Consider the following 72,089-nt stretch of genomic DNA (forward strand, 5'->3'; position numbering starts at 1 on the left):
CATTCTTGCCTGGAAAATCCCATGGACAGAGGAACCTGGCAGGCTACACAGTCACTGAGATTGCAAAGAGTTGGACACAACTGAAGCGACTTAGCAGCAGGGAAGGAAAGGCTATGCTGTAGAACATACATTATCAAAACAAATATAGTACATTAGGAACTGTGGAGTTCAGGATTGGTGGGCTTTCAAATGAGCCTGGAGAGCAGGGGTTGCTTACTGGCTCTGAGACGCTGAGGCTCAGACTGGCTGGCTCTCAAATGCTAGGGTTATGACTGACTGGTTGACTCTCAGAAGCTGGGTTCTGAGGCACAAAAGTAAATGCTCATATGAAAGTGGTTTAACACAAGTGCTGGTGTGGCCGAAAAAAATGTTTAGTACCTTTCTGGAGGACAGGAAAGTTTTATACTCGCAATCAAAAGAAGAGATAACAAGTAGCAACATGATATTAAAGTGAACAACGAATTGATTTAACCAGTTAGCTTCAAAACTGTACCTATGAAGAATTATTTATTTTATTTTACAAATAGTAAAACCTGTTAGAGCAACCCTAACAGTTTAATCAGAACTGCCTGCATTACCAATCAAAGCTTAGAAGGGGAGGCTTCCCTGGTGGCTCAGTAGTAAAGAATCCACCTGCCAGCGCAGGAGACACAGGTTTGATCCTTGTTCAGGAGGATCTCACATGCCACAGAATGACGAAGTCCATGTACCACAGCTACTGATCCTGTGCTCTGGAGCCCAGGAACCACAACTACTGCAGCCCACATACCCTAGAGCCTGCACTCCACCACAAGAGAAGCCTGCACCACTAGAGCAACCCCACTCCTCACAACTAGCGAAAAGCCCCATGCACCAGTGAAGACCCAGCACAGACAAAAATGAACAGAAGAAAAAGCGCCTATCCATAACTAAATGAGCCTTTTCTTCTACTTGCTCTGGAACCCACCATACAGAGCTGTTCATGTGAAAATCAGCTTCCTTGGCATATGTGCTCTTGGCTCTTTGCATGATATATTATTACTCATGGGCCAGATTAGACTTAGCCACCTGTAGAAGGTGACTGCCTGTTTTGAAAATGTGCCTCAGAATTCCCAAAATGAATTCTACATATGCGACACAGCCTTTATTTTAACTTTTATTATCCAAAACATCCCCACTCGAACACTGGTTACTCAAGTTTTTTAGACACAGTGACTAACAGACAGATACATGTTTGTATAGTGCACGTGTGGACTCAGGAATCCTCAGGTGCACAGATGGCTTACTTACTCATTCAAAACACATTTTTGCTAATACCTTAAGTATGGAAGTTATGATTTTCTGTCTCCTTACTCCCCTACACCTCTGAACTACATAGAATAGATCCAGGCAACAGATTCATGATTTTAAAAATATATGAAATATGATTTATTTTATATAGAAATACACACAAGTACACATATACACACACATGTGCCCTTCCCTTAACTTGTGTGTGCGTGTATACTCCCATTAATTGCCCTAAACACTGGGTATTTTTTTTCTTTAAACTGCATTTGAAATTTAGTTTTTAAATAATTCCCAAAATTTAGTGTCGTGGGACAAAGTTCACAACTAATTTAGACATAACAACAAGTATGTGAGCCTCTTATATCACTAATTCACATTCTGTAAAATGTACTAAAGTATTATACTGAAGAATTATCATTTATGGCATGGGAGTACAGAGTTCATTGTTTTAATTAAATCTGACTGATCAAGTTTTAAAACATTAAGAAATATTGGGACTGCTCTGTTGCAAATCATATAAATTCTTCTTGGAGTGTGACATTGCTATTATCTTTCCGTGTAGACTCCAACTGTGCTTCTTTTCATTTTTGGAAAAATAATGTGACATAGTTAACTAATATTCTCCAGGTCTATATATCATGATATATAATTCACCAAAGTTGCTAGAGAATGTGGCCTTTCCCATTATACTGTTAATAAACAGATATTAATAATGATAACAGTAACAATAACTTACATTCTTATCTGTTCTTTCATTCATATTTATGATTTATAAAACTTGCTGAGTTCCTACTAGGTGGCAATATTCTGTGAGATGCTTCAGGAGATACAAACCTGAAGAGTTTGCAGTCTAATGAGAGGCTTATATTGTTACCCACAGAATCTTGGTAATTTATAATTTGAACATGAGCTTCGAATGTAGATAAAGTGGTTCTGACCCAACCACTTACAACCAGGGTGGGTTGTGGCAAGTTAGCTAATTATTCTAAGCCTCAATTTCTGCATTTGTAAAATGAAGACAGTGGCAGTAATACCCTCACAGAGACTTTGTGGAGAGTCACAGAAATTATGTAAGCAATATGCCTATACAGTGTCCAGAACACTGTAAATATAAGCTTAATTTTAAAAACTACTTTTAAAATTTCTAGAATACATATCATTAATATTCAAAGAGCAGGAATGAATTTTTCCTATTATACAGAGAAGTACAGAAAAAGGAAATGACTTATTCAGGGTCACCCAGCAAGTTATTGGCAGGTCAATACCAAAAAGTATCCTCAAGAAGAAGTGTGCCCAAAGATGGCTGGCATCAGTCCCTTAGAACTTTTCTTTAACTCAGGATACAGCTTCTCAAGTGAAATCATCAGTGAAGGGATGATTCACAACCACTGTGGTGAAGCAAAGAACATATTTATTAGTTTTAATCCATGCACTTGCTTCCAACCTACCAAATGATGGGATCTTGTAAAGTTCTGACCATGAATTAGAATCATATACTGTGTGTATAGAAGGGGTGTTACTGCTTTTCTACCACCAGGCTTAGGTCTGATTATGCTGCATCTCTCAAACAGTCCTCACTTCTGACACTGGCCAAGAGAAGATAGGCCTCGATCTAAAAAGCCCTCTTGAGTGGGTCTATTATGTTCTTTGAGACTCTCATTAGCTTATCTTCTGTGCTACAGATTGCGTTTGGCAAATCCCCAGTGGGCAGGATCCCATTTAAAAACAAAAACTTAAGGATTGAGAGTAGGAAAGAAATTGATCTCATTTGGTATTTCCAATGCACCACTTCTGGTAGTTTGTTTGGGTCATCCCTCCAGACAGGGAAGGGTGGCACATTAGTCACTCAGCTATGTCCAAATCTTTGCAACCCCCTGGATTATAGCCCACCAGGCTCCTTAATCCATGGAATTCTCCAGGCAAGAATACTGAAGTGGGTTGCTCTTCCTTTCTCCAGGGGATCTTCAAGAGTGTCTTTTCCTGCTGACTTTCAGAAGCTCTATATAAAGAAACTAAATTAATAAACAAGAAATGGAACAGTGGAAGTTTCAGTGGTCTACCTTCTCTACCAGGCTATGCACCTTCATCTGTGATCTGCCTTGCATAGTGGTAGGCACAAAGAAAAGCTGCCAGGCAGAGCAGAAATAAAATTATATCTGGAATCAATCAGATAGTAGTTCAAATCTTGTCCCAGGTCCTTGCTATCTATACTGAATTAACTAAATTGTGTAAATTATTTAAGCCTCAGCTTCTTAATCTGTAAAATAGGGATAATGCTACCTTCTCTACAGAGTTGTTTTGAAAATTAGAAAATGAAAAGCATGTGTCACACAGTAGAAATGCAATAAATAATTTATTATTATTACAGTAGATGTCTAATGAATGCTTACTGAATGAGAGATTATGAATTATGGCAATGCTTACTGTGAGCCTCAGAACTCTGTACTTATTGAAAATTATGCATCATTGTTTTCTCTCTCTCCATTTCAGAATTACTTTTGCCAAACAGAATTAAAGAACAGGGAGTGGGGAGGGATTTTATTTATTTGAGGTACAAGTAGAACCCTTATTTATAAAAATCCTCTTAAATGAACCAGCATTCTCTCACTGACTATATAATAAATAAAGATACATAATATATAATATACCCTAAACTATACATACTATATATATATAATATACAAACATACTAAGTATATTTGTGTATATTGTGTGTATACACACACACACATATATATAATTTAGTACAGTATTTAACCAAATGCTCTCTAAATGGGAAGAGAAGTATAAAAAAGACCTCCTTGCTGTACCTTTGCAAGAGCACTGCTTTAATGGCCATGTGCAGAGGACGGACAGCAGCAGGCTAGCCAAACAGCCACCATATGGTCAGCTGGAAGAGGAAAAACCTCCATGTAGGAGGGCAGAACAGTTCCAAAGACACAGCAAAGTGCAGTTTGCAAGAACATGGCATCAAATCGCCTGGGATGCTCAGGGAAGAAAGGTGATGGGGGTCAGGCCTACGTGATAGCAGTCAATAGATTGGAAAAGATTTATTTAATTTGTGTGTGTGTGACTGTTGCTATTTTTAAGCAAATCAGTTAATGTTTTTATCATTAAAGATTTATTTTTCCTCTAATGGGTATGGGGAAAGGGTTGGTAAAGCTAATTAGATATAAGAGGTCACACCCACTGGGGTTGAAAATGGGACCATGTTACTGTCTATGGCACACGGTTTACTAGCTTGGACTGCAAATCCAAGAGACAGACATCATCATGCAGGTCCTGTAATGCAGGATCTCTATGGAATCACACACACCTGCTGCTGCTGCTGCTGCCTCTAAGTCGCTTCAGTCATGTCTGACTCCGTGCGACCCCACAGACGGCAGCCCACCAGGCTCCTCTGTCCATGGGATTTTCCAGGCAAGAGTACTGGAGTGGGTTGCCATTGCCTTCTCCGACACACATCTGGGTTGGTTCAAATCTATATCTTAAGTGGAGAATCTTGGAGATACATATTTTATTTTATGTATTATACATTTGCTGTGCTATACTTAGCCGCTAGTTGTGTCCGACTCTTTGCAACCCCACGGACTATAGCTTGCCAGGCTCCTCTGTCCATGGGGATTCTCCAGGCAAGAGTACTGGAGTGGGTTGCCATGCTCTCCTTCAGAGGATCTTCTCATCCAGGGATCGAACCCAGGCGGATTCTTTACCATCTGAGCCACCAGGGAAGCCCAAGGATACTGGAGTGGGTAGTCTATCCCTTCTCCAGGGGAACTTCTGGACTCAGGTATCGAACTGGGGTCTCCTGCATTGCAAGCAGATTCTTTACCAGCTGAGCTACCAGGGAAGCCCATATATCATACATACATATGTGTAATTGAGTTTTAGTTGAGATTAAGTAGAGTATTAAGTAATTGGTAAACGATAGCTATATTATTTTTACTAAAAATGGTACTTTGCTTGTACACACATGCATGCACACACACACACACACACACACACACACACACACACACACACACACGCCACACACCCCACATGTGGCCCTGACAAGGAGAGGATAGATATTTGGATTAAACTGACACTGGTCCTTGAGTTGATTTCTTTTCAGAGGGTTCCTACTCCTGTCCTATAAATAAGCTACACAGATTTTTTCCTATCATCTCACCAGGCTTTCCATCATTCTTGCCTCATGGGTCATCTTTTTCCAAAATATACTCCCCAAATTAAATACAAATCAAGGATTGAGGGGCCAAAAAGTCCTTGTTATTAATCCACATAAGCAAACAGACTCATCTCTTTAATCGTCACAAAAACAAACCCCTATCTGCAAAGACTCATTAACAATGAACTTACCAATAGTACGAGAATTTATATCCAGAACTATAGCCATTGAAAATTAAATATTACATGTCCATATTTTTAAAAAGTCTTTTAGCTATTTTAGCCTAGTTAACCTTCAGCCTCTTTCCATGTTTCTCAGACCTTGTCTGCTTTTTCTTTCTCCACTCTGGTCCTCTCTAATCTGCTGTCCATCTGTCTTCCTCCAAATTCTCTTCTAAGTTTCTAAGATATAGAATTTCGATCTCTACCACTGTCCTCTCAGTTCTGCTGATAGAAACTACTTCCTGGAGTTGCTATTTCCATGATATCTTAGTTACTTGGTTAACAAAGCTATACCTTATTAATGATTTTTTAATCCTAAAAATTTTTACTTAATTAGTTCTCTATGTTCCATTCTCTCCATTCTCCATGTTGATTTAATCTGTATTAATTAATTAATCTCAATTACTCACCAAGTTAATTAATTAATCTCCATTCTATCAATTCTCCTTGTTCACATAAGTGGTATAGATTCAATCTCCTAAAGGGGCCCTGCAGACACAGGGGCTAACACTTGTTGAGCATTTCCTATGTTCCAAATATTGTGCCTTCTTCTACATCTCTTATCTCAGGTAAGTGACAGATTATGTGCAAGAGTATCAGATGTGTTTAGCAGCAAAGAACCAGTATTTTTTTTTTATCTCACCCACATGAGGCCCCAAAGTCTAGAAGGATCGTGATCACCCTGATCCTCCCATCTTCAAGGAGAACTCTTTCTGGAGAGCACTATTACTCAATCATGTGGAGAATAATGTCACCAGATATTGCATCCCGCCCCAGTGCTGTCCAGTTGAATTTTCTGCAATGGTGCAACTATTTCGTATCTGTGCCATACAGTATGGTAGTCACTGGTCAGATTAAGCTATTGAGCACTTGAAATGTAACTAGTGGAACCAAAGGAACCAAATTTTAAATTTTAATTAATTTTAATTATAATGCCCATAAGGAATTCCCATATATAGTATACAGTGATAAAATTCCCATAGTAGTAGACAGTGATACTACAATGCACAGCAGAGTTAGACTTTTCAGGGTAGCAACAAGCTTGGGTGTGGTAGGGGAAGCACCTTTTGGTCTTCTGGATGTACAATTTCACAGGTAACACAAATACCAGTTGGGATTGTTGAACTGGATGCCAAGGTGACTTGTCAATGAGCTTTCATGTATAAAAAAAAGACTATCAAAAACAGATCATTCGTGCTGAGGCTCGCCTCCACAGGTGCCAAGGAGCATCTTGCCTTGGGGAAGAAAGCAAATCTATACTCCATGATTAGCATGTGATTATATTTTACAGACAGGCATCAGTGCTTGGTAATTTTGATGCACTTGGCTTTTATCTTGTGAGATTTATTTAAAGAAGCATATGCATGGCTTAGAACCTTAGGCAATGATAACACATTAAAAACAAGAAAGCATAAAAGAAAGCAAAAGAAAACCTGCTTCATTTAAAAAGACTTGTTACCCTTTCAGTATCTCCAAATTCTATACCTGCACCTCGTCTCTCAAGCCCTTCTCTAACTCAGCTCTTACAAGGATGTCTTTCTGTATTCATCCATCAGGGAAAGTTCTTGCCCACACTCCATTCCCAACCTCTAGCTTTTAGTAGAAGAAGCAAAAAGGGCAAGAGAAAAACAATGCTGACTAGAAGGTTGAGAAGAGGGAGTTAGAATGATTTTTCATTGTTTTGGAAATGTTTTATTTCTCTTGAAAAGATGAAGTTAATTTTTATAAATAAAATTTTAACTTATTTCTAGATGATGGAAATTTTTACTCTCATTCTTCTTACTTTCCATAATTCAATTAAAAGAAATAAGAACAACTGTGAAAAAAACCACTAACTCCAGACAGTATCCTGCCCTGCTTTTCTATGTTGGTATTTCAACTATTATCACTCTGGAACAGATGGATCTTTACAGTGTCCATGTTGTTAACATAATGCTGTCCAGTAACTATTTATGTTTAATTTTTTTCCACATTCATTTGGTATTTATTTAGAAATGTCCCTGAACAAGACTGTTCCCATTAAAAAGTAACAGGATGGGATAAGGCATTTAGAACATATTGCAAAACTGCCCCCAGCTTAGCCCTCAACTTTACATATATACATTTCCTTATGTAAGTTTGCATAGTACTTTATAGCCTCTTAAAAGTAAGACACTTCACTAAAGTGCTCACCATTTAAATAAAGGATAGTGAGTAGGTTAAAATTTCAGAACTGAAAGAACCAAAGGACTAGAACTCAGTAACAAAACCATACTCTAACCAGAGTATTTAAAGGCACTCACTTTTTCAAGTCAGTTTCAGCTTCATATATTTTCTGTATGGGCTCTTGAGTTCATTTATATTTATCAGATTATGGATGCCAATTTTGTTTAGAAATGATTATTTTTGAAATCAAAATATTAAGGAGAGCACATCTACTGTCTTATGAGTGATTTTGTTTCTATAGCTGTTGCCTTCTGAATGCTGGACTAGGTCCAAAGGTGAGAAGAGTAAGGGCTCTATTCCAAGAACATCTCAAAATTTTAACTGAAATATATTACTTGTGGTAATAACTTTTTCTTCCTGTCTCCTATTTTGCTAATATTTGCTATATAACCCACACTATGAAGGCCATCCTGGAAGTACTAGAATTATGTTTTCAAAGAGAAGAATAATTTTGATGTTCTTTCAAAGTTCTCAAATAGAAATGTACAAAATCTATGATGGGTAATGATACTCTTATTTGATATGAAATTTTTGATGTAAATATTGAGATGGGTAGATCCTGAAACAGGATCAAAGAAAGCTGTAACACTGGACACCACTGCTACACAAAGTCTCTGCAGAAAGAAAAGAGGAATACTGCATTTTTAATATAAATTTATTCATTTTAATTGGAGGTTAATACTTTACAATACTGTATTGGTTTTGCCATACATCAACATGAATCCGCCACAGGTATACATGTGTTCCCTATCCTGAATCTCCCTCCCTCCTTCCTCCCTGTACCATCCCTCTAGGTCGTATCAGTGTACCAGCCCCAAGCATCCAGTATCTATATCGAGCCTGGACTGGTGATTCGTTTCATATATGATATTATACATGTTTCAATGCCATTCTCCCAAATCATCCCACCCTCTCCCTCTCCCACAGAGTCCAAAAGACTGTTCTATACAACTGTGTCTCTTTTGCTGTCTCACATAAAGGGTTATTGTTACCATCTTTCTAAATTCCATATATATGCGCTAGTATACTGTATTGGTATTTTTCTTTCTGGCTTACTTCACTCTGTATAATAGGCTCCAGTTTCATCCACCTCATTTTATGTAAAATATTGCTATATTTTTGCTCATTATACCAGACTTTCTCATTGGACATCTTTCTACACTATGTCTCTAAATAGATGATAAATGAGTCTTTTAGTAAGTCATTTATTTGGGGGATCCTTGCACATATTTTATTAATGACAGGTAGATTTTGAGTTTTTCAATGTTAATTTAATACATAAAATTAGGTACAGCTAACTGTTTTCTGACTCAGTACTGTGAGCCTTTCATTATTATTACTGCAGTTCTCTTTTGGCTATTACCCTCACTTAAGAAAAAACTATAACCTGTGATATTTCCTGGTTTCAACACACCAGAGTGATATGATACTTCACTATTAGAAATGGTGGCTCACAGTGGTTAAGAAAGGCAGGCTGTGTGATAAGCAATAAGACAAATAAAATTGGGATGCTGCACTTACCTCACCAATTATTAAGAATCTCTTCTTGAAAGTAACAAGTGGAGATAATGTTGTCATTCCTGGGCTATTTTAAATGATAAATGCCCTATCAACCAAATTAATGCAACCCAGTTTTCTGAAAAATTTAAGTTTAAACAATGACTTTCCCAATATTTTAGAAAATAATACAAAGAGCTATACCAGTTCATGATCAGTTTCTTAAATTTGAATATTGCATTGATTCACATCTGCTTTTGTGAGTCCAGCGCTTCAGCGGAGTAATATATTATGAGGGCCCCAATCAAACCATGTAATTTCTTTGATTCTATGATGATGAGTTTCCTTATTTATAAGGCAATTTAGCCAAGATAAAATTTCCCAAAATTTCCATGGAATGCCAGCTATATACTATGGACCTAAAAGCAAAGTTTTCTATTATCAAAAACATTTGAGAAATATTACACACAAAACTCTCCTTCTGGTGATTCATATTACACATTAACATATCAGAAGCTCATTAATTGGATGCCATAATTGCTTTTTAAATATATATTATCTACTAGTATAACCCATAGTAGTCATAGCAAAGCAGCAAATAACTCTATGTGACACTGAAACATTTCCAATACAGTAGAGGGAAGTTTTAGCAAGTGATCAAGAAGTAAAGAAATATCATAAGTAAATAATCCTAGGACTGAAAAAAGAGAAACAGCTATAGCTACAACATAGATGATTAAAAAAGAACACTCTAAACACTTAGATTTCAACAAAATTGAAAGTCAAGATGAATTTTCTACCATTTTCCAAAATCACTTTCTAGAAATAATATAAAAAATCACTCAAGAAAAACAAAATTCTAGAGATGAATTATCATTATTAAGATTGAAATCAGTAATCAAAAATTTTATTCCAAACCATTTCTGTAGTGATAACATGTTAATTTTATAAAAATTTCTTCTATAAGTTTTTAGTAAATGCCTTACTAAATCTTCCTTCAACAGAAAATCTCAATCGTATAAAATTGTGTTAGACATAGAAAATTAGGGAAAGTTATCCATTTGTTTTGTTTTATGGCACTACTATAACTTTATACCAAAAACAGATAATTCAATGTCTCCAAAATTAAATTAAATTAAAAACAATATTTAATAAACCAAAAAACATAGAGACCAATCTCAGCTATTAAAAAAAATTTAATTAAATTATTAGGAAAAGAATGTTGTATATTAAATACTACCTTACCAACCACAGATTTTTCCTAATTACAAAAATGCAATAAAGCTAGTGGAAGTGATGGAATTCCAGTTGAGCTATTTCAAATCCCAAAAGGTGATGCTGTGAAAGTGCTGTACTCAATATGCCAGCAAATTTAGAAGACTTAGCAGTAGCCACAAGACTGGAAAAGGGCAGTTTTCATTTCAATCCCAAAGAAAGGTAATGCCAAATAATGCTCAAACTACCACACAGTTGCACTCATCTCACATGCTAGTAAAGTAATGCTCAAAATTCTCCAAGCCAGGTTTCAGCAACACATGAACCATGAACTTCCAGATGTTCAAGCTGGTTTTAGAAAAGGCAGGGGAACCTGAGATCAAATTGCCCAACATCTACTGGATCATCGAAAAAGCAAGAGAGTTTGAGAAAAACATCTATTTCTGCTTTATTGACTATGCCAAAGCCTTTGTCTGTGTGGAACACAATAAACTGTGGAAAATTCTTCAAGAGATGGGAATACCAGACCACCTGACCTGCCTCTTGAGATATATGTGCAAGTCAGGAATCAACAGTTAGAATTAGACATGGAACAACAGACTGGTTCCAAATTGGAAAAAGAGTATGTCAAGGCTATATATTGTCACCCTACTTATTTAACTTATATGCAGAGCACATCATCAGAAATGCTGGACTGGAAGAAGCACAAGCTGGAATCAAGATTGCCGGGAGAAATATTGATAACCTCAGATATGTAGATGACACCACCCTTATGGCAGAAAGTGAAGAGGAACTAAAAAGCCTCTTGATGAAAGTGAAAGAGGGGAGTGAAAAAGTTGGCTTAAAGCTCAACATTCAGAAAACGAAGATCATGGCATCTGATTCCATCACTTCATGGCAAATAAATGGGGAAACAGTAGAAACAGTGTCAGACTTTATTTTGGGGGGCTCCAAAATCACTGCAGATGGTGACTGCAGCCATGAAATTCAAAGACACTTTCTCCTTGGAAGGAAAGTTATGACCAACCTAGATAGCATATTCAAAAGCAGAGACATTACTTTGCCAGCAAAGGTTCAACTAGTCAAGGCTATGGTTTTTCCATTGGTTGTGTATGGATGTGAGAGTTGGACTATAAAGAAAGTTGAGCACCAAAGAATTGATGCTTTTGTACTGTGGTATTGGAGAAGATTCTTGATAGTCCCTTGGACTGCAAGGAGATCCAACCAGTCCATTCTGAAGGAGATCAGTCCTGGGTGTTCGTTGGAAGGACTGATGCTAAAGCTGAAACTCCAGTACTTTGACCTCATGCGAAGAGTTGACTCATTGGAAAAGACTCTGATGCTTGGAGGGCATCAATTGGGAGCAGGAAGAGAAGGGGACGACAGAGGATGAGATGGCTGGATGGCATTATCGACTCGATGCACATGAGTTTGAGTGAACTACAGAAGTTGCTGATGGACAGGAAGGCTTGGCGTGCTGTGATTCATGGGGTCACAAAGAGTCGGACACGACCTAGTGACTGAACTAAACTGAACTGAATACAGCTTCAAAAATATAATAAAAGATCTTAAAAGGAAATGTTCATATAATTATCATAATAAAAGAATAAATGGCATTCACTACAATTCAATATCCATGCTTGATTTAAAAAAAAAAGCTCATAGAAAGCTACAAGTAGGAAATAATTTCTTTATGAAATGTCTACCAAAACTACATCAAGTACTCTACTTAATATTAAAACTCTAAATGCAGTTCCAACATAAGGGTTTTCACTATTGATTTATTTTATTCAGTATCATATAGGAGGTCCTAGGCAATCAATAAGATTCAGTAAGACAAAGCAAAGAAGTAGGCGGTATGAGAATCAGAAACAGGCATGCTTTATAATCATATCACCGTAACTAATATGGAAGAACAAAGGATCAAGGATGAACAGAAAAGGCTAAGATAATTTTGAGAAACAAGGTTGGAGAGACGTTTTGTGCCATATATTAAGCCTTCTTAAGACTCTAGTAATGAAGACAATCAGGCCACCCTGGTGGCTCTGTGGTAAAGAACCTACCTCCAACACAGGAGACACAAGTTCAATCCCTGGGTCGAGAAGATTCCCTGGAGAAGGAAATGGCAACCCACTCTAGTTATCTTGCCTTGGAAATCCCATGGATAGAGGAGCCTAGGGGGCTGTAGTCCATAGGGTTGCAAAAGAGTCAGACCCTACATAGCAACTGAGCAACAACAACAATGAAGGCAATGTGGTCTTGGAACATGAATAGATAGTGGACCAATTGAACAAAGACCTCTGACACAGGGGGACTTAATACGAGGCAGAGGTGGTATCACAGATTGGAGAGTAATAGATAATGTGAAATTGACTATCTACATGAAAAAATAAAATACTGTCAGATGCCTATTTCACACTTGATATAAAACTGAGTTCCAGATGGATTAAAGATCTAAATGTGAAAACTAACACTTTAAACTTTTAAAATAATGAAATTTTTATCTCTGATTTCAGGTTAGAAAAAAAAATTCTTGAAATCACTAAAACAGAAGCATAATAAAAAAAATAAAAATAAAAGCCTGCTAAAGTTGATGACAACGGACTGGCTCCAAACAGGAAAAGGAGCACGTCAAGGTTGTATATTGTCACCCTGCTTATTTAACTTATATGCAGAGTACATCATGAGAAACACTGGGCTGGAAGAAGCACAGCTGGAATCAAGATTGCCAGGAGAAATATCAAGAACCTCAGATATGCAGATGACACCACCCTTACGGCAGAAAGGTCCCATCACTTCATGGCAAATAGATGGGGAAACAGTGGAAACAGTGTCAGACTTTATTTTTGGGGCCTCCAAAATCACTGCAGATGGTGACTGCAGCCATGAAATTAAAAGATGCTTCCTCCTTGGAAGGAAAGTTATGACCAACATAGATAGCATATTCAAAAGCAGAGACATTATTTTGCCAAGAAAGGTCCAACTAGTCAAGGCTATGGTTTTTCCATTGGTCATGTATGGATATGAAAGTTGGACTGTGAAGGAAGCTGAGCCCTGAAGAATTGATGCTTCTGAACTGTGGTGTTGGAGAAGACTCTTGATAGTCCCTTGGACTGCAAGGAGATCCAACCAGTCCATTCTGAAGGAGATCAGTCATGGGTGTTCTTTGGAAGGAATGATGCTAAAGTTGAAACTCCAGTATTTTGGCCACCTCATGCAAGGAGTTGACTCATTGGAAAAGACTCTGATGCTGGGAGGGATTGGGGGCAGGAGGAGAAGGGGATGACAGAGGATGAGATGGCTGGATGGCATCACTGACTCGATGGACGTGAGTCTGAGTGAACTCCGGGAGTTGGTGATGGACAGGGAGGCCTGGCATGCTGCGATTCATGGGGTTGCAAAGAGTTGGACATGACTGAGCGACTGAACTGAACTGAAAGTTGATGACATCAGAATTTCTGTTCAAAGTCTCTCTATAACTTTAAAAATCAAGGAACAGACCCAAAGGAGATAACTGATAAAAATAATTATTCCGATTTAAGAACTATTATTAATAATTATTAAAATATCAAACAACCTAATGAAAAGGTAGAAAAAGGATATAAATAGGTCCTTCACAGAAGAAGAAATCAGAATTAAATATAAACTTATGAAAAGATGCTCAACCTTATTAGTAAACAGGGAAATGCTGATAAAAGGAAATACCACTTCACATCATCACATCAGCAAAGACTGAAAAGTTTGCTAATGCCACAATGTAAACAAATACAGTCTGAAGAGCAATTGGTCATTAAATTGCTTCAACCGAGCAGTGTTAGGTCATACATATTCAAAAGGAGATATACACAACAATATAAACTGTAATATCACTATGAATAGAAAACCTTAAGAACAACCTGACTGTCCAGAGGAAAAATGAATAGACTAGGATATTTATACAGAGTATTACACAGAAGTTAAAATTAATGACTCATAGTTACAAGATTAAATATCAAAGTACAGCAAAAGAAACAAGTTGCAGAAGGACAAAAGCAGCATGATACTGTTGGTATATATTATGAAATCTGTAAGCAATATATTGTTTACATGCATAAAACATGGATGGAGAAGACAGGAACTTCTAAAGATAAATTTTACTGGTAGGAGGCAGGTAAATGGGACAAGGGAGGAACACACAAGTGGATTCAAATATATCTGTAATGTTTTAGTGCTTAAAAATACCTCAAGCAAATAAAGCAAAATTAAAAAATTTGATGGGGCTAAGTAGTGAGTAGTACATGGGTTTTGTTTTGCTATTCTTTATACTTTTGAATGTTTTTAGATTTTAAAATAAAAACACTTTAATAAGAAACAAGAATATAGTGAGTTTGGGGAACTCAAATATAACTAACACCAATAATGTATCACTATCCTAGCTTGTAATGACTTGCCTGGATCTCAAGGCTAAGGAATAACTGCATTAATTTCTTCCCAGGTCTAATTGGTATAAAATACCACCTTTCCCCTCGACATCCATCTTTGGCTTCCAATCTGGACTGCTTACTGGGTCCTCCTTTTGTTTCCCTCCTCAACTCTATAGCAACACCCTGGTACAAAGCTTTCAGACTCCAGAAGTTGATTTTTAATCCAGGTGGTGAGTACTGAATCATTTCCCTGGCAGACCTGTCCCCACTAGTCCCAACCCATCTGCTTAGATTCTTCCCTGAATGTGGGTACACTGTGGTATATTCATATTATGAACCATTTCACAGCAGTTAAAATGAATGAACTATTTCCACACTTCTCAACATGGATACATCAAAACATAATGGGACACGGAAGAAGCAAGTGCTCCTCCCAAGAGTCATTTATTTTGCCCTCCTAGGGCTTGGATTCTGCCTATAGCATGGTCTCAGCTGGAAGGAGGCACCACTATTGCATGGCTACAGCAGGTGAAGATTCTGAAACAACATGGAAAAAGCTTTTGCTCCAATGTTTATTGAAAAAAAAATGAGCAAAAGAAAATTATACCTCTGATAGGTTTTCACATTGTAAAAATTATATACATGGACCAGGACTGGAAGAGAATAGAGAAAAATGAAAATAGATTTTTTTTTTAATGTATCAGGATTGTGGGTAATTTTCATCCCTCTTTTTTGTAATCCATCAATGTTGTTATGTGTTTGTATAACAAGTTATTTTAAAATGTTAAAAAAACGTAGGTTGTAGGACAGATAGAATCAATCTGTAATCTTGCTGGTAATGAACAGGAGTTTTCTCAGAGTTGGTAATGAGCTTCAGTTCTGCTCTCTGAAGCAGTTTATCTACAATTCCAGGACAGTCATTTCACATGTTCTGGAATAAGAACGACAGGGCACCACTGTACTACATGGATGTCTGAAATTTTAATCACAATTTGCTTTTCAAAGTCTTTTACAATTTAATTACTTCATTTGCATTATAGAGATGGTGAATACAGATTACAAGTATTTCAAAGGTAGTTGGTGGAATCAGTGTGAACAAACAATCTGACTGGTGCTATTGGAAGGTTAAGATCCTGCTGGTGGAATGACCATAGTCCAGGAGAGTGAATCCCACACTGGGAAGGTGATGAAGTGCTTCCGGGAGCAGAAGTATAGCATCTGGTCAAAATGATAGGCTTCGGTGTTGAGAAGCCCTTGGTTCCAATCCTAGCTCTGCCACTGGGCAGTCTTGAACACCAATTTGGTTCATCTTCGTTTCAGTTTTGTCTTTGGTGAAATGGGGATAATAATGACCTGACAGAATGAATGTGAGTGTGAACTGAGGTAGCAGATACACAACAGATAGCCAGGGGCCTGGCCTATAACAGAAAAGAGAAAATGAAAATGTTAGCTGCTCAATTGTGTCTGCCTCTTGTCTGTCTCATGTGTCTGACCCATGGACTGCAGCCTGTCAGGCCCATGGAATTTTCCAAGCAAGAATAGTGGAGGGGGTGGCCATTCCCTTCTCCAGGGGATCTTCCCAACCCAAGGATCAAACCTAGGTCTCTCACATTGCAGGCAGATTCTTTACCATCTGAACCACCAGGGAAGACCAGCCTGCAACACATGCTCAATACAAAGCTGCTTTTATTTTTCACTCAGCTCCTTTTTGTTAAGTTTCATTATAGATTGCACTTAACTAACTATGTAATATAGGCGGACCACTTCTGAGCAGACCTATAAGTAGTGTAGCAATTTATGTGAACAGTAATTGCCAAGGATGTTGTAGGTTTGGAGAAAGCTATTATTTGAAGAACAATCACAACTATGAAGCAGTACATGCCAACTTTCCTTTCCATGAATCTCTCCACCTAGGACAAATCCATAGATAATGTATCCATGTTACAGAGAGCTGAACATATACTGTCAGCCTGCAGAGCCAAAGCAATCTTGTGAGAGTGTTTCAGGTACCCCATGTGCATGGGTTGGTAAATCATTCCTAAACTGGTGATTTGCTAAATGTTCATATTAACAGTAAAGGAATAGAAAGAAAGCAAACAGAAACAAAAGAATAAAGCAGAAACAAAAATAAGTTTGAGCTCTTAGATTTACTTAGGTAAGTCACTTTATACCTTCTCTATCATTCTCTAAAAGGTAAGCAAAGGGAATAGGAATCTATTGCAAAGTCCAATCCATTCTTACAGGGCATAATGTGTAGGGCTGTGACATAGGACCTGGAAATAAGAAGAAACCCCTTGCCATGAGTATCCAGAGAACCACTGGTTATTCTCTCTCATTTTCTGTTTTCCAGAGTCCATACCCTGATCTCCAAGTACTATTTGATGATCAAGGAAGGAAATGGGAGGAAATGAAGAAGGATAGACCAATGATATTGATCTGAGCTTAGGAAAAAACTCTGAAAGCAGCTGTTCGCACAGATGCATCTCTCATACATCTGCATGGGACATACAGAGAGAGAGGCTGCTGAATATCAGAGATGAGGCTGCACTTCCTCCTCAGGAATGTCCCCAACCATATCCTATTGGCATCAGTCCTGATGGGATACCAATCTTCTAAAGACTCCATATACGTTACCTTCCTGGGAATTCCCTGGCAGTCCAGTGGTTTGTTGTTGTTCAGTTGTTCAGTTGTGTCCAACACTTTGCAACCCCATGGAGTACAGCACATAAGGCTTCTCTGTCCTTCACTATCTCCTGGAGTTGGCCAAGTTCATGTTGATTGAATCGGTGCTGCCATCCAACCATCTCATCTTCTGTTGCTCCTTTCACCTCCTGCCTTCAATCTCTCCCAGTTATCAGGGTCTTTTCCAATGAGGAGGCTTTTTTCATCAGGTGGCCAAAGTATTAGAGCTTCAGCTTCAGCATCAGTCCTTCCAATGAGTATTTAGGGTTGATTTCCTTTAGGATTGACTGGTTTGATCTCCTCACAGTCCAAGGGACTCTCAAGAGTCTTCTCCCGCACCACAGTTCGAAAGCATCAATTCTTTGGCATTCTGCCTTCTTTATGGTCCAGCTTTCACATCTGTACATGACTACTGAAAAGACCATCACCTTGACTATATGGGCCTTTGTTGGCAAAGTGATGTCTTTGCTTTTAAAAGCACTAAGTTTATCATAGCTTTCCTGCCAAGAAGCAATCATCGTCTAACATTATGTCTGCAGTCACCATCTCCAGTGATTTTAGGGCCCAAGAAAAGGAAATCTGTCACTGCTTCCACCTTCTCCCCTTCTATTTGCCACAAAGTGATGGAACTGGATACCATGATCTTCGTTTTAATATTGAGTTTTAAGCTGTCTTTTTCTTTTTTTTTTTCCTTACCATGTGGCTTGTGGGATCTTAGTTCCCTGATCAGGGATCAAAGTTGGACCTTTAGCAATGAAATTGCAGAGTCCTAACCACTGGACACCTTCCACTTTCTGCTGGAGGGGAACTAAGATCCTGAAAGCCATGTGGTCAAAGAAAAAAGATAAAAACCACAACCTTCCCACTTCACCCCAGGTACTCATTTTTTTTCTCTTTCTGTCTGAACCTTGCTCATTTTTATTGGAAAAAAAATACAATAGATCTCACATTAAAGTTTTTATCTTCCTCCAGGGGTATATTTCTTCCATTTACTTGAGGAATTGTGCCCAGAAAATATGTTGAGAATGAAATTACACCAAGAATGAAATAACTTATAGAACTTCAACCTTTTGAGTTGAATCACTTATTTTAAATAGCTGCTGGTCTCTGGGATTCATATAGGTATTTGTCCTGTTGCATCATTGTGGGATATCTGACAAATGTTTCATTGGTAGCTTGGAAAGGAAAGACAGGTATTGAAGACAAGGCCGTGAAATGTATATGGCAGGGTCTGTATGAAGACCCCAGATCCTGTGAGCTCTCAGACTTACTTAGGCAAGTCACTTTATACCCTCCCTATCAGCCCCTAAGGTTTCTTGTCTGGCAAGCTGGGACAGTATTTTTTGTTCAATTTAGCTTACATGATTGTCATAAAAATAAAATTTTAAAGACCTATATAATAGAGATTTGAGAAAAATATAAGCATACACATAAACCATTGCTATATTTTGCCTCCAAATACCATTTGGGGACTTATTTCTTTGGAATTCAGTTATAGTTTTCCTCAGATGTCATCTCTCACCTCTGCAAAAACAGTATCATTTAGAAAATGTTACAGACTAAACTGTGTCCCCTCCAAAGAAGTATGTAGAAGCTCTCACACCCAACATGACTGTATTTGAAGATAGGGCCTTTAAGAGGTAATTGATGGGGCTGGTGTCCTTATGAGCAGAAGAGACACCAGATCTCCTTCTCTGTATGCACAGGCAGGAAAAGTCACATAAGGACACAGCGAGCAGACAGCTGTCTGCAAGCCAGGAAGAGACCTCTCACCTGGAAATGAATCTGCCAGCACTTTTATCTAGGACTTCCAGCCTCCAGAATTGTAAGAAAATACATGCACATTGTTGTAACCACCCAGTTGGTAGTACCTTGTCAGCATGAACTGACTGATACAGAGAGGAAGAATGTAGGGGTACCTGATTAGCCCCATTCTGGACTCAGGTATCTACACTTCTGGCCTAATGCCACCTACTTTCTAATACTTTAGAGGGCACTAGAAAAAGACAAAAATGACTATAAGGACCCCTATCTCCCTCTAGCCTTAACCCTTTCCCTCTGAAAAGTAGCCTGAGTATCTGAGGTTTCCACCACTAGGCACATCTTCCAGCCATAGTTGGGTATCAAATACATAACAAATCTTGAGGACATCCTCATATCTATATTCACTGGCTCCATTAAAGTAGCTTCACAGCTTCAGAAAGGTCCCCAAAGGCCTTACTGGGGGTGTCCTCATCAGCCACACGCAACCCAAGTCCCTGGGATATAGATGCCTACTGCTGCTGCTGCTAAGTCACTTCAGTCGTGTCCGACTCTGTGCAACCCCATAGACAGCAGCCCACCAGGCTCCCCCATCCCTGGGATTCTCCAGGCAAGAACACTGGAGTGGGTTGCCATTTCCTTCTCCAATGCATGACAGTGAAAATTGAAAGTGAAGTCACTCAGTTGTGTTCAACTCTCCACGACCCCATGGACTGCAGCCCATCAGGCTCCTCCATCCATGGGATTTTCCAGGCAAGAGTACTGGAGTGGGGTGCCTTGCCTTAGGCACTTTAGATGCCTAAGATATGAGCTAAACCAAAAGATGACTAGTCTTACACCTCAGCTGTCCTTACACAATGGAAAAACCTTCCCAGTTGCATCTGAATTGTGGGCTCTTTATTGTGGTCGAGATTTAAAGTCACACTATTGTACAATGGTAGAAGTCAATGTTAAGGTTTAACATTTAATTTTACTCCTACACATTTATTAATTTGTTATACCTTATCCAGCTGAATCCAGCTGTATTTCAGACTCTAGTAAACTAACACATGATCTGCTGTAACTGCCTGCCACTTGGTCATCCTTCCAAACACTGTGGACATATCTTGGATCAGAAATACTATTTTAAAAAAACACACAAAATCCTGCATTCTATATTTTTTCTTTTCCTTTGCTATTTTAAGGAGGGGGACACATTGACATAAATCCCTGGCAGGTGATTTTGCAAGTCTCAGTATAGCCTGTGCTGTTATCCAGACCAAAGAAAATACTGTTTCATTTCACTGCCAACTCTCTGGCCATGCAACTGCTCTCAGGTGGACTTTACTAAAAGAGCACTTCAAATCAGCACCACAGAAAGGATGCTGTTCCGAGTCTGTCAAAGCTATTTCCCTCTCCCTTTTCAGCTGTGCTTTTCCACCTGCAGAAAATCCCACCTACTTCCTGAACCAAAGCAGGCATTTTGTGAGGAATCCTGGCTTTACTAGCAGGAGGGGTCCAAAAATAGCTGTTTAGCCATAAATTCAGAATCTGGTATGCCTGGTGTGAGTTCTGGGTACCTGGGGCCTGACCAAATGGTAATCCTCTCCTTCCCTCTGTATTCTGGGCCTGGGCCACATGGTCTGGCCTTCTGCCTCAGCTTCCCACTGGGACTTCAGTCCTTTGCACAGTCACAATACTCTGGACTAAGGCCCTACACACTGCCTGGCTCCTCAAAGATATTTCCCCTGGGGAGAAAAAATCAAGCTCTCTCTTTCCTTTCTTCCTTCTTCCTGACAGTCATCGTCTTTCTAACAACTGGCTAGGCTCCTGTCTGAATACAGAGGAATACCACTACATTATAAAGATTGAGTATTTGGTGCCAGATTTACATCCAGGTGGGGGGATAGCAGCTTGACCAATCATCGCTCTTTCATCTGTCAACATGTGGGATAGGAGCAGAGAACTTTGTCACCCTAAAAAGAGAACAAAACAAAACAAACAAATAAAAACTGTGTATATCTCTGATCTGGTGTAAACTCCATACAGATAAGGAACCTAGGACTCAAGAGAAAAGCTGAGGCAAGAATCTATAGATCATTCATTATCCACTAGTCTATTCAATAAATAGGGCTTCCCTGATAGCTCAGTTGGTAAAGAATCTGCCTGCAATGCAGGACACCCAGTTTCAATTCCTGGGTTGGGAAGATCCACTGGAGAAGGGATAGGCTAACCACTCTAGTATTCTTGGGCTTCCCTTGTGGCTCAGCTCACAAAGAATTCACCTGCAATGTGGGAGACCTGGGTTTGATCCCTGGGTTGGGAAGATCCCCTGGAGAAGGGAAAGGCTACCCACTCCAGTATTCTGGCCTAGAGAATTCCATGGACAGTCCATGGGGTCGCAAAGAGTTGGACACAACTGAGTGACTTTCACTTCACTTCCATTCAATAAATATTTACTGAATATCCAGAACATACAATATACACACTGTTGTGGTTTCACTGTCATCTGAGGATTCTCCCAATTCAACATAAATTCCACCACTCCTCTACAGCAAATCTTCACATACTGAAAAATGAAATGTTCATGACAGTGAATTCTCCCTCTACTAAACCATAGGCTCTTTGTATAGACAGTAAAGGAGGAGCAGGGAGACTAGCCTTTTCTTTTACAATTTACGGAGCCACTTGTGGTACATGATTAAAGGAATAAGTCCTCTCCCCAGCCTTCTTATAGTTTCTGTACTCCACCTCTGTAGGTTTTTCAATAGGCAAGGGATGGGGGGTGGGGTGGGGTGCAAACTCCTATCTGAATAAGAAACAGAAAAAATAATGATATATTACAAAAGCTTTGGGGGAAAAAAAAGTCCCTTGAATTTTAGCTAGTGAAATCTTTGATGACAATATTTTAAAAGTTCTGATATTGTCCAGGATCCTATAAAATGATCCTTTGACAGTTCTTTAATCCAGAGTTTTCTTGTTAATCCACACGCCATAGACTTGGCAGAGTATTCCATGAAGCCTTAAAACAATAATCCTCCAACAATGCTGTGAAAGATTATGTCATCATGAGAAAATGGGGTCTGGCAGAATGTACCTTACTCAAACAGCACTTACACTTTATTATAATAAAATAGCCTCTGCACTCTTGGTGTGTATTTGTCCAATTCTCACAGTGCAGGTTCCCAAAGGCCCCTTTCATTTGTGAAGTGATTGCCACAGAATGGAAATGGAGTCCAGAGGCCTCACTCAATCTCCCCTGTGATGATGAGAACTATTTTCTTATCTATCTCTAGTCTCTGTACAGACATTATATAAATTACTTTCTCTGTATTATTTAAATTTCACTGCAATTATCACTTGTTAGAAGCAACAATAAAGAATAAAGTAACTCCAATTTAAAAAGTATACATATATGTATATGTGTGCATATGTAGACATATATACACCAGTATATATGTATATTTATTTACCGTTGAGAATATAAAAGGTAAACAAAGATTTCATTTTTGTATTATTTTATGCTGAGCTATACAAATTTTAATATTAGTAATAAACATTTTGAGCATATTGAGGATTGGTGCCTTGCTAATTGCTTAATCACAATAACACAGTAAGGAAGGTACTATTATTATTCCCATTTTACATATTAGGGCATTGAAACTAAGAAAATTAAGTAACATATCCAAACTAATGCATTTAGCAAGTAGCAGGATATGAGAATTTATGAAACCAGGCCTTTCTAAATCCAGACCCTGGTTCTTACTAACTGAGCTACACACTCTCTCTTGGAAGTACAAAGATGTGGACAGGAAGAGAGGACAGACCTGTTCTATGGGAGAATACTAGGAAGCAATCAAAATGCACACATCTTGAACAGGACCTCCTGTTCTCCATCCCACCCCCACAACAAATGGCCTTTGGATCTGAGGAACTTATCAGCTCACTTGTATGAAAGTAGCCAATTTTTACGGTGATTTGGTGCTCTTTCTAGAGGCTCTCTGCTTTGCTTAAATAGTATCATACATAAGATAAAATATGACTATGATGATTATGTGTGCAGGTACAAATAGATATATGGCCTTTGTAGGTTGCACCAAAGGTAAAGAATCCACTTGCCAATGCAGGAGATAAAAGAGACACAGTTTCAAGCCTTGGGTCAGGAATATTCCTTGGAGTAGGAAATGGGAACTCACTCTAGTATTCTGGCCTGGAGAATTCCATAGACAGAGGAGTCCCGGGAGCTACAAGTCCATGGGGTTGCAAAGAGTTGGACACACTGAGTAACTGAGCATGCACAAATGTCTCTATTTTTTTTGGCTAATTGGATATTCATCCAATACATTCCACTGTACCAGAGTGTCCTGAAAATAGCAATAGAGAGACTTTGACACTGTCTGCCTGCAAACAGCAGATTTCTAACTAATAATTTTAAGAATTAAACCAAGGCAGATCTTGTCATTTGCAAAATATCAGTATTTGAATAATAATTTTAAGTATCAGGTACAGTTGAATGAATGAGCAAATTCTGCATTATCATACTTTCTAATACTTTCTGATAACCAGGCTCTTTTCTTGTTCCAGAGTGTGCATTCTTTTTCCTCTTACTCCACTTTTACAAAATGGTAACAATGCAAGAAGGCAGAAGAAAGCATTTATTAGACAATCTTCACCCTAAGCAACTAAAATATATTTGAGTCATTAAGAAAATCTGAAACTAAAAGGAGTTAAATGTCATTGACAGAACTTGCCTCTACATATAATTAAAAAATTGAGGGACAAAAAAAATTATTTCAGAACTCAGAGCAACTACATTGCAAACAACCTTCCTCCTTGGAGTCAACTGGGTTCTACATTTCGTTCAAACAAGTTCTTTATTTTAGGCACATGAATTCTCAGGGTATATAATTATTTTCAAACATGAACACTTACTGAATAATCTGACTAAAGAAGAACATTCTGGAAGATATAAAAAGGGTCCTAAACCATCATCCCTCATGAAATTTTAAATTTTCCTCTGGATATTTTTTAAACCATATTTCACAAAGATAAGAAAAATGGAGAAGGAAATGGCAACCCACTCCAGTACTCTTGCCTGGAAGATTCCATGGACGAAGGAACCTCATAGGCTACAGTCCATGGGGTCGCAAAGAGTGGGACACAACTGAGTGACTTCACTTTTTTTATTTTTCAAGAAAAATGGAATATTTGTTCAGTGAAATTTCAGGCAGAAAAACATGAATTCATCAGTTCAGTTCAGTCCCTCAGTCACGTCTGACTTTTGTGACCCCATGGAATGCAGCACACCAGGCTTCCCTGTTCATCACCAACTCCCAGAGCTTGCTCAAACTCATGTCCATCATGTCAGTGATGCCATCCAACCATCTCATCCTCTGTCGTCCCCTTCTCCTCCTGCCTTCAATCTTTCCCAGCATCAGGGTCTTTTCAAATGAGTCAGTTCTTTGCATCAGGTGGCCAAAATATTGGAGTTTCAGCTTTAGCATCATCAGTCCTTCCAATGAATATTCAGGACTGATTTCCTTTAGTATGGACTGGTTTGATCTCCTTGCAGTCCAAGGGACTCTCAAGAGTCTTCTCCAACACCATGTTCAAAAGCATCAGTTCTTTGGTGCTCAGCTTTCTTTATGGTATAACTCTCACATCCATACATGACTACTGGAAAAAACATAGCTTTGACTAGGTGGCCCTTTGTTGGCAAAGTAATGTCTCTACTTTTTAATACACTGTCTGGGTTTGTCATAGCTTTTCTTCCAAGGAGCAAGTGTCTTTTAATTTCATGGCTGCAGTCACCATCTGCAGTGATTTTGGAGTCCAAGAAAATAAAGTCTCTTACTGTTTCCATTGTTTCCCCATCTATTTGCCATGAAGTGATAGACCAGATGCCATGATCTTAGTTTTTTTTAATGTTAAGCCAGCTTTTTCACTCTCCTCTTTCATTTTCATCAAGAGGCTCTTTAGTTCCTCTTTGCTTTCTGTCATAATGGTGGTGTCATCTGCATATCTGAGGTTATTGATATTTCTCCAGGCAATCTTGATTCCAGCTTGTGCTTCATCCAGTTTGGCATTTCTTATGATGTATTCTGCATAAAATAAGCAGGGTGACAATATACAACCTTGATGTACTCCTTTCCTAGTTCGGAACCAGTCCATTGTTTCATGTCTGGAAAGGATTTATAAAGTATTTCCTTCTTCTTATCAAGCAATTTTGGCAGCTTTGATTTGTATTACTTTTGAAAATAGAAATGTTAGTTAATTAACACCATAAAGCTAGATAAGTTGGGTTAGGTAACATAACTCTGTTAGCAGAGCTATCACCCTGCTAATAACACTGCTACATCCCTGCATTTCAGTCTATATGATGGTGTAGAAGCAACTACTTTACCTTCTTTGAAATAGTCTCAATTGCTTTCTTGTGAGGTATCTAAATAAAAACTTTTGTTTTCTAAATAAGAAAGAAATGTTCATGCCAACGAGAAAAGTAATCATGTTTCTGGATATGTAACATGAAATCTATAAAACAAATGTTTTGATAAAATATGTCTTTTGGGCACTGTTTCATTTGACAATCAAAAGTGTTTTCCTGAAAAACAAAAGTTTCTGTGGAAGCCTCTGTATCCTAAAACTTATTGATTACAGAACCTGAGTAAGTTGCAGTGCCAGAAATGAGAATTTATTTCTCTATCGGAATAGGAAGATGCTCAGATTTGCATACCCTCATTGAAGCTGACTCCGTGTGTGTGGTCGTATTACCCACTATTCCTACTCCTTTGTTAATAATTCGCAGTTACAAATCAGCCAAGTTTCTGTTGGATCTAGAATATTGACATTTTGGCCAGTGGAAGCAAAACAAAGACAAACCAATTTCACTGTCTTTATGTAAGGGAGTCTTCAGATTTTGTGACTTTGATGGCTCTAGTCCAAAATATTTGCAAGCTATAATAATGTATAATACAATTCATTTCCTCCCATCTTCAAACTAGGAGCAACACAGGGAAAATATTAATTATAATTATAACCAAATCCCTGAAAACAAAATAAAATCTTTTTTCTCTTCATTCAACCTAGAAGAGGAAGCTTCTAGGAATGATAATCTGGAGATAAAAGGAAGGGGCATTTTGAAAATTCATTGAGGTAAATAGTGAAAGTAATACTTCAGGAATCCTGACTTGCATGGCAGTTCTGTATTTTCAGTCTGTGATGATTCTCCCAAATCTCAGTGTCTTTATCTGGAAAACAGGACTATAATGCTTCTCCTATAATGTTATATCTCCTATAAGGAGATGCAACAATCTGTGACTATGTTTCACAAATTGTTATATCCCAAGGGTTATTTCAACTAAAAGTGTTCTATAAATATTTAAGTACCAAATCATTTTCTTATTAACATTATCACTCTTTTTAGATTATTTTTCTATAATCTATAGTTGATGTTATTTCAAATGACAGCCTCCCAGAAGAATCATTTCCATTTTCATTGGGATTCCAGAGACACAGTCAATGCTATTCAAGTAATCTTTGTATCATACAAGCAGGTTGGCATAGAACACTAGGTAATCAATAGTCCCTACTCTTTGATCCTCACAAAATGAATGATCAAAGCATTCTAAACAGTCAATGAACCTGACACTTTTTAAAGATATTAGCTATTTTATTACTTTTCTCTGGAGTGACTGCCCAAATCAGAAAGGGACAAAGACAAGTATACCAACAAAACTAACCAAGAAGACATTCTCAGATTAAATCATTCAAAATAAAATTGTTATGATGCTAGGAAACTGTGGGCTTCCCTGGTGACTCAGACGGTAAAGTGTCTGCCTGCAATGCGGGAGACCCATGTTCGATTCCTGGGTCGGGAAGATCCCCTGGAGAAGGAAATGGCAATCCACTCCAGCACTCTTGCCTGGAAAATCCCATGCCAGAGGAACCTGAAAGGCTACAGTCCATGGGGTTGCAAAGAGTCCGACATGACTGAGCGACTTTACTTTAGGAAACTGTAAGCACAGTTTATAAAAGCCTCTTGGTTAGGGTGAAAGAGGAGAATGAAAAAGCTGGCTTAAAACTTGACATTCAAAAAGCTAGGATCATAGTATCTGGTCTCATCACTTCATGGCAAATAGATGGAAAATAAAGTGGAAAAAGTGATGGATTTTATTTTCTTGGGCTCCAAAATCACTGCAAATGGTGACTGTAGCCATGGAATTAAAAGACAATTGTTCCTTGGAAGAAAAACCATGACAAATCTAAACAGCATATTAAAAAGCAAACACATCATTTTGATGACAAAGGTCTGTATAGTCATAGCTATGGTTTTTCCAGTAGTCACATATGGATGTGAAAGCTGGTCCATAAAGACAGCTGAGTGCCAAAGAATTGATGCTTTCCAATTGTGGAGCTGGAGAAGACTCTTGACAGTCTCTTGGACAGCAAGAAGATCAAATCAGTCAATCCAAAAGGAAATCAACCCTGAATATTCACTGGAAGGACTGATGCTGAAGCTGAAGCTCTAATACTTTAGTCACCTAATGTGAAGAACTGACTCATTGGAAAAGACCCTGATAGTGGGAAAGATTGAGGGCAGGAGGAGAGGGGAGTGACAAAGGATGAGATGGTTGGATGGTGTCACCGACTCAGTGGACATGACTTTGAGCAAACTCTGGGAGATAGTGAAAGACAGGGATATAAGAATAAAGCTATTATGAACATTCATATATTGTACACATAGTATATATATTGTATATATCTTAATGGAGATGTTGTTACATAGAAGTACATGTTTGTCAAAAGTTATCAAAGTATCAAATGCTTTTTCCCCACTTAAAATAGGAGTATTATTTTCATTTTTTTTCAGAAATATTTTAAATGTCTGCCTAATTTTTATTTTGTGGATACACCATAATATACATAAAAATCCTCTATATTTGTGTATTTAAAATGTTTCTAATTATTTTCCCTTATAAATAATAATGTGAGGAACATCCTTACTTTTTCTCAACATTGGGTGCCAGCAAAGTTTCTCAGAGCAGTCCAAACTGACACACACAAATATTTAAAGAAAATGTTCGAGAATGTTCTTTCCATCCTTTGAGCTATAATATACGTGAAAACACTGGAAACTTTACCAGTATAATTAAAAGTTCATTCTAAGTTGTAAAGGCTCCTGAAGAGTTTCTTCTCTTCCTGCCTTTTTCTTTTCTTTTCTTGTGTTTTTTGTTTTTTTTACTAAGAACGTCTGAAGTGTATGAGCTTCATTTGCTATTTTCCTCCATTTTCAATTGACAATTGCCTTGATGAATAGAGGAAGAAACATACATCTTAACTCTCCTTGAATTAATTGTTAATTGTAAGGAACGAAATTGTTCAATGGGGCCAAATGTGTGGTGTTGAGCTTTGTTCTTATTTTTTAAGCTTGGGAAATGTATTTTTGTAACATGGCAGTTAAATCTTGCATAAAGAAGCAGAATACGGAATAACAGAACAAAAAAGAAAGTCCTATTTGGAGCCAAAAATTGATCAAAACAAAGCATCAAAGGTTGAGGTTATAGTGACAGAACTGCTCGGGACAGAAGCATTTAAAATACACCTGTGTTTATGCTAACTGAAAAATTCATATTTACAACCTTAGCAATCCTCAAACAAGCAATATACTTAACATTTCTGTTTTAAATGTTTTCCTAATATTACCTTAGTGAGAAAGAGAACACTGGATCTATTTGTACACTTTATCTTTAAAAATAAGGAATATTCAAGGTTTTTAAAAATTTAATCATGCAGGTAGGTAATTTCTCCAATGTATCCTTTTGCTTTCTAAACCAAAAAAATAGATTCTTGAAATATCCCAGTTCCCTCAATTCTTCTATGCAATTATTGTGACTACTCAGGATGTTGTTTTATTGTTCAGTTGCCAAGTTGTGTCTGACTCTTTGTGACCCCATGGATTACAGCACACCAGGCTTCCCTGTCCTTCACTATCTCCTGGAGTTCACTCAAATTCATGTCCATTCAGTCATACTCATACATTCTTGATAATTATATATCTGTATATCTTGTCTTTCTCTCTATGATTGTACATAACCCCATGGACTTTGTGTATCCAATTCATATTTCTCTTCTTTTGACCTTTCAGGGAACTATTTCTCACCAGTATCAAGTATGGGAGTCTAGCGTAGTAGTCACTCTCAATGTCTATTTCTATGGATGGAATGTTCATGTCCCAACAACATTCATATGTTAAAAATCTTAATCCTCAATGTGATGGTATTTAGAGATGAGGCCTAGAGAAGGTAATTAGATCGTGAGGATGGAGCCCTCATAAATGGGATTAGTGACCCTATAAGAAGTAACAGGAGAAAAAGGATCTCTCTCTGATCTGTGAGGATAGTGAGAAGACAGCTGTCTGCACTGGAACCCAAAGATGCTGGTACCCTCATCTTGAAACTTTAGGACTCAGCCTATAGGAATAAATTTCTGTTGTTTAAGCCACCTAGTCTATGTTTTTTGTTTGTTTAATTATTTACACTGTTGTTGTTATAGCAGCCCAAGCAGACAAAGCCACATATTAGCCAATTGGGGTAGGAGGAGTTCATAAGATCCGAGACAGGTAACTGTAGTTATCTACACACCTATCTATGATGATTGATCTAAAGTTACAGTATATCACACAAATAAGGCAGATCATTCCCCACGCCCACCCCACCTTTTTTAAGAGAAGCTCCATTCTAGGATGTGTTGGAGTTGATCAGCAGTCTCATACTGATTCACAAGAGCTGACTGCCAAAGTTTCAGGAAGTTTGTAAGCCAATCAATAAACTGCTAACAGCTTGAAATCTACTATGGTGGAAGTTTTCACACTATAGAACCTAGTAAGTGCTAAATCAATACACACTACATTAGCAAAATGAAGCATAAAAATCAATGATTATATCAAAAGACTCAGAAAAAGAATACAACAAAATTCAATACCCTTTCATGATAAAACTTCCAACAAATTACAAAATGTACTTCAAAATAATAAAGACAGTATATGACAAGCCCACAGCTAACATCATGCTTAACAATGAAAAGCTTTACCTTTTGGGTCATAAATAATAAAACAATGCCTACTTTTATCACATTTATTCAACATAGTATTGAAACTCCTAGCCAGAGCAATTTGATAAGAAAAAGAAATGAAGGTAACCAAATCAGAAAGAAAAGTAAAATTATCTCTATTTGTAGATAATATATTTAGAAAAGGTAACGATAACCCTGTATGCGAGACAGCAAAAGAGACACAGATGTATAGAACAGTCTTTTGGACTCTGTGGGAGAGGGAGAGGGTGGGATGATTTGGGAGAATGGCATTGAAACATGTATAATGTCATACATGAAATGAATCATCAGTCCAGGTTCAATACAGGATGCTTGGGGCTGGTGCACTGGGATGACCCAGAAGGATGGTATGGGAGGGAGGTGGGAGGGGGGTTCAGGATGGGGAACACGTGTACACCTGTGGTGGATTCATGTTGATGTATGGCAAAACCAATACAATATTGTAAAGTAATTATCCTCCAATTAAAATAAATAAATTTATATTTAAAAAAAGAAAACCTTCAAGATGCCACCCAAAAAACTGTTAGAACTTTAGAGTAAAAGAATTCACTAAAGTTTCAGGATATAAAATCAATATACATAAATAATTTACATTTTTATATATGAAAAATAAGCTATCAAAAAGAAAAGCTTTTAAAAATTAATTATAAGGTTATCTCATTAAATGTTTTTTAAAAACTAAGGACAAAAAAAATTTCCTTTTTCCAAAAGTAAAATACAAGCTTGATTATAATTAATACTGCATATTAGTAAAAGGATATAACTAGTACCGGAATTTAACTTTCTGGAAAATATCACTTCCTATTTCAAATTTAAAAGAAGCTTAAAAAAAGAAAGAAGTTTTTTAAAAATACCCATATACAATAATATCAAAATGAATAAAACACTTAGGAAAAATTTAACCGAGGAGGTTAAGAAACTATATACTGAAAACTATAAAACACCGATGAAAGAAGACACAAATAAATGAAAAGATATTCTGTGTTCATGGTTAGAAAAAATGAATGTTGTTTAAATGTCCACACTATCCAAAGTGATCTAAAAATTCAGTGCAATTTCTTTCAAAATTCCAATGGCATTTTTTACAAAAACAGAACAAAAAATCCTAAGATTTGTATGGGGCCACAGAAGACCCCAAAGAGTCAGAAATTTTTAGAAGGAAGAACAAAGCAAGAGGCATCATACTCCCTGGTTTCAAACTATGTATAAGGTGTTAATCAAGGCAGTACGGTATTAACATAATAACAGACACCTCTCTCTCTGTGTATATATACCTATGCATATATACACACACATGTATATACATGTGCACATACACACATACAATGGAATATTATTCAGTCTTCAAAAGAATGAAATTCTGCCTTTTACAATATGAATCAACCTGCAGGGCATTATGGTAAGTGAAATAAACCAGACAGAGAAAAACAGATATACAGTAGGATACCACTTATATGTGGAGTCTGAAAACAAACAAAAAGCAAATTAAAAAACTAAAGATCTCATAGAAATAAAGTAGAATGGTATTGCCATGGAGGGGGGATAGAGAAAATAGAGGCTAGTCAAAGGGTACAAATTTTCAGTTATGAGATGAATAAGGTCTGTAGATCTAATGTAAAACATGGAGACTATAGTTGATAATACTGTATGTGTACTTCACATTTGCTAAGTAGAACTTAAGTGTTCTCACCAAAGCTGGGGGGGGGGACATTAAATGAAAATGACAGAGTAAACATAAATGTATTAATTAACTTAATTGTGGGAATCCTTTCACAATGTATGCATTCATCAAATCATAATGTTGTAAACTTTAAATATAGTATATATTTGTCAATTATACTTTAATAAAGTTGAGGGAAAAAGGAATTGAAGTGTTACAAATTAGGTTTTTGCTTTTTTTCTTAATTGCATGGAGTTTCTTTAAAATATCTACCTATTAATATCATGAGTTAGATATAAAATGGCAGGGACAATATCCTTTATTTATTGTTTTTCTACCTAGAAGGTATTCTGTGGGTGTCTAACAAATCCTTGTTGAGTATATCATCAGGTTCTGATCAGAATGATAGTATTATAATGAGATGTGGCAATGTCAAGATGCAAATGAAGAATTATGATGTTTGGCTTTTGAGAACTAAGGTCTCGCTTCTTTAGTACAGCATTGAGTACTCAGTCTTAGGAGTAAGAGAGACATCACTTCAGATCCTACTTCTGACCCTCACTATCTTATTTGGACATGTTCTTCAAGCCTGTCTGTAAGATGGCTGTGGTTAACAAAATTTGGTCAAGAGGCATAATCTTCCTCATAAGGGGAATTCCCTCTTCCCTTTATCACCATGTGCTTCCCAGAATCCTTGGAATGCCTTGATATACATTTTTTTTTATTCTAAAATTCTTGGCAATGTTTTCTAGCTAATCAACATTATCTACTGATAAATGCTTTGTGTAGCATTTATTACTTTACAAACAATTTTTCCCACTTCTTCTTGCATTTAATCAGATTCTGGGAATGTTGACTATGACTGAGATGGCTTTCATCTCAAGGTATCTGACAGGGAAGATCAGGTCCCATTCGAACATTTGTGTGGTGGCTAACTAGTAAATTTTGAAAGGTCCTGTTCACTATTAACAGCAACATCTTTTACATACCTTATAAAGATTTCATGGATTATGAACCCATCATCATAATATGTGATTACATAGCCTAGCAATGTAAGGTAGGCAAGTCACTCTTTTAACAATAGACAGACAAATAGGAGCTTAAATGTAGAAGAAAATTTTTACTTTGACAAATGTGATATAGTCAAGTCAGTTTGGGGATTTTGGTACCTTAGATTAGTTACAGACCAGGGGATAAGATTCAATTTTCCTTGTCTAATTTTTAATAATCATTTATAGAGCATATTTCTATACCGGAAGACAGAGGGATCTAAATTTGAACCTCTAAAGCAAATCTTTGCCTTTCAAAAATATAACATGAATTTCTTGGTCATTTGAATCAAAAAATTTTAAAGTAACAGTATAACCTGCTAATTATCCAATGATTCTTACTTTCAGAAATTTATGGGTTGTTGCATGAAATTATAACAAAATGCTTTAAAAAAATACCTTCCCTGGCTACTGATTATCAGACTTCTAGATGTGATTATTCTAAACCTCGGTGTGATCATTATAAACCTCCTCGACCTGGACTCCATCTGAATTGCTGATCCAGTTGTCAGTAATGAGAACAAAATAAAACAGCCAAAGGAAGAAAGATATTATTTATTCAAGGACTTTAACAGGAAAACAAAAAAACAGCATGGTGTCGACTTTAAAATACCACCATTGATTGTAACACCAAACTGAAAAAAGGGGCACCACCAGCGCTTTGACAGAGTCAGCAACTGTGAGAGACCACAGGAAGAGATTCCAGAGAGCTCCCTGGTGGTCCCTGACTGTACCGTCTCATGGCCAAGTGAGGTCTATCTGTATTCTGTCATCAGGCCTTTTTCAATTGCAAATGAACTCCAATTCAAGTTAATTTAAGGAAAACAAAAGTAACAAGACATATGTTGGCTTATACACTGATGAGTTAAAATATCCAAGGTCTGATTAGATGCAGGGGGTCAAATATTATTGCTAGACCTGGGGCTTTTTCCATTTCTCACTTGTTAGGATCTTGGCTTCTTCTCAGGTATCTCTGCCAACATAGTGACCCCAAGTATCACTCTGTCCAACTATAATGGCCATGGTCACAAAAGTCTGATTGGCCAGGCCTGCATCTTGTGCTTACCCCGGGAATCAGGAAGTGAGACCATCCCACCCAGACTTCATGGCCTGGAACTAGGTTCTTGTTCTCAAGCAAAGATGAGCATTTTTATTAAAAGTAAGAGAAAATGAATTTTATTATATCGGAGCCTGGTGGGCTTCTGTCTATGGGGTCGCACAGCGTCGGACACGACTGAAGCGACTTAGCAGCAGCAGCAGCAGCAGATGTCCATGGCTGGTTTCTGGTGTAACCCTGAGTAGGCAGTGTATATTTAGAGCTTTAGAGTCAGACAGACCTATACCCATATCCCAGTATGCCACTCCTTAGATATTGGGTCTCAGGCAAGTGATTCATTTCTTTGTATGTGTATCTATAAAATACACATACACATATTTTAAAGCCTGGGAATATCAGGCTCTAAAATCACTGTGACAGTGACTGCAGCCACAAAATTAAAAGATGCGTGCCCCTTGGAAGAAAAGCTATGACAAATCTAGATAGCATATTAAAAAGCAGAGACATCACTTTGTTGACAAAGGTCCTCTATGGTTTTTCCAGTAGTCAAGTATGGATATGAGTACGTGTTGTTTGTGTGTTAGTCACTCAGTCATGTCTGACTCTTTGCGACCCCATGGATTATAGCTTGCCAGATTCCTCTGTCCATGGAATTCTCCAGGCAAGAATACTGGAGTGGGGTGCCATTCACTTCTCCAGGGAATCTTCCAAACCCAGGGATAGAACCTGGGTCTCCCACATCACAGGCAGATTCTTTACCATCTGAGCCACAAGGGAAGCCAGGGATGTGTCCGACTCTTTGCGACCCGATGGACTGTGGCCTACAAGGTTCCTTCATCCATGGAATTTTCTAGGCAAGAATACTAGAGTGGGTTGCCATTTCCTTCTCCAGCTTAGCACCATAGAATTAATGCTTTCAAATTTTGGTGCTGGAGGAGACTCTTGAGAGTCTCTTGGACAGCAAGATCAAATCAGTCAATTGTAAAGGAAATCAACCCTGAATATTAATTGGAAGGACTGATGCTTAAGCTGAAGCTCCAAAAATTTGGCCACCTGATGCAAAGAGCTGGCACACTGGAAAAGACTCTGATGCTAGAAAAGATTGAGGGAAAGGAAAGAAGGGGGTTACAGAGGAGGAGATGGTTGGATGGCATCACCAACTCAATGGACATGACTTTGAGCAAACTCTGAGGGATAATGAAGGACAGGAAAGCCTGGAGTGCTGCAGTTCATGAGGTCACAAAGAGTCTGACATGACAGCGATAGAACAACATAGATTTTCTATGAGGATTACATGAGATTGCACATGGGTACAAAGCACACTACTAGGCAAATAGTAAACAACCACCTAATAAATATTTAAATAATGTGATATAACTTAAAAGGATAGAAAATCTAAAGACATATGAATTTTTATCTCTGAGCAGACACTGATGCCATTTTTAATCACTGATAAGAAGGTAGAAGCAAAATTCAAACTAAACACATCTAGTGGTGATAAACATTCCATGGGTTTACTAAGACATTTCCCAAACTTCTCTTAAGGATTCTCATCACTACATTAGAGAATGTCTCAGTGGTCCTGGAACTTCAAGGAGGTAACCAGTATTTAGCTTCTCCACTCTTACTAGAAGTATATTGATGATTTAGATTAAATATTTTCAAATATTGAGATTATTTCAGAGCCTGCAATTGCCCTTTTGTACTTATACAAATTTTGATGGGAAATAAAGAGGGGAACTCAGAACCTACATAAATGACTGAAGTAAAATCTAATACAAAAAGGAGATTGCTAACACAGCACAGAGATGCCAAAACTGCATGGATAAGTGATTTTGAAAACCATCAAACAGACATTCCACAAGGTCAACCAAAACGCAGTGTGCCTGAGAGTAATGAGTGATTTTATTCCAACAGTCATTAAAATGCCTAAGAGGAAGGGTTTCTCTTCTGCTGGCATCTATTCTTTATTGGAGGATATAATTTTCTATATAAATTTCATCTTGCCTTTAATTGCATAATTTAGCTATAAACACTTAAAAAGAAATTCTGGCCAGAGGAGAAATCTGGCCTTGGCTTAGAGTCACTTGGGGTCAGGGACAAGATGAAGGTACACCAAGTAAACTAGTAAAACAGAGGGTAAGGAGTCTCTAATTCAAAAAAATTCATTTACTTTCTCCTGTCCTCTCTGTTTTCCTTCCTTCCTTTTATCTCTTAAGTACAACTAATATGTGAATATTTTGTCACATTTAAATAATATCTTTACAAGAGAAAAAAAAAATAAAAAAGCTTTAACAATATCCTGAAGCCATGCACCATTCAATCACACAATGCTTGATGTTAGGGACTGAACTTGCAATATTGATTACAACGATTTTCTATGTCAACTCTCTGCCAGAACTCCTAAGTGAAAAATCTAATTGACTCTCTGAACAGTATTACAACCAACAGCCATAAACTTGCACATTTAAATTTATTTTAAAAAAATACTTTATGATTGTGATGTAGATATTGCTTATATGGATTTCAAGCGGAGTTGTCAGTACAACTAAAATTGAGTATTTCTCCCTAGAAGTAGGACCTTGGTAAATAATAAACTAACTAGTTTTCATTTTAAAGATACTTACCCTGAATTCAATGGCAACCCACTCCAGTACTCTTGCCTGGAAAATCCCATGGACGGAGGAGCCTGGTAGGCTGCAGTCCATGGGATCGCTAAGAGTCAGACATGACTGAGCGACTTCACTTTCACTTTTCACTTTCAGGCACTGGAGAAGGAAATGGCAACCCACTCCAGTGTTCTTGCCTGGAGAATCCCAGAGATGGGGGAGCCTGGTTGGCTGCCGTCTATGGGGTCGCACAGAGTTGGACACGACTGAAGTGACTTAGCAGCATCACCCTGAATTCTGAAGAATATCTATTATATTTTTAAAATACATGGGTTTTCATATCAAATATTTTGGTTTAGCCTCAGATTTGTCACTTAAAAAAATATGACTTTGTAAAGTTACTTAATATTTTTAAGTTCCAGTTTTTTCATCTGTATATACAATGAGTTTAACAAAAATACCTTCCTCAAAAATTGGCTGTGGGGCTCAATATCAATAAAACGAACAACCTAATCAAAAAATGGGCAGAAGACCTAAATGGAAGTCACATGAAAAAATGTTCAACACTGCTAATTATAAGAGAAATACAAATCAAAACTACAATGAGGTACCACTTTTCACCAGTCAGAATGGCCATCATCAAAAGTCTGTAATAATAAATGCTGGAGAATGTGTAGAACAAAGGGAACCCTCCTACGCTGTTAGTGGGAATGTATACTGCTACAGCCACTATGGAGAATAGTATGGAGGTTCCTTAGAAAACTAAAAATAAAGCTACCGTATGATCCAGCAATCTAACTCCTGGGCATATATCCAGAAAAGATGAAAAGTCTAATTAAAAAAGATACATGCAATGTTCATCACATCACTATTTACAATAGCTCAGACTTGGAAGCAACCTAAATGTCCATTGATAAATGAACAGATAAAGAAGATGTGAATGTTCCCACATACAACCACACACAACACACACACACACACACACACACACACACACACACACGTTGGAATATTACTTGGCTATGAAAAATGAAATAATACCACTTGCAGCAATATGGATGGACCTAGAGATTATCACACCAAGTGAAGTTAGTCAGACAAATATCATGTGACATTACTTACACATAGTATCTAAACTATGATACAATGAATGCATTTGCAAAACAGAAACAGATTCACAGACGTAGAAAACAAACTTACGGTTACCAAAGTAGAAGTGTGGGGGCTATAAATTAGGAATTTGGGACTAATATATACATACTACAATAAACACACACACACACACACAATAAACAACACAGACCTATTGTATAGCATCAGTTCAGTTCAGTTCAGTCGTGTCTGACTCTTTGCAACCCCATGACTGCAGCATGCCAGGCCTCCCTGTCCATTACCAATTCCCGGAGTTTACTCAAACTCATGTCCATCAAGTCAGTGATGCCAGCATAGGGAACTATATTCAATATTTTGTAATAACCTATAATAGAAAATAATCTTTCCTGTATACCTAAAACACTGTAAATCAACTATACTTTAATTAAGAAAATTAGCTCAGATATTGGCTATGGGAATTAAATATTGAATATAAACGCTAGCATAATAAACGTCATATAGTTAGTACACAGTACATTTAGCTTTAGATACTTAAATTCTGTACTTGTTTGAGTTTTGCTTATTTATTTTGCTTTTTTAAAGTCTTGGACCTATGAATGATGGATTGAAAGATAGATCAAATGTTTTTCTACTTAAGTCCCATAGATCATGTATCTTTTGAGCACAGGGATGACCTCTTAACCCCAGTGACACTACTCTGTCCCATTAGAGGACATGGCCTGGGACAGAGTAGCTACTGAATAAATAAGCTGTACTTGTATCCTCCTCACTTTTACTTCCCTTCATGCATAACAGATGCAGCCTTATGGATAGGTGATTCTTGGTAAGCAACCTTAGGTAGAATTCACAGTTCTCCTCATTCCCAGAAGATAATCTGTTTCACTGGACCTTGGTAAAATAATAGGTGTTTTCTCTGAGATTCAGCTGAGGGGCAGCAAATAGGGATTTATATTACATGGCATGCATTTTCTGTCATGGGGAGGATGCGTCTCATTACAAATATGCTTTATATCTAGTGAGCTTGCGTGCACCTGTGTGCTTGTGTACATGCACACGTGTTAGAAAAGTGGGTTATCTTATTATTATAAAAGAATGTTTTGGGTAGCAATGAAGAAATACTATTGCTGGAAAAGGAATACAGAAAACTTTTGATACATCCAGTTCTCATTAGATTCAGGCAGAGAAGCCTCAGAGATATTCAGTTTGATGCTTTTCTTTAATCCACATTCTCAGTTCTTTTGTTTTCTTGCATTTCTATTCTTAATTATCCTTATATTCCTCTCCTATCCTGTGGTCAGTTCTCCTGATCTCATTTCTTATTTTTCTCCTGTGTCCACTTCCTCTACTTGCTAACTTGATTTATCTTTCTTGGCTGGTATCAGTTTCTAAACCTTTTCCCTTATTTTCCTCTGACTTCCATTTATCCTCCAGCTAATCTTTTGACCTTTTTGTAATCTCTTTTCTTTCCACATTATCTTGTTTTCAGAGTTGTCCTTATCTGCTTAGCCCACAGTCAAGTTCAGGGGGAACATTCAATCTGAAAAGTCTTTAGCCTATAAATGAATTACCAGTTGTCTCAAAAGTCTTGGCTCACCCAGACACCTGGAGCAAGGCCTTTCCGTTTCCAAGGCCTTTCCAGAATAGATGGTGCCTCCATACTCTCTGCTCTTTCCCACTTTCCCACCTGCTCACTGATTTGAAATCTTCAGGCAGAATTTCTAAGAAGGGCATGGTTAACTCTGGTTTTACCCAATCATTTGCTGTTTTTTCCTCTGTTTTCTCTCTATCCTCTGTCTTAGGGCTTTAAAGAGCAAGGGGCAATTTTGCAGGGGCCTACCTGTGTCTTTCAGATTTAAACTGATATTCTAAAAAGCCTGGCCACCTCCAAGGCAAATGTTTCCCAAGTTTCAATTTAGTTTTCATTAGGAACCCAGCAGCCCTGTGCCAGCCTGCCTGCCCATTTAAACAAGGCCTCTCTCAGGGGATTATGCAGTTGCAAGCTGAAACATCTATATGCAAATGAGCCTTTCTGTATTTGCTATCAGCTACCACAGAAATTTTCCATTCCTTCAAAGCTATTTTTAAAAAGCAAACAGAAAACAGAAAGGAAAGAAAGCAAATCTCTTTAGCATAGATGGAAACTCTGAAGAAGAGTGGAAGGCTGGCTCCGCCCTACCCATTTCCACTCTCTCTTCACCTGCTCCTTCAAACAGTTGCAGAAGACAGAGAATTCCTGTCCTCCCTTATACTCTACCAGGGAATGTAAACATATCCTAAGGCAAGGTAATATCAAAATTCTGACTTATCTAAAATAAATAACCAGTGCAAAACAGAAATAGGGGAAAAACTTTTTTTTGAAGTGAAAAATATAAGGAAGATCCAAATGGGTCTAAAGGTTTTGAACAAAATAAAGTTCAATATGTTTAAAAATGTAGAATTAACTCCAGTTATTTGCATGAATAAAGGGGAACGGCACTGTGGATGTTATGACTTATATACTATATAAAATTAAAGTACTTTATTTTGAAGTGCAACGTACATTCATGCTGTTAAAAAGAAATAACAGGCCCAAAGAGGAGTCATCTATGCTAAACCCCACCAAGATTTAACACCTAACCTGACTGCATTTTCAGCCCCTTTCAGGAATCAAATTTTAAATCAATTGGCCTGGAAATTCCTGATCAACATTAGTGAGGTAATCTGCCTAAGACTCCCTGTCTTCCCCTAAAAGAAGATAATCTGAAATAATCAACTCCTTTAATTTTCTTGTCCACCCTCTTTCTGGTTATAAAAACAAAACAACAACAACAACAACAACAACAAATTTCCCTTCTGTACAATTCCTGGGAACACCTTTCTACTTACTAGATAGGATGCTGCCCAGTGCATGAATTATTGAAACAATTAGATCAAGCCTCAAAAAGCCTTGTGAAATGTACCCAGATGGAGGGAAAACAATCCAACACAGGTGAGGGGGTGTATCAGTCCTTTGAGATCATTTAGATAGCAGCACAATTCTTTGAGGAATTAAAAACAGCTATCCTTGTTTATAATCCATATCTTTATACAAGATCAGAGGTGTGATGAAAAAAAAAAAAGTCCACCAATCCTTTTTTGCCAATCCCAAAACCTCCTCTATTCATCTCAGAAGGCTGTAAATATTGGAAACCAAAGCGCTTCTTGGAGGAAATTGCATTCTTTCCCTGTTCTATTGAGATGTCAATGTTAATTTTCATTTAGACCATCTCTTTAAAGTACAGACTCCAGGGAGGTAATTCTTATCAGGAGAATGAAAAGGGGAGTGCAGAATTCACTCAGTCTTGTCCCACTCTTTGTGACCCCACGGACTGTAGCCTACCAGGTTCCGCCACCCATGGGATTTTCTAGGCAAGAGTACTGGACTGGGTTGCCATTTCCTTCTCTAGGGGATCTTTCCAAAGCAGGGATTGAACCTGGGTCTCCTGCATTGCAGGCAGACGCTTTACCATCTGAGTCACCAGGGAAGCTGAAAAGGGGAAGGTCATTCGAATTAAATGAATGAAAAAAATCATGGATCTTCTCCACAAATATTTTTAGAAAAATCTACAATCTATAAGGTCTCTGCTTCCCTATGTCGATGTATGTATATATGTGTATGTTGTAGGTGTTTAATTAGTTCCTGCGCTTAGATGGTATTGCTAAAATTAATCTCTAAAACAGCTTTATTCAAATGGCTTAGAAAAAAGTAAGAACTTATATAAATTAAATGTTGAGTATTCTAAAAACTCTCAGAAATATAACTGAAACTAACCTAAATGTTTTTCAGGTTCACATGATCAAGGAAAACATTTTATATTAAAGCTAGTTTAAATTCATTGTTTAATTAAAATAGACCTGTCTTTAGAGTTTCCACTGAAAACTCAGTTTTCATTCCAATCCCAAAGAAGGACAATGCCAAAGAACGTTCAAACTACTGCACAATTGCACTCATTTCACATACTAGCACACTAATGCACAAATTCCTTCAAGCTAACAGTATGTGAACCAAGAACTTCCAGATGTACAAGCTGGATTTAGAAAAGGCAGAGAAACCAGAGATCCAACAGATTGCTAACATCTGTTGGATCATAGAGAAAGCAAGGGAATTCAAGAAAAACACTACTTCTGTTTCATTGACTATTCTAAAGCCTTTGTGTGGATCACACAAAACTGTGGAAAATTCTTAGAGATGGGATACCAGACCACCTTACCTGCCTCCTGAGAAACCTGTATGCAGGTCAAGAAGCAACAGTTAGAACTGGACATAGAACAATGGACTGGTTCCAAATTGGGAAAGGAGTACATCAAGGCTGAATCCTGTTATCCTGTTTATTTAACTAATATGCAGAGTACATCATGTGAAATGCCAGGCTGGATGAAGCTCAAGCTGGAACCAAGATTGCTGGGAAAAATATCAATAACCTCAGACATGCAGATGACACCACCCAATGGCAGAAAGCAAAAAGGAACTAAAGAGCCTCTATATGAAGGTGAAAGAAGAGAGTCAAAAAGCTGGCTTATAACTCAACATACAAAAAAACTAAGATCATGGCATCTGGTCCCATCACTTCATGGCAAAAAGATGGGAAAACAGTGGAAACACTGACAAGACTTTATTTTCTTGGGCTCCAAAACCACTGCAGATAGTGACTGCAGCCACAAAATTAAAAGACACTTGCTCCTTGGAAAAAAAACTATGACAAACCTAGGCAGCATACTTAAAGGCAGAGACAGCCCTTTGCTGACAAAAGTTCATATAGTCAAAGCTATGGTTTTTCCAGTAGTCAGGTATGGATGTGAGAGCTGGACCATAAAAAAGGTTTAGTGCTGAGGAATTGATGCTTTTGAACTGTGGTGCTGGAGAAGTCTCTTGAGAGTCCCTTGGACAGAAAGGAGATCAAACCAGTCAATCCCAAAGGAAATCAATCCTGAATATTCATTGGAAGGACTTATGCTGAAGCTCCAATACTTGGACCACCTGATTCAAAGTGCTAACTCACTGAAAAAGACCCTGATGTTGGGAAACACCAAAGGCAGGAGAAGAGGGTGACAGAGGATGAGATGGTTAGATGGTACCATCAACTCAACACACATGAATTTGAGCAAACTTCAGGAGATGGTGCAGGACAGGGAAACCTGGTGCACTGCAGCCCATGGGGGTGCAAAGAGTTGGGTATGACTGAGTAACTGACTATAAGAAACACTGAATATAATGCAAGTAACTTTTATTCCACCCAGGTTTAATAGCCAAATTCATATTATCTCTCTTGCAAAATTTCTCAGCAAAAAAGTAACTTAGAATGATGGCTGAGATTACCTAATAGCTCGTGAAGTTTTCATGGGTCACCTAAACACGATTGTTGGGAATAAGTTATTTAGATAGATATAAATGGTTCGGTTCAGTTCAGTTCAGTCGCTCGTTCGTGTCCGACTCTTTGTGGCCCCATGAATCGCAGCACGCCAGGCCTCCCTGTCCATCACCAACTCCCGGAGTTCACCCAAACTCATGTGCATTGAGTCGGTGATGCCATCCAGCCATCTCATCCTCTGTCATCCCCTTCTCCTCCTGCCCCCAATCCTCCCAGCATCAGGGTCTTTTCTAATGAGTCAACTCTTCGCATGAGGTGGTCAAAGTACTGGAGTTTCAGCTTTAGCATCATTCCTTCCAAAGAACACCCAGGACTGATCTCCTTTAGAATGGACTGGTTAGATCTCCTTGCAGTCCAAGGGACTCTCAAGAGTCTTCTCCAACACCACAGTTCAAAAGCATCAATTCTTCAGCACTCAGCTTTCTTCACAGTCCAACTCTCACATCCACACATGACTACTGGAAAAACCATAGCCTTGACTAGACAGATCTCTGTTGGCAAAGTAATGTCTCTGCTTTTGAATATGCTATCTAGGTTGGTCATAAATTTCCTTCCAAGGAGGAAGCGTCTTTTAATTTCATGGCCGCAATCACCATCTGCAGTGATTTTGGAGCCCCTCAAAATAAAAACTGACACTGTTTCTACTGTTTCCCCATTTATTTGCCATGAAGTGATGGGACCAGATGCCATGATCTTTGTTTTCTGAATGTTGAGCTTTAAGCCAACTTTTTCACTCTTCTCTTTCACTTTCATCAGGAGGCTTTTTAGTTCCTCTTCACTTTCTGCCATAAGGGTGGTGTCATCTGCATATCTGAGGTTATTGATATTTCTCCTTGCAATCTTGATTCCAGCTTGTGCTTCCTGCAGCCCAGTGTTTCTCATGATGTACTCTGCATATAAGTTAAATAAGCAGGGTGACAATATACAGCTTTGACGTACTCCTTTTCCTATTTGGAACCAGTCTGTTGTTCCATGTCCAGTGCTAACTGTTGCTTCCTGACCTGTATATAGGTTTCTCAAGAGGTTAGGAGTTTATAAACATTTTGCAGTAATTATATTTTATGTTGTGTACTAAGAAATAGCTTTCAAAATCTTTCAGGTAACTTGAAACTTTGAAGTTTTACTAAGCTAAGTTAATGAACCTTTGAAGTTTTACTAAGCTAAGTTAAATTATGGAAATATATTGAAAAATCTAGATTATTTCCAAATAAGATGAAAGTGAAGTCGCTCAGTCGTGTCCGACTCTTTGCGACCCGTGGACTGTAGCCCACCAAGCTCCTCCATCCGTGGGATTCTCCAGGAAAGAATACTGGAGTGGGTTGCCATTTCCTTCTCCAAATAAGATGAAACAGTGAAACAATTATTAAACGTAGGTTTATTTACTTTTGGTTTCTTATGACAAAGAAATGAAAGATATTTTGGATATATTAGTAAACTTATCTAGTACTTCATTGAAAGACTCTTCCATGAAGAAACAAGTATTTTTAGAAATTAAGAAATGAATTCATAAATTTGCAAATCTAAAGAATGCTGGTGTAACAGACACAGTTCACAGTTGCTCATGTATGTTACCTTAGAAATTAAGGTTTTAAGGGTTAAAAATTCTAATTTATATATATTAATATATGTATACATATATACAATTCTATATTATATGTAACTAAAATTAATGTGTATACACATGAAATTAAAATTATTATAAACAAGGAAAACAATTCCATTTGCAAAGAAAGTAGGAAGTGGGAATTTGGCTAAAATAAATAGTATAATATATTTAAATGTACATTGGGGAGAAAAGAAGGCAAATTTTACCGAAGTAAAAAAAAAAAAGAAGTTATTTCTAAACGGAAAAGGAGAGAATGAAAGCCAAATTAAATATGAAGTTGGGAAGAAAGAAAGCCAGGGAAGATTTTACCTTGTGTAATCAAGCTGGCTAAGATTGAATTTATATTAAAAAGTGTTTCAAGTAAGCTTTAATATCAGTAATATACTTATATAAAATTATATTCTTTCATCTGCTAAAGGACATAGTTTTTTGTACTATTGGTCTGTTCTTGATAATAGGCTATTATAAAAGGTTTCTCTTTCCCTTTTAAATAATATCTGCCTAGAAAGCAAAGACTTTGTGTTTTACAAAATAATTTCCTGAGTTTTATCTGGTCTTTGACTAGTTTTTCTCATAATTAAGTAACCTTTAGTATTTGCCTTTGAAATATTTTATTGTCACTTTGATCAAAAGATAAGTATTATTCTATAATGATTTGTGATTCTATTTGCTGTGATTTTTTAAAACTTTTTATAATATTTACAAACTTCCACAAATCAAATTCTAAAGGAAGTCTTTCTGAGCTCAAACTAACAGGATTTTCCAGATGGTCCCTTGAACATCTCAAAAGATTTTGTCTATGTCTTCATAAAAATAAAGGTGTTAAACTAGGCTGATTTAATATATTAAACTACATGGAAAGAATTGTCAAATAAAAAGTAATACTAAGCCTTCTTAATATGTTCTTTGTATATATGTGTGTGTGTGTGTTCCTGAAAGTCCTAAAGTTTGATATGCCCTAGTATGATGTTATTGTCATAATTTCAGTTATTTTAAAATGTTGTACATCATAGAAACAACCAAATTTTGTCAATTTAATTACAATTAACTCTCATCAACTCTTTAACAATGGACATTTTTAAGTCTTTCTGTCATTTACAGACAGCTATTATTTTCCTCAGATCTTTTGCAAAAGGGTTCTGAGAACAGTGCTTCATCTTCAAGGAGACTCACAGGAAAAAAAATAACAGTACAGGTTTTTGATCATAAAACTGAACTGGATAAGAATTCCTAGATCTAATGGAAAATCTGAATCCAATAGAAAAAAAGTTAATAAAATGAGACTGAATTAAGTAAAGAAAGAGGATGATTATAATTTTTATGATTTTTTATGTGAAACATTTCTGGCTCCTTAATATTGTTTTTTTAGATTTAAAGACATATTTTATCTTAAGCTATCTATGATTTTAAATTAATTCGATAAGGTATACCTTTATAAACAAAGATGAAACATTTAGCTTTCCTTCCAACCTAACCCCTCCAAAATTTGGGAACTCCTGAGTACTTTCTTCATGGCAATATAATTACTTGTATAAATTCAGTAAAAATATATCCTCTTTGTAATAAGACACAACTAGAAACATTGGTTATATTACCAAAGATCTGACTGAAAAGTCATATTGGAGAGAGATATGCATATTCAGATATGGCCAGACAGTTTTAAGGAACTAAAATTGACTTTATGAAGCCAATAAATCCCCTTGAAAAAAATGGATCCAGCACCTTGTTTACAATGTTCCAACAAAGTGATCTTAAAAGGTTTTATATAGCCTATCACTATTCTTCCTGCATTTACATAAATAATCAGGCCAAGTTTTACTGTAAACAAATTAACTTTACTGTAGTTACCTTTGGCAAAGGATAAAGATAATTGTAGAGGGGGAAATTATGTTTTCACCTCTGTAGGTACTAGAATCTAGTCTTGTTAACTGTCTGAGATCTTGTTATAAACCTGTAAAGGGGACTAGATCTTGAATTCTTCTAGTTTTCCTCAAATATCTGACTCTCCAAATTAACATTTCCAATTGCCTTCCACCCTTTTGATCTGCAGTCAAGACTCCCCTTGAATCTCCTTGGAGGAAATTATACCAAGTTCTTTTCATTACCCAGATGGCAGCCAAACTTCAGGGACTTAAACCTTTAGCACACGTCTCTCAGTGAAAAAGGAAACTGCGTATAAGATGAAGACCTCAAAACCAAATTGGCTAGGAAGAGAAGTAGCTGACAGAGATGCAGACTGCTTCCACCCAAGATGCCAAATCAAGACTTCTTATTTTAACTAAACATAAAGCCTTTGTTCTTTTTTCTTTTTTTTCCCTTTACTCTGGCATTGGCCTAGAGAGACAATGCCATTACCCACACATCAGAGGTCACCACAAAGCAGATATAACCTCTGGAACTTAGAAAAACTTTCTATTTCAGGCTAGGAAAAAAATCTGACTCCTGGCTTGAACAGGCGAATGCAACAATCCTTGTAAATGAATGCATAAACAGTGTCAACTTTGTAGAAGTAGTTTGCACCCCAACAAGATTTATCTTTGCTTGTTGTGTTTATTATTTTCCTTGAGTCTATGAAGCCTAGATAGCTGGCAGATAGCTGGGCAATGCTTTCTAAGTTATCTAACTGTGCCCCTAACTATCCACAAACAAATTGAAACAGCTCATTGATCAGTTCCCCTGAATTTGCATGGTTGAGTTAGGAAGGATATACCAGGAAGCATTCAGAACTAAGAATATACTTTATTTAGCAGAGGTCTACTTCCCTCAACAAAAGTGAGTACAAATGAGGCTGTGATCAGGAATCTCTCCCTAACTCTTTAAAGTATTGAAGAGTCTGCTACTAAACAATAGTTGTCCAATATATATCCTTAGACTCTCTGTCCAAAGTTATTCTTGATAACAGGATTATCGTTTAGCTAGGCAAAGAGGTATCATCTACACTGTGGCCCACACTACTTGCTATATCTGGATTACTACTTCTGGGGAAACTGATACTCCGTTATACAAGATCACTGAGCAAGACCACTTGGCTTAAAAGAGTGACTCTTTCAAAGGAACCGTTCTTTAGTTGGTCCGGTTCTTAGGGATCATGACTCTAAATTGCACTCCAAACATTGAAACTATCCTGAAGATATTAAGAAAAGGTGGCAAGAATACACAGAAGAACTATACAGAAAAGATCTTAATGACCCAGATAACCACAATGGTGTGATCACTCACCTAGAGCCAGACATCCTGGAGTCTGAAGTCAAGTGAGCCTTAGGAGGCATCACTATGAACAAAGTTACTGGAGGTGACGGAACTCCAGCTGAGCTATCTCAAATCCTAAAAGATGATGCTGTTAAAGTGCTGAACTCAATATGCAAGCAAATTTGGAAAACTCCACAGTGGCCATAGGACTGGAAAAGGTCAATTTTCATTCCAAAGCCAAAGAATGTTCAAACTACCTCACAATTGCACTCATCTCACGCCCTAACAAAGTAATGCTCAGAATTCTCCAAGTGAGGCTTCAACAGTATGTGAATTAAGAACTTCCAGATATCCAAGCTAACTTTAGAAAAGGCAGAGGAATCAGAGATCAAATTGCCACCATGTGCTAAATCATCAAAAAAATAAGAGGGTTCCAGAAAAGCATCTACTTATGCTTTATTGACCATGCTAAAGACTCTGACTGTGTGGATCACAACAAACTGTGGAAAATTCTTAAAGAGATGAGAATACTTCTTACCTACCTCCTGAGAAATCTGTATGCAGGTCAAGAAGCATCAGTTAGAACAAGACATGGAACAATGGACTAGCTCCAAACTGGGAAAGGAGTATGTCAAGGCTGTATATTGTTAACTTGCTTATTTAATTTATATGCAGAGTACATCATGCAAAATGCCAGGCTGGATGAAGGACAAGATGGAATCAAGATTACCAGGATAAGTATCAATAACCTCAGAAATGCAGGTGACACCACCCTCATGGCAGAAAGCAAAGAGGAACTGAAGAGCCTCTTGATGAAAGTGAAAGAGGAGAGTGAAAAAGCTGGCTTAAAACTCAACATTTAAAAAACTAAGATCATGGCATCCAGTCCCATCACTTCATAGCAAATAGATGGGGAAACAGTGGAAACACACTGACAGACTTTATTTTCTTGGGCTCCAAAATCACTGCAGATGGTGACTGCAGCCATGAAATTAAAAGACACTTGGAAGAAAATCTATGACTAACCTAGACAACATACTGAAAAGCAGAGACAGCCCATTGCTGACAAAAGTTCATATAGTCAAAGCTATGGTTTTTCTAGTAGTCATGTACGGATGTGAGAGCTGGACCATAAAAAAGGCTGAGTGCTGAAGAATTAATGCTTTTGAACTGTGGTGTTGGAGAAGACTCTTGAAAGTCTCTTGGACTGCAAGGAGATCAAACCAATCAATCCTAAAGGAAATCAATCCTGAATACTGAATAATCATAGGAAGGAATGACAATGAAGCTGAAGCTCCAATACTTTGGCCTCCTAATGTGAAGAACTGACTCATTTGAAAAGACCCTGATGCTGGTAAAGATTGAAGGCAGAAGGAGAAGGAGACAACAGAGGAATAGATGGCTGGATGGCATCACCGACTCGATGAACATGAGTTTGAGCAAGCTCCTGGAGTTGGTGATGGACAGGAAAGCCTGGCATGCTGCAATCCATGGGGTTGCAAAGAGTCAGACATGACTGAGTGACTGGACTGAACTGATCTTGTTTCTAATTATAATGATAATCTCCCTGGTGCCTTGCATTTTCTCAAATGCTTTAAGTGCACGCTTGCAGCCACTAATCACCAAGCAAAAGACTCCCTAAGACTGGAACTTTAAGAAAGGAATGAAGAGAATTATCAACTAAATTATTTTGAGCCTGAAGCCATGACATGTGAATACCACACAGAATCAGCAAAAAACGAACACCTAGGAACAATAAAAGCTGCAAGAACTAGAATGAAGTAAATGCCTCTAATTTTGGTCCATCTTTCAGTTAGGGTTAGAGCTTGATTTGATCAAAAGGGGGGAACTGTCAAAAAGAAATAACAGGCCTCAAATTAAATCACTTTATGCTAAGCCCCAGCAACATTTATTAATAATACCTAAATTAAATGCAGTTTCAGTTTCTCTAAGGAGTAGAATTTTTAACCTATCAGTCTGGAATTTCCTGACCAACACTACTGAGGTAGTCTGCCTAAGATCCCTTCCCTTTCCCCTTAAAAAAAAAAGGTAACCTTCTAACGCAGGAGACACGGGTTCAACCCTGGTCTGGGAAGACCCCACATGCCATGAAGCAATGAAGCCCATGTCCCACAACTATTGAACCTGTCCTCTAGAGTCAGGCAACTGCAACTACTGACCCTGTGTGCCGCAGGCTTCACAGCTACTGAAGGCCACGTGCACCAGAGCCCATGCTCCACCACAAGAGAAGTCACCACAATGCCTGCACAATGCCTGCACACTGCAACAGAGCAACCCCGACTCCCCACAGCTAGAGAAAAGCACAGACAGCAGCAAAGACACAGCACAGCCAAAAGTAAATGAATAAAATAAAAATTATTTTTAGAAGGTAAACTTAATCAAAATAATCTACTCTTTAACTTCTTTGCCCCACCTCTTTCTGATGATAAAATCCTTTCATTTTGCAAAACTCTATGAAGTCTCTTTCTACTTGCTTGACGACATGCTGTCTGATTCATAAATCATTGAATAAAGTGAAATAGAATTTCCAGTTTAGTCAGCTAAATTTTGTTTTTTAACAGTACAAAAGCAGATTATTTTAAGTACCCTTCAAACATGGCTACTGGTCCTTAAGCAAGTATTCTGAGCCTTGATTTTCTCATTTCTAAATGAAAGACTGAACTGGATAGATCAGTGGTTATTAAATCATTAGAAGACTCCTCACTACTTGTATTTGGAAGCAATTTCAAACTTGAAGAAAATCTACAAGATATATGAAGAACACTCATTATCTGTCACCTAGATTCACCCATTGTTAACATTTTATCCCATCTGCTTTATCATTGCTGCTCTCTCCCTCCCCCCGTATAGATAGAGAGATAGTTAAATATCTATCTAAATGTATATCTAGACAGAGATGCAGAGAGGTCTAGATTTAGATCAGAGGGCTTCCCTCATAGCTCAGTTGGTAAAGAATCTGCCTGCAATGCAGGAAACCCAGGTTCAATTCCTGGGTCGGGAAGATCCCCTGGAGAAGGAAATGGCAACCCACTCCAATATTCTTGCCTGGAGAATCCCATGGACAGAGGAGCCTGGCAGGCTACAGGCCATGAGGTCGCAAAAGTCGGACCCAACTTAGCAACTAAACCACTACCACCACCACCACAGAGATCATATGAACATATACGTGAATGTGCATACACATATATACATATATGTATGTATATTCATTCACTATTATCTGAAATCCAGGTTGAACTGGGTCACATGTATTTCAGCTGGGAACCTTTATAGGGGAGAAAAAACAACAAGAGTACAATAATAAGCACGTTATCAGATGTTGCTGGTGTTCAGTGTGGATAACAGGCTTCAAATCTTCCTGGGGACCTTATGAGAAACTGTACAGAGTATCCCTCAGAACTGAGCTACAGTAGAACAGAAAGCTCAGGACATTATCCCTGGATTCCCTTTCAATCTCTGTTGAAGGCTGTCCCTAGGGCAGCATTAACTCCTTGTCACTTTTGTGCTGCTCTAGCTTGTGGCTAAGCAAACTCCCAAGCATGAAAGAAGCCCTCAAGCAGAGAAGCAGGCATTTAAAGTGGGGAGTTATCCATGGTATACCTGAAACTATTCACCATGAGTACAGGGCACGTTCTAAGGTCAGCCTTGGGGACATGGGTCAGGGCATCAAGAAAGTCAACTAGAGATTCTTTTTACAGTGCCTTTGCTTTGCTTCTAGACTCACAAAGCAACACTGTGATTATCACACTGCTTCTTGATGTTACAGAAAAAGAGAAGTACAGTCCTGAGGCCTCCAGCCTTGTCACTGATGGCTTTCAGTGCATAGAAATGAACAGATATTCTGGTCTTTTACATTAGCTGTGGGAGCTTATTCGATGTTTCTCTTCCTGAGATCTATACTCACTTCTGGCAATGCTGACAATTTATGTTTTTGAGTCAGTAAGATTGTGGGACAGGCCTCCAGATGGTGCCAAGATGCTAGTACACAGAATAGTACTGAGAGATAATTCTTCCTAAGAGATACCTGGTCTCCTCACAGCCCTAAAACCGTGAAACATCTTAGTAGTTGTGAGTCACATTTTCCCTGTTTTGAATTTTTACAAACTTCATTCTTCAATGGGCAAACTGAGTTTAGATACTCCTCCCCAAAAGCCCATTTTCAGTGTATTATTATTATGTAAAGGCTTTAGCTTTAAACCTCAAATCATTCTTAGCTTAATTAAAAGTGTCTGGTTACTATCTATTCCTTCATATCTACAAAGTGGGGTCTTGTAATCAGCTTGAGGAAGCTCACATTTCTTGGGAGAGTTTGATTAGTAGCAGAGGAAGCACGAGGTGCCTCTCTTCCAGGCTTGTGTCTAACCCTAGTAGCTACTAGGAAGTACTCTAGGTTACGATTTGAAATCAGAAGGTTGAATATCCTTCTTGGAATGGATAGTTTAGAAACTGAGGAGAGCATTGACTTTAATATGTAAATATATTTAAATGATATTTTAAAATCTTGATTAGAATATGGGTCAGCCTGGGTTCTTCATGAAGCAGACCTACTTTTTTCTGTTTTTCTTACTTTGCTTCCTTCACTCCATTATAGATTTTATCCAAAAGTACTCCCATCATAAATTACTTGGCAAGAATCTCTGTCTTCGGCTCTCAAAGTCTGACCTAGGAGACAGGTGAGGTTGAGAGGCTCTGAGGCAATTCATAAGAGAAGAATAATGTGGAATTAAAGAATAAATTAATTACTTCTCACTACAGAACCAGGAATAGTCCAACATCTACGTGTTGATGTTTCCTGTCACTTTAAACTATAAATATTATAAACACCATTTTACTAAACTTTTGATTTAACGCTTACTCTGACTGCTAAGAACTCAGAATCAAAGGATTAATATCCTACTAGCTACTGCACAAGTTCTCTGATGCTGTAATCCTCAAATGAGACTCTAATAGAATGTCCATTTTCTTGCTGTGATTTGCTCACATGCAAATCTCATTGGCTACTTTTAATTAGAATCTTAGAATTTTATAGCTGGAACAAACTTTAGGGATCATCTAGTCCAACTCTTTTCGTCATGGACAAACAGAAGCCAACAAAATCCAATTAATTCTCAGGGTCATTCAACTACCAAGTGTCAGAATTGGGATGAGAATCCAGTCTCATGGGCTCCAATCCAACACTCTTTCCACTGAACCACATTACTTGGCCTTTACCAAACTCCACATACTTCAGATAGGGGAGAAAAAGAATATTGAAATTTTCACTCATTACTCATTAACTCATATCATTGGGCTTATAAATGAGTTACATTAGTATCTGCTTTTGCCTAGTAATGAGTTTGTAATGCTAAATTATAAATCCATCCTCTCTGCTTGTTCTTCTTCTGTCTGTATAAGCTTCACCCAATTACTTCAAGTAACAATAAACATGTAACTATTCATCAGAGAGAAAAGCTCACTGGCAGAGCTACTGAATGTTGTATTATTTCACTCAAGATATAGTTGGAATTTACTTGTGTGTGTGTGTTAATCGCTCAGTCGTGTTCAGCTCTTTGTGACCCCATGGACTGTAGCCCACCAGGCTTCTCTGTCCATGGGATTCTCCAGGCAAGAACACTGGAGTGGGTTGCCATTTCCTTTTCCAGGGGATCTTTCTGACTCAGAGATTGAACCCGGGTCTCCTGCACTGTGGGCAGACTCTCTACTATCTGAGCCATCAGGGAAGGACTAGACTAAATGAATCAATGTCATGGACAGAAACACTGCTTACACAAATTGTCCACAGAGAGAGATGAAATTACATGGGATAAAAGGAAACCTTGCAGAGCCCTACTATTTCCATGTGATCGAAGACAATCACTGCTCTCCATTAATTACAGCTATCTGAGAAAATTGACCTTTGTGCCTATTAGGTTGGTCTTCAAGCACAAGCAAATCTGCCAGCCTTGAAAGATTACATACCCCAAAGCCACTGGACATTTGTTCCTTATTGAATTTCTGTGTCTCTGTTTGTAACAAAAGTAAGACTTCCTAAAGAAAACATTTCTGCCTTAAATTATATAATTTGGCTACTAGTGAGTTACATTAGATTCCCTTCTGTAATCAACAGTTCTGTGCAGAAAGGAAGAACATTCTCCCCTCAGGTGTCCAGAGCTAATGATATCATAAACTTTCTCATACTTGGTGACTGTGATTTTCAGCTCATAGTAAGGCTTTCAAAACTAATGGTTCTGTTTAATTCCACTGAACAAGTGGGAAGAAGGAGTAAAGGATGTAATGACTGAGAAAAATCCCTTTACCCTTTAAACTCTAGAAAAAGAATGTCTTCAATGGATTTTTTTTTCTTTTTGCTTGCTTATTTTATAGTTCCTTTGCTGAAAAATTTTAATACCACATTAGAGTGAAGATGGTTCACCATTATTCTCAGACCTCCCAACTCCCAGTGATCCATTGCTAACATCCAATTAAGGCTAAGTGACAGTGATGTCAATGAGTTGGATGTGCTTGACATTTGACCAAGGCAAACATCCTACTCGAGCTCATCTTTCCACGGGAACAAAAGTACATGACTGTTTTGGCCAACTGTCTCATTTTAGAAAAAAAAAAAAATACTGTGGTTTTTTTTTTTCCCCCTATACAATAAGTATCCTCCTACACATATTACATAAAGTTAAAGCACATTAAAAAGCTATCATTTTGTTGGCTTTAAAGTCAATCATATGTCCACGAACAGTACATATATATGTATTTGTGGGGTTTTTTTCTTTTCTAAGTTGAATTAATTCATTTTATTTGAATATAAGATCAAAAATCATTTAAAACTTCAAATGAAAGCAACCTAAGTGTCCTTCAACAGAGGAATGGATAAAGAAGATGTCGTACATATATACAATGGGATACTATTTAGTCATAAAAAAAGAATGAAATATTGCCATTTGTAGCAACATGGGTGGACTTAAAGGTATTATGCTAAGTGAAATAAGTCAGACAGAGAAATACAAACACTGTATATTGTAACTTATATGTGGACTCTAAAATAAAACTACTGAGTGTAACATAACAGAGATAGACTCACAGAGAACAAACTATTGGTTACCAAAGGTTGGGGGGGGGGCAAAAAAGGGGATAAACAGGTGAAAACAGTATGTAAAAAGTAAATAAGCTACAAGGAAATATTATCAGTTCAGTTCAGTCACTCAGTCATGTCCAACTCTTTGCAAGCCCATGAATGGCAGCACGCCAGGCCTCCCTGTCCATCACCAACTCCCAAAGGTCACTCAGACACACGGCCGTCGAGTCCGTGATGCCATCCAGCCATCTCATCCTCGGTCGTCCCCTTCTCCTCCTGCCCACAATCCCTCCCAGCATCAGAGTCTTTTCCAATGAGTCAACTCTTCGCATGAGGTGGCCAAAGTACTGGAGTTTCAGCTTTAGCATCATTCCTTCCAAAGAAATCCCAGGGTTGATCTCCTTCAGCATGGACTGGTTGGATCTCCTTGCAGTCCAAGGGACTCTCAAGAGTCTTCTCCAACACCACACTTCAAAAGCATCAATTCTTCGGAGCTCAGCCTTCTTCACAGTCCAACTCTCACATCCATACATGACCACAGGAAAAACCATAGCCTTGACTAGACAGACCTTAGTCGGCAAAGTAATGTCTCTGCTTCTGAATATGCTATCTAGGTTGATCATAGCTTTCCTTCCAAGGAGTAAATCTTTTAATTTCATGGCTGCAATCACCATCTGCAGTGATTTTGGAGCCCCCCAAAATAAAGTCTGACACTGTTTCCACTGTTTCCCCATCTATTTCCCATGAAGTGATGGGACCGGATGCCATGATCTTCATTTTCTGAATGTTGAGCTTTAAGACAAGTTTTTCGCTCTCCTCTTTCACTTTCATCAAGAGGCTTTTTAGTTCCTCTTCACTTTCTGCCATAAGGGTGGTGTCATCTGCATATCTGAGGTTATTGATATTTCTCCCAGCAATCTTGATTCCAGCTTGTGCTTCTTCCAGTCCAGCATTTCTCATGATGTACTCTGCATACAAGTTAAATAAGCAGGGTGACAATATACAGCCTTGACGTACTCCCTTCCCAATTTCGAACCAGTCTGTTGTTCCATGTCCAGTTCTAACTGTTGCTTCCTGACCTGCATACAGATTTCTCAAGAGGCAGGTCAAGTGGTCTGGTATTCCCATCTATTTCAGAATTTTCCACAGTTTATTGTGATCCACACAGTCAAAGGCTTTGGCATAGTCAATGAAGCAGAAATAGATGTTTTTCTGGAACTCTCTTGCTTTTTCCATGATCCAGAGGATGTTGGCCATTTGATCTCTGGTTCCTCTGCCTTTTCTAAAACCAGCCTGAACATCAGGGAGTTCACGGTTCACGTATTGCTGAAGCCTGGCTTGGAGAAGTTTGAGCATTACTTTACTAGCATGTTAGATGAGTGCAATTGTGTGGTATTTTGAGCATTCTTTGGCATTGCCTTTCTTTGGAATTGGAATGAAAACTGACCTTTTCCAGTCCTGTGGCCACTGCTGAGTTTTCCAAATTTGCTGGCATATTGAGTGCAGCACTTTCACAGCATCATCTTTTAGGATTTGAAAGAGCTCAACTGGAATTCCATCACCTCCACTAGCTTTGTTCATAGGGATGCTTTCTAAGGCCCACTTGACTTCACTTTCCAAGATGTCTGGCTCTAGATATAGTGATCACATCATCATGATTATCTGGGTCATGAAGATCTTTTTTGTACAGTTCTTCCGTGTATTCTTGCCACCTCTTCTTAATATCTTCTGCTTCTGTTAGGTCCATACCGTTTGTGTCCTTTATCGAGCCCATCTTTGCATGAAATGTTCCCTTGGTATCTCTAATTTTTCTGAAGAGATCTCTAGTCTTTCTCATTCTGTTGTTTTCCTCTATTTCTTTGCATTGATCGCTGAAGAAGGCTTTCTTATCTCTCCTTGCTATTCTTTGGAACTCTGCATTCAGATGCTTATATCTTTCCTTTTCTCCTTTGCTTTTTGCCTCTCTTCTCACAGCTATTTGTAAGGCCTCTCCAGACAGCCATTTTGCTTTTTTTGCATTTCAGCACTGGAAATATAGCCAATATTTTATAATAACTATAATAACTACAAATGGAATACAATATTGTAAATCAAATACACTTCAATGTAGAAATATTCAACATAGGCTTATGAACTCCTCAGTGGAAGGAATGTGAAATCAACATGAGGAGGAATGAGAAAACCTGTACAACTGCTACATGAACGCTCGAAACACTGTGGACTAGTGCTAGGACTAATACAGGCTTTGAAGCCACAAACGTGGACCCTGGAGACAGTTGTTTCTCCCCTGCCCTACCCCAGTGGTTCTTAAACTCTTTGTGTCATAAATTTATTTCTACTTTTCTGACAAAGATATACAAACTTGTGTTCACAGGGTTAGGAAGCCCTTGAACTTCCAGAAACCCTCCATGAGCCTTCAAAAGGAAATTAAGGACTCCTCCATTCATGGCAAACAGGTCATTCCACTCTTCTGAGCTGGAAATACACAATATCTTTTCTTCTTATTCTTTTCTTTAAGCTTTTTTTTTTTTCAAAAAAAAAACACCCACTTTATCAAGAGTGGGGTGACTGAGACTACTGTGATCTCTAACAATCACGGTGGCATCTGCCCTTCCGGGTTTAATGTAGCAGGCTCCCTTATCAGCCATCCAGGAATGGTCAGTGCCCTGTCATTCTACCCCCACAGCCCCACTCCACCTCAAAGCACTGACAATCAGCTCAGAAACATGGCTCACCTCGATAACCTTTTAGCCTTTGTTAGTCCATGTGTTCCACAGCAGAGGTGATTAATCCTAGTCACCAGAATGTCAGGAAGAGGGTGGTGCTGGCAGGACATTCCTTGAGTATTGTGGGATGGGATGATATCCAGCTGATCTATTCTGCTGGGGAAGAGTGTGTTGATTTAACTGGAAGTTTCACACAAACAGAATTTGGTGTAACTGCACAGCAGTATATGGAACAGCGCTGGGCACGTTTTCACTTATTTACTGCCATCCTTGAGGCTAGTATTAAAGCATGGATTTTGTTCATAGCAGAGTGGGATATTTCACAGTTGTTTATTTTTCAAATTCCAGTGAATTCCATTTCAAATTTCAGATGCATCTTATTTTCAAATATCTCTCCCTCTGAGTTACATTGTTGTAGAAGAGTCCCAGAGGTTTCTATGTCCCACGATACTGGAGACAGTCCTGGCCTGAGACTGTTGGGGCCAATGTAAAAATTCACATGTTCCTTTGATGATCATTTGCTCTGTACTAAGGGCTTCTGAGGCCCTGGAACTTAGTGCTTAACCACTTTCCAGTATCTTTACAAATAATGCTGCTCTCTTTTTCCTGAGGTGGAGGCAGAGTGCAGAGGAAAGAATATGCTTTCTAGATTCCCAGCCTAGCCACAGTGGCAAACAAACAGACCAAAACAAGATTCTGACTCAATCGTTTTAATAAATCACACTTACACATGTAGCATCTTTTTATGTCACCTTATCTGTATGGCCATTGGCCAAGCAGCAATGACCATTCCTTTCTCTCAGGGTTTTATACAATTGTCCTGAAACTATGAGGACCTTCACTGGGACTGAAGAGATGAGGAACTGAGAGCTTATGACTATCAAGGACCCTAGGAAATACATTTTTCTGAAGAAATTATGAGTGCCTATAATAACTTGGTATTTTGTAGATTTCATTATTCCAGTTGTATTAAGACATTTGTTTGGACTGCAAGAAAAGGTTATCCTTTCCATTCCCAATGTGCACCCATGCCATATAGTTATTTATATTTTAAAATGGCTAAGTGTGAAAGCTTGAGTATTTTTAATTTTGTCTTTTTAATGTGGGCTACTGATGCATAGAAAATAACTTTACCATTAAACAAATGCTCTTTAGAAATGACAAGTCACTAACGTAGTCAGAAAAATATAGTGTTATGGTAGGAATTATGACTGCTGTAATTATTGCTGTGTCTTATATTATACCTAATATTTCTTTTAACTTTCCACTTGATAGCTGAGCAAAAGAGGGGAGAATGAATGTTGGATCTCAAGCAGCAACTGTACAATCTTGCAGACTGAAAATTAGGAGTCAACAGGCCTTGGTTCTAATGACAGTTTCACTTGATAATAGCCCCAGATCTTGGTCTCTCCAACCTGGGAAGATTAATGACACAGCAGTTTTGAAATATCTCGAGGGCAAGTTTGAAATATATGTGCTTCTCCTTACATTAATATATCTCCTCCTATTTCCTTCTAGTTTCCACTGAGTGAACACCATGGAAGGACAGAGAGCTGTGAGGTGGCAGGGTAGGCAAAGGTCTTGCTTTTCCTTCTTCCACATTCTCATTTCTTCTACACTTGATTCTCTTCCTTAATCTGCTCTCACTGTCTTCTTTATTCTCCCGTGTGCCCCATAATTATCCCTTCATATTCAGTACCAATATCACATGCAGATATTCTTATAGTGGTCTTACTTACCTCACTCCAGTGCAGTGTTTCCAGCAGTCCTTTTATTCTTATACAAGATGGCTTGGAATGTGGTTGTTTAAATAAGAATGAGGAAATAGAACAAGCATTTACAAGTGACTCAGTTCAGTTCAGTTCACTCACTCAGTCGTGTCCGACTCTTTGCGACCCCATGAATCGCAGCATGTCAGGCCTCCCTGTCCATCACCAACTCCCAGAGTTCACTGAGATGCACGTTCATTGAGTCAATGATGCCATCCAGCCATCTCATCCTTGGTCGTCCCCTTCTCCTCCTGCCCACAATCCCTCCCAGCATCAAAGTCTTTTCCAATGAGTCAACTCTTCGCATGAGGTGACCAAAGTACTGGAGTTTCAGCTTTAGCATCATTCCTTCCAAAGAAATCCCAGGGCTGATCTCCTTCAGAACGGACTGGTTGGATCTCCTTGCAGTCCAAGGGACTCTCAAGAGTCTTCTCCAACACCACAGTTCAAAAGCATCAACTCTTCGGAGCTCAGCCTTCTTCACAGTCCAACTCTCACATCCAAACATGACAACAGGAAAAACCATAGCCTTGACTAGACAGACCTAAGTTGGCAAAGTAATGTCTCTGCTTCTGAATATGCTATCTAGGTTGATCATAGCTTTCCTTCCAAGGAGTAAGCATCTTTGAATTTCATGGCTGCAGTCACCATCTGCAGTGATTTTGGAGCCCAAAAAAATAAAGTCTGACACTGTTTCCACTGTTTCCCCATCCATTTCCCATGAAGTGATGGGACCAGATGCCATGATCTTTGTTTTCTGAATGTTGAGCTTTAAGACAAGTTTTTCACTCTCCTCTTTCACTTTCATCAAGAGGCTTTTTAGTTCCTCTTCACTTTCTGCCATAAGGGTGGTGCCATCTGCATATCTGAGGTTCTTGATATTTCTCCCAGCAATCTTGATTCCAGCTTCTGTTTCTTCCAGTCCAGCGTTTCTCATGATGTCCTCTGCATATAAGTTAAATAAGCAGGGTGACAATATACAGCCTTGACGTACTCCCTTCCCAATTTCGAACCAGTCTGTTGTTCCATGTCCAGTTCTAACTGTTGCTTCCTGACCTGCATACAGATTTCTCAAGAGGCAGGTCAGGTGGTCTGGTATTCCCATCTCTTGAAGAATTTTCCACAGTTTTATTGTGATCCACACAGTCAAAGGCTTTGGCATAGTCAATGAAGCAGAAATAGATGTTTTTCTGGAACTCTCTTGCTTTTTCCATGATCCAGCGGATGTTGGCCATTTGATCTCTGGTTCCTCTGCCTTTTCTAAAACCAGCCTGAACATCAGGGAGTTCACGGTTCATGTATTGCTGAAGCCTGGCTTGGAGAATTTTGAGCATTACTTTACTAGCATGTGAGATGAGTGCAATTGTGTGGTAGTTTGAGCATTCTTTGGTATTGCCTTTCTTTGGGACTGGAATGAAAATTGACCTTTTCCAGTCCTGTGGCCACTGCTGAGCTTTCCAAATTTGCTGGCATATTGAGTGCAGCACTTTCACAGCATCATCTTTCAGGATTTGAAATAGCTCAGCTGGAATGCCATCACCTCCACTAGCTTTGTTTGTAGTGATGCTTTCTAAGGCCCACTTGACTTCACATTCCAGGATGTCTGGCTCTAGATGAGTGATCACATCATCATGATTATCTGGGTCATGAAGATCTTTTTTGTACAGTTCTGTGTATTCTTGCCACCTCTTCTTAATATCTTCTGCTTCTGTTAGGTCCATACCATTTCTAGTAACTGTGTATTTTTCCAGGGCTGCTGTAGCAAATTACCACAAACTGGTGGCTGAAAACAATGGGACTTCTAGTCTCTTACAGTTCTGGAGGCCAAGCCCACAGCCAAAGAGCTGGCAGGGCCATGCTCCTCTGGAAGGCCTTGGGGAAGGACCCTTCCTTGCCAAGTCTAGCTTTTGATGGCTGAGAGCAGTCCTGGTAGCTGGATCCGTCCAGTCCCTGCCTTTGTCTTCATATAGTGTTCTCTCTGTGACTGTGTGACTATCATAGTGACAACTGCTATTGGATTTAGCTCCCACTAGAAAACTCAGGAGGATCTCATCTTGAGATCCTGATGTCTGCAAGACCTTTCTTTCTTTTTTTTTTTTTTTTCCAATAAAGTTCATAATCACAGATTCTGAGACACAGATAAGTGTTTAGGGGACTACTGTTAACCCACAAGAGTATATATTTAGCATTCACAAACCTGTTAGGTAGGTAATAGAAATCCCAATTTACCAGTGAGAAAATTGAGGTCCTGAACTCTTACTGAGTTAAGAAGTGGACTCAAAATTCAACTTTAGGTCAATATGACATCAGAGCCTAGGTCTTTCACCATGAGCCTTCCTTGTAGTATCTAAAAATGAACACAAAACTGCCTCAGCAAAAAGAAGACATTAACACCTCTAGTAAATAAAAAAACATTCTCTAAGCTAATGTATTTTCTTTTAAACTTCTTCTAAAATGGATTCTTCCAATACAGTTTATTATATTAAAAGGAAAAGTCTGGTTTTTAATTTACCAAAAAGTCTCTTAAAAATGAAAATGGCATGAAAGCAGATATTAAATTTCTGAGATAGTGCTAGGATGGGGACAAAAAAGTAGTTCTTAGCTTTTGTACATTTAAAAAAAAAATCTTTTTTGATCCATGACCTCAAATGTATTCTTTGCCAAATGGAATTCGGAAATCAAAGGACTTCAGCCAACCAGTTCAGTTTTCTATATTAAAGAAGGACACCCTGGCAGTTTTCTCAACATATAAGCCAATATTTCCAATGACCTTCTCAATATTTTTACATGGACATCCCAACATCACTTTAAATTCATTTCCAGTATCACTTTTCTTCCAACATTTCTGTTTCCACTTTTTCTAGTTGCTGCTACCATTCTTCCATTTACCAAGCTAAGAATTTTTGACTCATTGAATGTTTTTCTTTTCTTCACAGTGTGTCTTGCATGCATTCATTTACTGCCCAAGTCTTCTAAAGTATTTTTTTCTGGGTCATCCACCATGTGAGTAGTAGAGATACACAGTTCCAAAAAGGCAGACACAGCTGGCTCTTTTGGGGCGCTTAAAGTCTAGCTAGAAAAAGAGACACTGAGCACATAATTACAAATATGACTCAATATTAAAGAGAAAGCAAAGGTTTTAAAGAGGAACATGCTGCTGGGGAATCAAATCCATCTACATCTTGTCACCCTCTCTGCTCTGCTCTGGTTGGCCCTTCTCTTACCAGCTTCAGGGGGCAGCCTCTCCGCCTTTAGTCTGACTTCATCTGATCCATCCTGCAGGCTACTGCCTAGTTAAACTTTCCATATTTCAGTTTATTCTATGTTACTCTCATCTCATGAATTCTCGGTAACATTCTGCCGCTTACAGACTAACCTTTTAGGCATTTAGGATTTCCCTTCTCGTAACCTCACTCAATCTTGGATAGAGATCTCAGAGAAGAAACCTTAGGGTTTTCCCAACACTGGGAGCTTGGCAGTGGTATTAACAAGCCCTATTAGGCTCATGAAACTTCTTCCAAAACCAATCTGCCCACACATTATCTGTCCTAAGACATCTGAATTAGTCTAACCCCTAATGTTTGTTCAAACCATTTTTTCCCCACAGCTTATCTTTTTCCTCTTCTCTATCTCTCAAATTTGACCCCTGCCTCAAAGAAAACCCCTCTGAACCCTCCCTGACCCCAAGAGCTTTCTCTTCTTTCCCTAAGCTCAAGGCACTCATTGTCACACCTGGCCTCTATGTGAGCAAGTCCAACTGGATTTTATGATGTTATTTTTTCTGTGTAAGCATCTATACCTTATCTCTTCCAAAGAAGCCATGTACTTCATTAGAAGGGCGAGTCCTGCAGTCAGTGTTTCTTTGTCCTATTGCACCTTCTGCTCAGTAGAGAGAGAGTCAATAGTTCATATAATCATAGAGCTGTAGAGTTGGGCTCTGAGTGAAATGAGATTCAGACCGGTAAACTGACCACCTGCAGATACACAGGTAGGTAGAGGCATGATTCAGACCAGAAACTAGATCTCTTGCTAGCAGATAATGTTCTTTTTACTGATGAATGAATGTAGTAAGTAAATGAATGTAAATAAATTTTAGAAAAAGTTCCATTCTTTTTCAGTTGGTCCATCTAGTACTTAACCTTTTGTAGACAGAGGTCATCCTATTGATCTGCAGATGCTGTGGTTTCCACAGACACACATAATAACCTTGTTATTGAATCTGAACCGTGATGCCCATTTAACCATCGTTGCAGCAGCAACAGAACCTTCCCACCACCCCCTACCTCCCATTCATTCTGATTTATTCTTGGCTATAACTGGGGTAGTGCTTCACAGTTGGCTCAGTGGTGAGCCAAAGAATCTGCCTGCCAATGCAGGAGAGGAGACATGGGTTCAATCCTTGAGTTGGGAAGATCCCCTGGAAAAGGGAATGGCAACCCACTCCAGTATTCTTGCCTAGAAAATCCCATGAGGAGGATGGAGGGATATAGTCCGTGGCATCAGAAAAGGATCAGATACAACTTAGGAACTAAACAACAATAATAACTATGGTTAGATAGACTTTCCAAACTTTAATTCTTGGCCTTCAGCTTAATTCCCCATGTCTGGGATTTGTGGTGTAGTACCTTGAGAAGACACAAGCACACACTTTGTCTACAGGAAGGAAGCTCTTGTGTGAGATAATAATGAAGGTAGATGGAAGATTGTCCTATGATATTTCTAGCCCTTCAGACAGTTGGGGGTGGTTCCAACATTTAACCAGGCTTCTGAGCTATCAATCAGGAGCCTGGAGGTGGGCCGGGGACACCCCAAGAAATCATAGCAAACTCAATGATTATCTCTTCACTGACAATGAAAAAAAAATCACTGTTCAGCTCTTTGTAGAATGAGATGGGGGAATGGGGGCTGTGAGGAAATTAAAAACATGAAAAATTTTAATGAGTACAATTATTGAATCATCAGTCACACAGTCCATCTGCTTCAGAGGATTCCAGTGACTGGTCAAATTCTAAAATATTGCACTGTATTTTCACATTCATATAATCACATAAATGTTCTTTAAGGAATACCCAATGATATTCATATATCATGCCTATCCTCTCTATAACTCGGCAATCTCTTTTTGTCTGTTTCATTTTATTAGTCACTAATTTCACATTCTGACACCAAGTTGTTGGAATTTGCTGACAACTGTGTAGGAAGGAGGCAGCCCATCAACATTAAATACTGAGCTATGGAATCTTCATTTGTAAAGATAAACTGATGCAAAATTTATCTCAAAGATCTTGTGCATCCCAGTTTTGAGAGCAAAGTGAACTTACTGTCAGAGTGAAGAGATTAGATTCATCTTTAAAGTCTTTTCTAAGAGATGATTAATATATTCAGGAAAGATTTGGGACAATGACAGTAACTTCACTCTGACAGTAAGTTCACTTTGCTCTCAAAACTCTGGGCTACACAAGATGTTTGAGATAAATTTTGCATCCGTTTAACTTTACAAATGAAGATTCCATGTCTCAGTGAGACCAGGTTTGTGGAGTAAGGCTCTAAAATGGGATTTCTGGACTCAATTCCAGTGTTAGTGGTTGGGGTGGTTCTCTAGACCAATAAACAATTCTATAACATTGGCAAGGAATCCTACAATTCAACTCAGTTCTGCACTATCCATCTGAAAATGCTGTCAGACTCTACAGGTTACGTCCTGCAAGACTGTCCCCATCCCTGACACACATACACTTCTGATTCTAGTCGTTACTCCAGGTTGTTCCCTGTGCTTCAGACAAATTGGTTATAAATCAAAACGTCCCACAACCCAATGGTAGAGTAGCTCACAGAACTCAGAGAAACATTTTACATACTAGATCACCAGTTTATTATAAAAGGATATAACTCAGGAATATTCAGAGGTAAGAGATGCCATAACATAAAGAAAGTATATGGGAAAAGAAAGAGGAGCTTTGATGCTTCCTCTGAGAATGCCACTCTCCACAAATCTCCATGTGTTTATCAACCAAGAAGCTCTTTGAATCCAGTCCTGTTAGGTTTTCATGGAGGCTTCATTACCTAGTCACAACTGACTGAATCATTGCCTAATACCATCCGTTGGGAACACCTATCTAATTGATATGATCAGTTCAGTTAGGTTTAGTTCAGTCCCTCAGTTGTGTCTGACTCTGCAACCCCATGGACTGCATGCCAGGCATCCTTGTCCATCACCAACTCCCAGAGATTACCCAAATTCATGTCCATTGAGTCAGTGATGCCATCGAACTATCTCATCTTCTGTCATCCCCTTCTCCTTCTCCCTTCAATTTTTGCCAGAACCAGGGTCTTTTCAAATGAATCAGTTCTTCGCATCAGGTGGCCAAAGTATTGGAGTTTCAGCTTCAACATGAGTCCTTCCAGTGAATATTCAGGACCAATTTCTCTTAAGATGGAATAGTTGGATCTCCAGTCTTCTCCAACACCACAGTTCAAAAGCATCAATTCTTCAGTGGTCAGCTTTCTTTGTAGTCCAACTCTCACATCCATACATGAATACTGGAAAAACCATATCCTTGACTAGACAGACCTTTGTTGGCAAAGTAATGTCTCTGCTTTTTAATATGCTATCTAGGTTGGTCATAGCTTTTCTTCTGAAGATTAAGCGTCTTTTAATTTCATGGCTGCAGTCACCATCTGCAGTGATTTTGAAGGCAGGCACTGTTTCCCATCTATTTGCCATGAAGTGATGGGACCAGATCCAGTGATCTTACTTTTTTGAATGTTTAGTTTTAAGCCAACTGTTTCATTTTCCTCTTTCACTTTCAAGAGGCTCTTTAGTTCTTCTTCACTTTCTGCCATAAGGGTGGTATCATCTGCGTATCTGAGGTTATTGATATTTCTCCCAGCAATCTTGATTCCAGCTTGTGCTTCCTCGGCCCAGCATTTCTCATGATGTACTCTGCATCTAAGTTAAATAAGCAGGGTGACAATATACAGCCTTGATGTCCTCCTTTCCCAATTTTGAACCAGTCTGTTGTTTCATGTCAAGTTTTAACTGTTGCTTCCTGACCTGGATACAGATTTCTCAAGAGACAGGTCAGGTGGTCTGGTACTCCCATCTCTTGAAGAATTTTCCACACTTTGTTGTGATCCACACAGTCAAAAGTTTTGTCATAGTCAATAAACAAGAAATAGATGTTTCTCTGGAATTCTCTTGCTTTTTTGATGACCTAATGAATGTTGAAAATTTGAACTCTGGTTCTTCTTCCTTTCCTAAATTCATGAACATCTGGAAGTTCATGGTTCATGTACTGTTGAAGCCTGGCTTGGAGAATTTTGAGAATTACTTTGCTAGCATGTGAGATGAGTGCAATTGTGCAGTAGTTTGAACATTCTTTGGCATTGCCTTTCTTTGGGATTTGAGTGAAAACTGACTTTTCCAGTCCAGTGGCCACTGCTGAGTTTTCCAAATTTGATGGCATATTCAGTGCAGCACTTTGACAGTATCATCTTTCAGGATTTGAAATAGCTCAACTGGAATTCCATCACCTCCACTAGCTTTGTTGGTAGTCATGCTTCCTAAGGCCCACTTGACTTCACATTCCAGGATGTCTGGCTCTAGGTGAGTGATCACATCATTGTGGTTATCTGGGTTTTGAAGATCTTTTTTGTATAATTCTTCTGTTTTTTCTCTTCTTAATATCATTTGCTTCTGTTAGGTCCATACCATTTCAGTCTTTATTGTGCCCATCTTTGCATGAAATGTTCCCTTGGTATCTCTAATTTCTAGTCTTTCCCATTCTATTGTTTTCCTTTATTTTCTTTGCACTGATCACTGAGGAAGGCTTTCTCATCTCTCCTTGCTATTCTTTGGAACTCTGCATTCAAATGGGTGTATCTTTCCTTTTCTCCTTTGCTTTTCACAGCTATTTGTAAGGCCTCCCCAGACAGCCATTTTGCTTTTTTGCATTCCTTTTTCTTGGGGATGGTCTTGATCCCTGTCTCCTGTACAATGCCATGAACTTCCATCCATAGTTCTTCAGGTACTCTGTCTATCAGATCTAATCCCTTAAATCTATCTGTCACTTCCATTGTATAATTGTAAGGGATTTGATTTAGGTCATACCTGAATGGTCTAGTGGTTTTCCCTACTTTCTTCAATTTAAACCTGAATTTGGCCATAAGGATTTCATGATCTGAGCTACAGTCAGCTCCCGGTCTTGTTTTGCTTACTGTATAGAGCTTATCCATCTTAGGTTGCAAAGAATACAATCAATTTGATTTTGGTGTTGACCATCTGGTGATGTCCATGTGTGGAGTCTTCTCTTGTGTTGTTGGAAGAGAGCGTTTGCTATGACCAGTGAGTTCTCTTGGCAAAATTCTATTAGGCTTTGCCCTGTTTCATTCTGTACTCCAAGGCCAAATTTGCCTGTTACTCCAGCTGTTTCTTGACTTCCTTCTTTTGCATTAAATTGAAAAGTGAAAGTGAAGTTGCTCAGTTGTGTCTGACTACTTGTGACCCCATGGACTGTAGCCTACCAGATTCTTCCACCCATGGGATTTTCCAGCCAAGAATAGTAGAGTAGGTTGCCATTTCCTTCTCCAGATCTTTCCGACTCAGGGATTGAACCCAGGTTTCCCGCACTGTAGGCAGACGCTTTACCGTATGAGCCACCAGAGAAGTCCACTGTTGCATTTCAGTCCCCTATACTGAAAAGGATATCTTTGGCGGGGGGGTGTTAGTTCTAGAAGGTCTTGTAGACCTGTGATACAGGTCACAGAACCATTCAACATCAGTTTCTTCATCATTACTGGTCAGGGAATAGTCTTGGATTACTGTAATGTTGAATGGTTTGCCTTGGAAACAAACAGAGATCATTCTGTCATTTCTGAGACTGCATCCAGGTACTGCATTTTGGACTCTTTTGTTGACTATGATGGCTACTCTATTTCTTCTAAAGGATTCTTGCCCGCAGTAGTAGATATCATGGTCATCTGAGTTAAATTCACCCATTCCAGTCCATTTTAGTTCACTGATACCTAAAATGTCAATGTTCACTCTTGCCATCTCCTATTTGACCACTTCCTTGATTCACGGAGCTAACATTCTAGGTTCCTATGCAATATTGTTCTTTACAGCATTGGACTTTACTTCCATCACCAGTCACATCCACAACTTGGTGGTGTTTTTGCTTTGGCTCTGTCTCTTCATTCTTTCTGAAGTTATTTCTCCACTGATCTTCAGTAGCATATTGGGTACCTACTGACCTGGAGAGTTCATCTTGCAGTGTCCTATTTCATACAGTTCATGGGGTTCTCAAGGCAAGAATTCTGAAGTGGTTTGCCATTCCCTTCTCCAGTGGACCACATTTTGTCAGAACTCTCCACCATGACCCATCCATCTTGGGTGGCCCTACATGGCATGGCTCATAGCCTTGTCTAACTCAATTGATATGATAGGTTTGAAAAGTCTATAAAAATTCATCAGAAAGCATATCTAGCATAGGCTAGGGTTCTCAGAGGGGGCTTAGAGCTAAAAGTGGACATTCAGTCTGCTTAGTTAGGGAGTTTGTCTTGACCCATTCGGTTAATGAGAAGTGAGAGCTAGGCTATCTAGATCCCTGTTCCAGCTCCCCCCATTACCCATGGTGTAACTTAGAGAGTTACTTAATCTTTGTGCCTCAGGTTGTTGTTGTTGCTGTTTTAATATGCATTTAACTTACAAATTTGTTGAAAAATTAGTCAATTCATGCAAATTGCTTAGAATAATACCTGGCACATAGTAAATGCTCAAAATATGTTAACTATTATTCTATATCCAAGCTTCCCTGGGGCTTTCCCAGTGACTCAGTGGTAAAGCATCCACCTACCAATGAAGGAGATGTGGTTTCAATCCCTGGGTCAAGAAGATCCACTCGAAAAGGAAATGGCAACCTACTCTACTATGCTTGCCTGTGAAATTCCATGAATAGAGGAGCTTGGTGTGCTACAGTCCAGGGGTTGCAAAAGAGTCAGACATGACTTAGGGACTAAACAACAGCAACAAAGCTTCTCTGAGAATTTAGACACAGATTTCTGTCCCACAATGACAAGTAAGATAATTTTCTATGAAAAAATTATTTTCTGGTGAGACTAGAAAAAAAGTGTTTTTAGTATGCTAAGACATCTTTCTAGTCATCATAAGAAATGGGTCAGGAACACAAAACTAAAAAGATAAGAACTGTTATTCAATGAGAGAGTTTTGCAACATCTAGTAACTTCATAGATTCTGGAAAGAAAGAGAAAAGGGAGAGAATAACAAGGTAAATAAGTTTAATGGAGAAGTATATATGGGGGAGTACATTTTGTGTGCTTGTGTGTATGAGTTTACAGAAGTGAATGTGGAGATATATATACTGTATTACAGAGAGCCATGGACATGTTCACCATTCCCTCTGTATCTCTCTGGAACTTAGCTGATTCCATTTTCCTCTGTCCAACAGTGAGTAGAAAACAACTGGTTGTGCCTACTTTATAAATCACAGTGTATTAAATAGAGTGAGTTGCATAAATCTTAAATGTATAGTTCAAAGACTGTAATATATATGGTTATAGATAGATAGATAACCTAGGTAACCAGTTGCCAGACCAAGATAAATAACATTTCTATCATTCTAGAAAGTTCCCCTGTCTTCCCTTTCAGTCAATAGTACCTTAGAGGAAATACCTAAGCATATAAATAGCATTACATAAATGAAACCATAAAACATGTACTCCTTTGAATCTGACTTCTTTATTTCAACATAAAGTTTCTGAAATTTAGCCATGTGCTGTGTTCGTTCCTTTTCAAGTAGGTTATACCTTTTTAATGTTGAGTAGTATTCCATTGTAAGAGTACAGTAAGATTGTCTATCCCATTCTCCTGTTCATGAACACTTGTGTTGCTCCTATTTTCACAGTCCCAAATCCAAATAAATGAAAATAATTCAGCGATGTTCAATCTTTTTTTTTTTTAATCAGTAAAACTATTTCTTTGGTTGAAATCTAAAGTGGACATCCAACATATATAAAATATGTAAAAGCAAATCTACTCTATACAAAGGATAGGACTTTCAGCGGTAGACCTCTAGATCAGTTTCTTTCCCATCCCTTTCTCACCCCCAAGCTAGTATTCTTTAAAGCATCTCTCAGTATAATAGGGTTCCATGGGAAAACTAAAACACACACACACACACACAAACAGTTAACCAGGTATACATCTATTAGAATTGTGTTTTTAGAAAGAATTACGATGTCCATTATTCCAAAACCTCAACAACTCTTTAGGATTTTGCCTGAAAGAAATGACCGCATTTACAGATGAATGCTAAATGTCTCATCTCAGTTAACATAGCAAGCAGCAAGCAAATGGATGAGCAGAGACTCCAAGGCAGGCTTCCTCTTCTCTGCCACATCAGAACACACTTGCAGCCTGCACACTTGCAGCCTGCATATCCAAATGGTTCCTAGTGTGCTTGGCAATGTGTAGATCATTGGCAGTCTTTGTTTATTGTTTGACTTTAATTCAATAAACATCCAAAGAACACTTATTTAGTGCCTACTATATGCAAAACATCATGTCATGGGCATAGCAAAGCATTTGTGAATACCAACTAGACTACTGGAATTTCCTGATGTGTTAATTTCAAATTTTACCATATCAGCCTCTTATGAATAATATTCCAATTACAGTATTACATTCCAATTAATCTTGGGATATTGGGGTTCTCATTTTTCTATAAAATTATGAAAATGGTGCTCTTTCCCTCACCACCATCCAATCTTAAAACATAGTATGGAATAATTGAGTACACATTTAGTGATTTCTTATAAAAGTTTACTTGCTTTTCTCATTTAAAAATATTTAAAAGTATACAACATGTTTTAAAATATACCCCTGTGTAAAATCTCCCTTGTATCTTCTGGATTATGTATTTGAGCAGCTGTACCACACTGGCCTCTTTGCAGGCACAGAGATCAGGGTCTGAAGATCCAGAATGATCTCAGGATCTTTCATCTCAGCTCATAATGAAAACTGACACTTAGTTACAATCTTTGGTTCCTCGCAGAAATAATTATTTGTGACATTTTTCAAATACCATAATTTTCTGGAAAGAACACACATCAAAGGTTGTGACAAACCTGTGACTGTCATCACCCTGGTAAAGATACCTGGTGCTAAACAGCGGTCAGTGAATACTTAAGTTTTTTTCATTTTCCCTTATTACTTTTGGGGTTTGTCTTGAGCTGTGGGGTGGCTTCCATGGGTGAGGTTAACAATGTCCAGACTCTTAAAGGTGATCAAGAACATGTCTCAAAGCCATTT

The sequence above is a fragment of the Capricornis sumatraensis genome, chromosome 6 (genome assembly GCF_032405125.1).
Source record: "Capricornis sumatraensis isolate serow.1 chromosome 6, serow.2, whole genome shotgun sequence".
Lineage (NCBI taxonomy): Eukaryota > Metazoa > Chordata > Mammalia > Artiodactyla > Bovidae > Capricornis > Capricornis sumatraensis.